This window comes from Nelumbo nucifera, chromosome 3 (assembly GCF_055504915.1).
Source record: "Nelumbo nucifera cultivar China Antique chromosome 3, China Antique-T2T, whole genome shotgun sequence".
Taxonomy (NCBI): Eukaryota; Viridiplantae; Streptophyta; class Magnoliopsida; order Proteales; family Nelumbonaceae; genus Nelumbo; species Nelumbo nucifera.
Genome location: NC_142651.1, coordinates 10,680,174 through 10,751,556, shown reverse-complemented (window position 1 = coordinate 10,751,556; position 71,383 = coordinate 10,680,174). Strand labels below are relative to the sequence as shown.

Sequence of the window (71,383 nt, the reverse complement as noted above, 5' to 3'; positions counted from 1 at the left end):
GCCTAGAGACGAGTTAAAACTTTACCTCTCAGCGAGTGACGAGGTAGTCAGCTCAATCTTAATACGCAAGGTGGACAGGGTGCAGCGACCTGTCTACTACACAAGTCAAGTCCTACATGTCGCCGAGACGAGGTACCCGAATATCGAAAAGGTGGTCTTCTCGCTGGTGCTAGCAGCTCGTAAATTGTGCCCTTACTTTTAGGCCCATACCATTGTGGTCCTGACTGATCGACTTCTGAGGCAAGTCCTTCAAAAGCTCGAGGTCGTGGCAAACTTCGTCACCAAGTGCATGTTCAGCACGTCGACCCCTGAAGTAGTCAAAATCGTTACCATCTCGGAGGCATCTACCAGTGCAACACCTAACTCGACTTGAGACGAGGAGCCCTGGATCCTTCATGTGGATGGCTCGTCCAACCAGGGCGGAAGCGGAGCTGGGCTATTCCTCTATGGACCTAGCGAAGTAAAGCTGGAGTATGCTCTCCGATTCGCGTTCCGAGCTTTGAATAATAAAGCTGAGTATGGGGCTTTGATGGTTGGGCTATCGTTGGCAAATGAGGTCAATGTGAAACATTTCACGGTGTGCAGCGACTCCCAATTAGTGGTGAACCAAGTGAATGGGCAATATGAGGCTCGGGAGCCCGCCATGTTGGCATACCTGGCCAAGGTTAGAGAGCTCCTGCCCGACTTTCACTCTTTGTACATCCAACAAGTTCCGAGGTCTGAGAACATTGAAGCCGATGCGCTCTCGAAGCTGGACGATGTAACGAACATCATGAGGAGAACAATCTACATTGATGACCTACCACAACCTAGCATAGAAAGGGTGGCAAAAGAGGTCGCTCTTGTTTTCGCTACTGAACTGATTTAGATCGACCTGCTCGTTGGCTATCTACACCACGGGACCATACCAGGAGAACGCAACATAGCTCTAAGGGTAGAGCGGTAGTCAGCTCGCTATGTTATCATTGGCGAGCAGTTGTATCGCAGGTCGTTCAAGCTCCCCCTACTTGCACTGCTTGTGACCAACAGAAGCGAACTAGGTGCAACGTACTATCCATGAAGGTCTCTACGGAGGACACTTGGGGGGTTGGGCATTGGCCAAGAAAGCTGTAAGACAAGGCTACTACTGGCCCACAATGAAGGCGAACGCAGTGGAGTTAGTTTAGAAGTGTGACAAGCGTTAGCGACACACTAACAAACCACATTAGCCTGCCGCCGACACGAGGCACCTCACGAACCTGTGGCCATTTGCATAGTGGGGGATAGATATCCTTGGTCCCTTCCCACCTGCGACCAGTTAGAATAGGTTCTTGGTGGTCATGGTGAACTATTTTACCAAGTGGGTGGAAGCTGAGTCGTTGGTATCTATCACAGCTCGCAATGTCCATCATTTCTTTTGGAGGAATACCGTCTACAGATTCAGACTTCCTAAGGTGTTGATATCAGACAATGGGAAGCAGTTTGAAGATATCAAGTTCCAGAACTGGTGTAGGAAGATTGGGAATCCAATAGAACTTCACTTCAGTGGCCCACCCCCAAGCGAACAGTCAGGCCAAAGTGGCGAACAGGGCAATCCTCGTGGGCTAAAAGCTCGGCTTTCCCAAGTTAAGAGTTTATGGGTGGACGAGTTGCCCAGTGTTCTCTAGGCGTACCAAACTACTATCAAGACGGCGACTAGCGAGACTCCTTTCAACTTGATGTATGGGACGGAGGTTGTCGTCCCAACCGAGATTGAAGTGCCGACCTTGTGGTCCGAGACGTACGACTAGGAGGCTAACGAGGACGAGTTATAGACTGACCTCGACCTAGTGAAGGAGGTCTATAACTTAGCCTGCATTCGAACTACGACATACCAGCAACGGGTAGCTTGGTACTACAATGCCTGAGTTAAGAGACACCAATTTCGAGTTGGCGACCTGGTACTCAGGAAGGTTATGGTACCTGAGCACGACGCATGAAAGCTAGGTCTGAACTGAGAAAGCTCCTACAGAGTACTTAAGGTGATCAACGAAGGCATGCATGAGCTCAAAATGTTGGAGGGGAGGCAAGTACCCCATGCATGGAATGTTCATAACTTAAGGAGATATTACTTATGAGGAGTTCGGAAGTTTCGAGTTGCGTCTGCGAGAACAAAAGTATAGACCACCCGCTACGACGACCTGATCAAACAAAAAAAAGGGAAGCCAAATTGCTTTTAGCTCTAAGGCGAGAAAGAGGGGCACAATATATGCAAAAAAGTCAGTTCCATTGAGTAATGCAAAAAGTACATCGTACATCATTACTAAAAAAAAAGATGAAAAAGAAGTAGATCTTTCTAAGATTGCCAGGTTTGGAGGCTCGGCGTATAACATATATACAGGGGGTTCAAGAAAAAGGCAAGAAGTTCAAATGTCTTTGGGCTCTTTAACGCCCACATCGTTGACTCCATTGTTGCTAGTACTAGCTCCGTCATTTGCGCCACCCTTAATGTCCCCGATGACCTCGTCTTCCTCCTCGGAGTCAAGCTCCTGATCAACCCGAGTCATCATCTCGTTGGTGCACACTAAACTCTTTAGCTTGGCCGGGTCAAAGTCAAGGCACACCGAGACCACCAGCATCTGGCATAGCTTGATACCCTTACGGAAGGTGCTTGTCCCGAACTGCTCCCTCTCCTTCAAAAAGTCAGGCAAAGTCTTGAAGTCCTCGATAACTCGGATCTTAGCAGCACGCAAGGAGTTTCCCTTGAAACTTAGCAAGCTCGGCTTCCTTCTCTCGTGACTCGCAGCCTTTGGCTTCTAGCTCGTCAGTCAACTTCGCAATGGTGCTCGCCAGGTCGGCATTGTGACTTTGCTCCTGGACAATCTTGGCTTTCAAGTCATGGACAAGATGGCTAACTCGTTATAGGCGAGGTCAGGGATCTATCACCTCTTCATCAAGAGCTTGGGTTTTAGCAGCTCCCCTTTTGGCTTGCCCCAGCAGTGCGTGGGCCATGGTGTTTGTATGAGGAAAAAGAAACGGTGTATAGCATGCTAAAATTTAGCTAAGTATGAAGAAAGAGGTTGGGTACATACCACTAGGAGGCAATGCATAAGCTTCCTGCCTAGTTCACTGGGACGCAATTCATGAAGCTCTGTGACCTCCTCTAGAAAAATGGGCTCCTTGCTCTTTACTAGGGCAGTCCGAAAGTCTATGATGGTGTGCTTCTCCTTGGAAGTGGCCTCGATGTCCGAAACTGGTCGCCCTGACCTTGAGCTGTGGAAGGGTCTCCTCGGAAGTCCAGGTGGCCTCAGGTTTGAGTGAGGTCCCCTCTGGCCATTCTTCCTCAACGAGGTCAACCATTGGCATGGCTTCAGCTACACTCCGTCTAGTGGGCTTAGAAGTAATGACTTGAGGAGCTTCCTGGGGAGTCACCTTCCTCTTCTTCCTCTTAGCTTAAAATAGCTCGGAAGTTGGCACACCCAACATGTTTCTTGTACGACCTACCTAGAGGACTCAGCCCGACCTAAATCAACTTCTCCTCGACCAAGAATTCACCCAGCTCCGATCTCCTGTCCATTAAGAGTTGCACCCTATTTTGCATCCGTTCACTCAACATATCCTCCCCAAAGTCCCTAGTCCTCACTCTCCAAGCCGTTGAGAATGACCATCCACCACTCCAGTCAAGAAAGAAATACCTCATCTTCTAGTATAGTACCTTGGAAGGGAAGTCGTGCAGCAATTTACACCCAAATCAGTAGAACAAGTAGTAGCTATACATCTCGGGAGTAGTAGAGGGGTTTCGCTTTATGTGGTATATGCTGACGAAGGTCTTGACATCTAAAGGGAAACTGACGTGGTGACAAAAGGAGATGGTGCCAACCAGAGTCCTAATAGAATTGGAGTGAAGCTGATCTAGGCTGACATTATAATAGTTCAACACCTTGGGAATAAGGGGTTGAAGGGGGAACTAAAGACCCGCTTTCAAGGCCTCCTCGAAGATAGTGACCTTGTCATCCTCATTCTCCCACGGGAATTGCCCAAGGGGAAGGGAATATCTGAACTGGTCTAGTATCCTATATCAGTTTACGAGCTCGTAAATGTCCTCAACATCCAGTTCGATGGGACCAAACTCGAATTTATTTTTAGGTTGACGACGGGAAGATGAGACTCCCTTACTGAAACATCGTCGTTCTTGGCAAGACAGACTCCTCTCTTCCCTGGACTCAACACCCAACATGATAAAAGCAAAGAACGGATTAAGGGGAGATGACTCACCTAGAATGAATAGACTGACCTCACCGACTACACCGATGACTTCAACAATGCCAACCTTCGCGACCACGCTGTGCACTAGAACTCCAAGGTTAGGGACGAGTGAAATGGGCCCTTGAGGGTCCTATTTATAGATAGTTGAACCGAACTATGGACGATTAATATCAATTGGATCCAACAGTTCACAAGGACGCAGCAATTTGTATTCCAAGGGAAAATTAGTTTAACGTGTCTTTTACATCTGCGCAACCTAATGGTTGCATGGCATTCGTGCATCCCCGGAATGCTACCTCATGCCTAGGCTGAACCGATCGAGCCAACCCGATCCCGAGCCATTGGTCAGATCACGATTGAGTACGAAAGTCGGACCAAATCACCTCGGGCTAATACTATTCCCTCACCGAATTGATCACGCCAGACTCGGGAGTGGGGGCAATTGATGAGGGATAATTCGGTCCTCCAATGATATCATGACATGTGACATTACAGAACAGTAAAATGACATCTCGACACCACATAAGCAGACCCCAAGAGCACTTCGAATACTTAACAACCACCTCGACGACCTTGACACCACGCCAGAAGGCCGAACTGCAAACAACCAAGCAAGACCTCAAGTCGGCGTAAGAGGCAACCTACTTCCATTGATCTGACTCGACTTTGGTTAACGATCTGCTTGACGTGTTGAGTGACCTCCCCCTTTAGCGGGTTATCACCTCTGAATTTCCCAGATCATGACGCCACGTAAGAAGAGTTGGTTATCACCTCACTCGCTTCAAACGGGATTGGATAAACATTACCTGTTTATCTGGAATCCACCTCCAGGCATAAAACCACCTCCAAACCAAATAGGCCAAAAATCCCAAACACGTTTCGTGAGGTTCACACAGCTTGTGTCAAAAACATTTGTGACACGGCAGCTTGTGAAACCCCCCTTAACAAAAAATGCATGAAAGAGATGGAATGGACGATAAGCATACTCTTAGTTGTATCAAAGCTGTACCAGCTTTTATACTGATCCAAAATTCTCTTTACCACTAGAATTTCCAGATTCTTCTACATTAAGTTCAAGATTAATGGAGTCATAACTTACAACATTAGCATCAAAATCTGTAGTTAAATGTACCAAAGAGAACTAAGGAATCTAATCAATTAAATTTCTATAACCAAGCTACTAGTTTCCTCCATTTACCTATATCCTTTCTCAACTGTTTCACCATCACCGGAATTTCATCAATTGAGGGAGATAAAGTTGAAAAAGATCATTCCCCACTCCAAGAGTCACTTCAAGCCATTCTTCCTGGTTGTAGCAATTATTTGGGCATACTGATTTTCAAGACTCAATCTTCTGCCTGCAATTTTAGGCATCAAATTTATAAGAAAGAACTTCTCAAATGAGATAATTAGGTTAGAAAATGGCATTTTAGAATGAAGGGAATATCTAATCCATATTAACCAAGTGTTCAAAAATGTCAATCTACTGGTTAAAGTCAGCCCCTAAACTGTAGCCATTATCTGGTAGAGTATAATAAAACTCAAAAAGCCTTATCCCAACTATATGTGTTGGCTTCTGGGGAACAATCTAGAATGGACCTAAAACAACCTTTCAAGATTCAGGATTCATGTTAAAAAGTGTTAGTAGAAGTTTTATTCCAGCCTTGTACAACTATACTCCTTTATCAGGTCTTGGGACTTAAACAGTGCAACACAACCTGAACTCTAACAAGTATCATACATAGTACCAGAAAAAGACTTCAGAAAAAGAAAAGGAAATTGAACCATTGAATAAGGTGAACAATTAATTCCATCTCCAAAAATCTAGGAGGAATCATACTAGCAGTTTACTCCCCGCCCCCAAGAAAAAAGTGCATGCATATGTGCATTGCACAGACGTTATTGAATCGGTATTCACCCAAAGCATAAATTTTAAAATCAAGAAAAACAGGATGTCTTCCCAACTGACATGATTCTATTTTAATAACATTTCATGTAACCCAAGGGTCTTCTATCTTATAAAGCTCATTACATTGTTTTATTAAGACTGGAACTGAACAATGTTAAAGTTATCTCTAACCGCAAACAACTAGGACCCAACTTCAAGCCCACTGTGCGTGTAACCCAGGGAAACACATTGATCTTGTAAGGAATGGCAATCAAATCATTCTTTCATAGGCCTATGCAGAAGGGTAAAGCACATGGTAGAATGCTATTTTTAAGTCAACATGGTAGAATAATTGGAAGCATTGACTAACACTCAAATAAGAAATATGCTGACATGTTCTAAGACTGGGTCAAAATTAATCAAATAAGAAATAAATTTTTGGCAGTTTGCATAGACTAACACTCAATGAGTTTTCTCCCCTGATTTCCAAATTGTTGTTGTATTCTGAATTTTTGAGTTCAGACTGATATGAATGGCATGTGGAAGACAGTGATTGTGGTAATTAAACCTGTCCATGGGCCGGGTAGCCCAATGGGCTGGCCCAGCCCGGCCCGTCCTAAGTCGGGCTTGGACAAAATTTTAAGCATGCAGGCTCGGGATTGGACTCAAATTCAGGCCTAACTATTTTGCAGGCCGAAAAGTATTATATATATTAAATGTATAAAATATTATATAATATATAATATATAATTAATATATTATAAAATACATGTCAAAGTTGGGCTTCGGGCTTTATATAGGGTCAGGCTCGAGCTCACGATCTAGGCCCAACGGTCAGGCCGGTCTCTGGCTCAGGCTTGGTGATTTTCTGTTTATAAAGAGGCAAAGCCCAACACGGCTCGACTCATGAACAGGTCTAGTGGTGATACAGTCATAATTAGAGCAGGAGATAGTGAAGCTCAAGGAATTTCTTGCCTCTCAATTTGTGGTAAAACCGTAAAAGATCTAAGTCACCTTCAATACTTCCTAGGAAATTGAGGTTGCCCACTCCACTAAGGATATCTTCATTTCCCAAAGGAAGTATATCCTAGATCTGTTACATGATTCAAACAAGATGGGAGCCAACCAACTGGCGCACCCATTGAGAAGAATCGTCGACTTGGAGATAGTGAGGGAGAACCCCTCTCGGATGTTGAATAGTATCGGAGGTTGGTTAGAAGACTACTGTACTTGTCTATGACATGCTAGACATTGCCTATGTTGTAAGTGTTTTGAGCCAGCATCTCATATGCACTCTCCAAAAAGGATTCAAATCTTGATTATAGAGAGAGTACTTCAATAGTTGAAGAACCATCTAAGAAAAACCGCCTTGTTCTCTAAACATGGCCATATGAAAATGCAAGTCTTTACTGATGCCAACTGGGTTGGATCCACAGATGACCATAGGTCTACTTCAGGTTATTGTACCTTTATTGGAGGTAACTTGGTGACATGGAGAAGCAAAAAACAGTTTGTAGTGGCCAGATTTAGTGCTAAGCCGAGTATTGTGCCATGGCACATAGGGTGGCTGAAGTGTTGTGGATTAAGAATTTGTTAAGAGAATTGGGTTTTGGTGTAGAAGGTCCTACGTGTTTTTATTGTAATAACAAGGCATCCATTAATATAGCTGTAAATCCCGTGTTGCATGATAGGACAAACCATATTGAGGTTGACAAGCATTTTATAAGGGAGAAGATTGACAAGGGGGAACTGTGTACTCCTTATGTTTATTATAAATATCAGTTGGCTGATTTACTTACTAAGGGTGTTAATACCTTGTGCCATAATGAGTTACGTAGCAAAAATGGGGGGAGGGGGGTTGATTGACATGTATGACCCAACTTGAGGGGGAGTGTTGTAATATTATTACTTTTAGGTGCGAGGGAAGTTTTATCCTTTTATCTCTTGTTTAGTAACCCTAATAAAATAATGAGTTGGAAGCTGCCATTCTCATTCTATTCTCTCCAAAACTTCTGTCTCATCTCTCTCTTCTCTCTTTTCTTCTTCTCACATGTCTGTTTTCATACTAAAACTACAAATTAAATAAAAAAACTGTACATTGGGGCATATACAAAAAAAAAAAAAAATACATTATATGACAATGCTTTTCAAAAAGAGAAAATCTGAATAAAAGAAAGTGCTATATGATCTCCTTTTAAATACATCAAGTCTGCCCACCCAAGAACATTCCTATGATTTTCTTGATGGGATAAATAGACGATTGGCTCCTTAGCAAACCCTGGACATTTTTTATTTAAAACATTTATACTTGCAATAATGATTGTTGGTTCGGCTGTCTTAATTTGTATGTTTATCTTTGTTGGGTCTTAAGTCATTAGTTATTGGGCCTTAGTTATTGGGCCTAATCTTATTTAGTGTTTATTTTGACTAGGTGTCCCATCACTAATCAGGGGCATTCTGGTCTATTTATGTAACATTATGTAATGTTCTTATATATAATAGATTAGGGCTGGCTGAGAACACTTCTGCCGCCCATCTCATATCTTCTTCTTCTTCTTCTCCTCTCATTCGACAGCTCTATTTCAGCAAACATGGTATCAGAGCGCTAATCTTTTGACTGGTTACAGCAGCCGCCTCTTCTTCTACTCGCAGTTAACTCTTTCACTTCTTTTTTTTGGTTGCTGCAAAGAAACCCTAGGGTTGGTCGTAGAACACAGCTGGACCTACATCTAGGGTTTCCCTTGGTTGTAGGGCCCTCTAACTCATGACAGCAACCAATTGGACTCGGATCAACTTGTCCCAGAAACTCAAGGTAATCCTATCAGTTCCTCTGACTTGGATCTTCCTATTGCCCTTCATAAGTCTACTCGTTCTTGTACTATCAGACACCCCATTGCTGATTTTGTGTCTTACTCACATTTGTCTCCTCGTTATTGTTCTTTTGTGTCTGCTCTCTCTTCTACGCATGTTCCTACCAGGTATTCTGAGGCAGTATCTGACCCAAAATGGAAAGAGGCTATGGACGAAGAAATGAAGGCCTTCATGAAAGCAGGGACTTGGGAATTAGTGGATCTACCAGAAAGGAAAGACACTGCTGGATGCAAGTGAGTGTTCACTGTGAAGCATAGGGAGGACGGGTCCATTGAAAGGTACAAGGCTAGACTGGTAGCAAAAGGGTTTACTCAAAAAGAAGGGATTGACTACAAAGAAACCTTTGCTCCGGTGGCAAAACTCAACACAATCCGAGTTCTATTATCATTAGCTGCAAATTTCTCATGGGAGCTACATCAGTTGGATGTGAAGAATGCTTTCTTGAATGGCGACCTGCATGAAGAGGTGTTCATGGATCCACCACCAGGTTATGGGTTTGGGAAGAAGGTATGTAGACTGAGAAAAGCCCTATACGGCCTTAAGCAGTCCCCTCGAGCTTGGTTTGAGAAGCTATGTGGGGCCATGAAGAAAGGGGGTTACAATCAAAGTGGGGCAGATCATACCCTATTCATAAGGAAGAGAAATGACAAACTTACAACACTTATTGTCTATGTGGATGATATGGTAATTACAAGGGATGATCAGGAAGAGATTAAAAGACTAAAGGAGGTCTTGGCTGCTGAATTTGAGATTAAAGACCTAGGCCAATTGAGATACTTTCTTGGGATTGAAGTTGCAAGATCCAAAGAGGGCATCTATATATGTCAGCGAAAATACATTCTTGATCTTCTTCAAGAAACAGGCATGATGGGGTGTAGGCCAACAGATACTCCAATAGAACAGAATCATGGTCTACAGGAGTCAGTAGGAGAGGGCTACCTTGATAAGGAAAGATACCAAAAGCTAGTGGGGAAGTTGATTTACCTGTCCCTCACTCGCCCTGACATTGCTTATGCTGTACATGTTGTCAGTCAGTTCATGCACACTCCTAAAATCCCTCACATGAAAGCTGTGGAAAGGATCCTCAGATATTTGAAGTCTTGCCCGGGGAAAGGGATTCTGTTCAAGAAAAACAGTAAAATTGAAGTTGAAGGATATACTGATGCAGATTGGGCTAGCTCTGTTGGGGACAGGAAGTTTACTTCTGGGTACTGCACCTTTGTTGGAGGAAATTTAATTACATGGAGGAGTAAAAAACAGAATGTGGTTGCTAGATCTAGTGCAGAGGCCGAATATCGAGCTATGGCTCATGGTGTTGCTGAACTTTTATGGCTTAAGATCCTACTTGGTGAACTTGGAATTAAGATTGAGTGTCCTCTCAGGTTGTATTGTGACAACAAGGCTGCCATCAACATTGCAAATAACCCAGTGCAACATGATAGAACGAAACATATTGAGATAGACCGTCACTTTGTCAGAGAAAGAATTGTCTCAGGAGAACTCTGCATCCCTTATACTCCCTCCGAGATGCAGATTGCAGATGTTCTGACTAAAGGGCTAGCTACAATGAAATTCGTGGACTTACTTGGCAAGCTAAACATGATTGACATCCATGCTTAGCTTGAGGGGGAGTGTTGGTTCGGCTGCCTTAATTTGTATGTTTATCTTTGTTGGGTCTTAAGTCATTAGTTATTGGGCCTAATCTTATTTAGTGTTTATTTTGACTAGGTGTCCCATCACTAATCAGGGGCATTTTGGTCTATTTATGTAACATTATGTAATGTTCTTATATATAATAGATTAGGGCTAGCTGAGAACACTTCTGCCGCCCATCTCATATCTTCTTCTTCTTCTTCTCCTCTCATTCGACAGCCCAAAAAGTGCTCATTTGCAATAATAGAGATATTGCTTTTATTCTTCTTTTCTTTTTGGTCTAAGTTGCAAACATCCCAGAGACAAAGAACTCTACTTTAACCGTTCCCTTTCCTTACATGACAATCTTTACACAAATCTATAACAGCATAGCACAAAGGCCTTCGACCTCTATTGGCATGTTTTTGTCCAAAAGAGGTGAAATGGTTCTTGTCATTGTAAACGACTTTTTAGCCATAATTGGCCTCAAATGCCCCCATTGGACATTGATCTATCTAAACTTATGTTCTAAACAAATAGAGTAGAAGACAAAACCATGGATGTCCATTGTGATGCATAAAGGGTTCAAAATTGCAACTGTCCTCTCTGGCTGACTATGGTTATGCCCTAGAAAATCAGAGAAGTAAAAGCCAATCAAAGAGGGTAGTATAGGACACCTTTACACTGCAGACAAAATTGAGGGATCTGAGCAATCTGATAACTTTTCTGGAAAGACCAGGGTTTTGAATATAACTAAAATTTAGAGCCAAATTTTACAAAATCAGAATTAAGGTGTACATCAAAGACTCGCCAAGGAGATAAAAGCTCAAGAAGCAACTAGTGATTTAAACATGAAATGCATATAAATTGTAAGGGAATCCTAATGCTTATTAGCTGACTTGGTTAGAGAATTGTTTTTTTTCTTTCTTTTTTTTTTTTGAACAAGGTAAAATATTGTTTTATATTAGAAAGCAAAAGAAGGAACAACAACCCATGTACATTGAGAGACTGTACAAAAAGAAACAAAATATCATCCAAAAGAAAGGACCAGCTTCCAAAAAAGTGTTAATTGGACTACTTGAAAATTCTTTCATACACCTAACCAAGAACATAATGTTCCTATGAGTTTATTCTTCATTTCCTCCATTTTAGTGTATTTGTTATAAAAAATACCATGGTTCCTTTCCTTCAAATCGTCCAAATGATAGAGTTCATTGATCTAAAAAAGGCATATGATAGAGAGATAATAATGGTGGGTGGAAAAGAAAGGAGTTTAAAATAGGTATATAGACCCAATTAAGGATATGTATGAGGGGGCAACAACGTTAGAACACCACTGGGAGAGACTTCAGATTTTAAGGTTACAATGGATCTTCACCAAGGTTCAGTACTTAGCCCTTATCTATTTGCATTGATCATAGATGAATTGACTAAACATATTTAGGAAGAAGTTCCATGGTGCATGTTGTTTGCGGATGAAATTGTTTTAATTGATGAAACTAATGAAGGATTAAATGCAGAATTAAGCTTATGAACAAATTCCCCAGAAGTAAGAGGTTTTAAAATAAGTATTACTAAAATAGAGTATATGACATGTAAATTTAATAATAGGAAAAATTCCACTTTAGTACCCTGAACTTTGGGGGGTAGTGTCAAGTTAGTACCCGGACTTTCAAACATGTCACTGCAGTGCCCACTCTTTCAAAAAATGTCAAGTTGGTCCAAAACCGCTAACGGACATTAAGTATCATATAAAAGGACAAAAACGCCCTTCACCTATCATCTAATTTTCTTCTGGTTCATATCGGATCTCTAATCACCCCCTCCATTTCAGTGACACTGTAGTTGTAATTATTGGGTCCTGCTTCTAGAGCTGGAGACGAAAAAAAGCGGATTATAAGAACTCTAAAAAACATCTTTTACAGTAAAGCTAACCTTGAGAAGCTGGTCGTTAGTTAAAGAACATCAGGATAGAGGTTAATCCTCAATTTCAATACGAAATCAATAAATACACAGCAAAATGCTTCTGGAAAGAGATTCAAACACTGACGAAGAAAAATATGCTCTATGTCAGACAGTTTATGAAGTGAAACGATAGGAGGCAAATCCATCACTACAAATACTAGGCAATTTCCGTGGTATCAAAGACTAATATTACTAAGAACATTTCTGGTTACCTCAGAGATAATTTCTTGCACAAGGAGAGACTAGAAGAAAACTAACGGTCCAATTCGAACGGAAGGATCTGGAGAGCAAATTCATGGTGGAGAGAGTTTCAAAGGTTCAGTGGGGAACGAAAAGGATTGGAGAAGGAGACTAGTTTTGTAATTATAAATAATCTTGACTCTTGAGAGTTGAGAGAGAGAGACCGAGCAGGAAAAGAGGATGAAGACAAGTAGCGATTTTATGGGCTTCTGGGTTTGGCAAATTTTAACTGTTCAGGCCCGGAACGGTATTAAAGAATTTTTGCATGCAAAGAGTGCAGCCACCTGTCGTAATTAAACCAGACTCAGATATAGATTTCTTTATGAAGGTAAAAATTGACAAAAACAGAACATGCAAAGATATGGCTACTCTGGTTCGTTTCAACAAAGACGTGTTCGTGAGTCAAGTGTTGATGGGTCCAACCGTATGCGTATTGGTGTTCATGGGTTCAAATTCATCAATTCACATCCTCTGTTCTCTCATCAAGTCAATCCAACTGTGGCTTAATGTTATTATGGTTCAGTCTTAAGGTAGAAGACAATGAACAATGTCATTTGGATTTGGACTTTTTGTGTATAGGAGAATACCACTTAGATTAAAGGGAAAATTCTATAAAACAGTTGTAAGGCCAGTATGGAACAGAGTGTTGGGTAGTCAAGAAACAACATGTTCAGAAAATGAGTGTGGAAGAAATGTGAATGCTAAGATGGATGAGTGGAAAACTAGGGAAAATAGGATCAGGAATGAAGCCATCTGCAGAAACCTAGGAATAGTTACAATAAGTGATAAAATGAGAGAGTAGACTAAGATGATTTGGTCATGTGAATAGAAGACCACCAACAGCTCCAGTTAGAAGAAGTGATTTGTTACAAGTAGAAGGGGCTAGAAGAGCTAGGGGTAGACCAAAAAAGACACAGGTAGTAGTAATAAATGATTTAAGCACTAAAAATTTAACAGTGGATATAGATTTATATAGAACAGACAGGTGAAACAGGATTAGCTGACCCCATATAGTTGGAATAAAGCATGGGTGCTGATTATGACGATGATGATGATGATGATGATGATAGCTGCAGGGAAGGTATTCCATAAAAATTTACCCTGCTGTTCAAACCCTTAAGCCACCCTTCTTGCAGTAACTGAAGCACCATTCCAGGAAGGCGGGTTTGTACCCCAAAAAGAGAAACAGCCATTGCCCACAATTGCTGTGAGAAACTGTCGTGCATAAAAAGATGGTTTGATGATTCAGGAACTTCATTACATAAAGAACAGAGAATGATATTCAAGGCATTCTTCTCCTTATCAGCAGGTCTTTTGTCAAGCATCTTCAAGTGATGCAGTCCAAACTAGGAAAGCAATTTCTGAGGGTATGTGGGAGCACCAAATTCTAGCCCAAGGGAAATCACTTGAAGATGACTAAACTGAAAACATGCCTCATCTCTCCCATGACCAAATTCTTTCATCCTCTCGCTCAGAATCAGGTTTTATACCTCGAATGGGGTTTAACAGCTCAACCATTAAGTTGATTTCCCAATCATTCAAATTTCAAATTCCTTCTAAATGTAGGACATATCACTTAATCGTTCACCTGCTCATAGAGATCCTCTATCACTGTATCTTTATTTTGGGGACCAAGTTACCTTTGCTCACCTTGTAACCGATTCCTTTGTAGAAGTTAGGAAGGGTATTTTGAATGCCACTCCAAATAGCACAACCCAATAGGGATAGGGCAATACCAGAATCCCACCCTAGCACAACCCATCTCCATAGGCTTTCACTTTCTTTGTTGAACCTCCAGAACCAATTACCCAGAAGGGACTTGTTTTCTTTCCTACTGTTTCTGATGACCAGAGGGGACTTGGTTAGAGAATTATGTTACTAACATGAGCATTATACCTTGTATGTTCAAGTCCTACATAGGCTAAACTGTTTAAACTCTAAACATCATATGTAAAATCTACAATATGATAAGTTGTCTATTCAACACCAAGTTCAATGTTTGTTCATCAAACACATAGCTAAGCCAGGTGAGGTAAGATGCAACTGACAAAATGAGCCTTGCCTGTGAGGTCCAAGACATTCAAAGGGAGTGGTTGCTAACTTTGGTGCCTCTGCTAAATTCAAAATCACTTTATGTTTTCAGAGAATTCTTAGTTTGTATTGGAGGGGCTCTTATGCAAAGGTAGTATGACTAATGTCCCTTGTGCTACTGATAAAAAAAACTAGTGTCCCTTGTGGTCATGTTGGCCACTCTGGACTTTTTGCAGTCTTGATTTTCCTTTTGTTTCAGTTTTCATTTAACAAATTCATATCTGAATCAATGAGATGAATTTAAGAAAAAGAAAAAAACAAAAGAAAACCCATCCTTGTACCTCATGCTTCCGCCGCATTCCCAAGGGGAAACGAGAAGAGCTCACGAACCGGTGAAAATTCAACCAATCCAATATCCATAGCGTACCCAGTAACAGGTAACTTCAGGTCCCTCAAAACACTGAATGCCTCTGCCATCCGATTCTTGGGGACTTGTTGTGCAACAGAGCAGTAAGGAACCCAAGAGTCTGGGCTGTAATCCTCACTGATTTCAACTCCTTCCTTCTTCAATGCATCGCAAAGTTGTGAGTGGAATTGGAGGAGTGAAAGAGTGGGTGTTGGAGCAAGGAAGAGAATATTAGCTTCGTTGGGGAAGCTTCCAATGGAAGAGAAAGACAAAGCCAATGGCTCTTGCTTAGAAGCAAAGGTCTTTACGACGTTCTCCAGTTTCGGAGGATCGAGGGCGGGGCTAGAGAAGAGAGTAATGTGCGGTCGAGATTCCATCTCAATAAGCTGGGTACTGATCTGGCGACGAGCAAGGACGTTCCAAGCCTTCAAGACTTGGTTTTCCAATGCAGGATCGAAGTAGAGCTCAACTCCATAGCCTTGAGCCATTGAATTCGGTCAGAATTCAGAAAATTTGCAACCCCAAGCAGAAAATCGCGGGTCTAGAAGAAAGAATGACAACAGCTATAACAAGTTATTTACCAAACAAGCACACACAATATAGAAGAGAAAATGAGGAGAGAGGCTAGAAAATAAATAAATAAGCGCAAGAGAACTCTTACCACACCAAGAACGAGACGATTCTCGATTCCTAAAAAGGAGGAAAACGAAATACGAACCAAAAAAAGAAGAAACAGGGAAGGATCCGGTACTACCTAAAAGGAATAGAAGAAAATAATGAAGAAATGAAAGGATTCCCGCTAAGGAAGAAAGCAGTCAGCTTTATAGTTAGGAAGAGACAGAATAGATTAAACTCCCAATGAAGAACCCGAATGAGTTACAAAAGAAAAAATGCAAGACAGCTCCAACCAGAACAATACACAAGCAAGAAGAGAGAACACGAGAAGAGATAAAAAAGTATGATGGAATAAATAAAGGAATCAAGGGGAAAAAAAAAGAAAAAAGAAAAACTAGAACAGAGATGTATCTTTCGATTCAGATATTAGAGTTGAAGAGCTGGGAGGAAGGGACTCTGATCTGGAGTAGGGGTTTGTAAAAGAGAACAAAAGAGAAAGTTAGCTGGCCTAAAAAAATTAAAAAAAAAAAAAAAAAAAATCACAGGTAGGAAGCTTCCAAGCAGGACCAATCATAGTTATGCCACGTCCAGGCATTATGTGGCAAATTTTAGCCATTCAGCACCTCTCAATTGATCACTTGTTCAATCGTCCACATCCACATTAGCCCTGTGCCCTAAAAACCAGAGATTTTTGGGAGAATGACGGTTCAGCTCAGGTAAGAATTTATAAGCTAAAAGTACTCGGAATTGATGTCAATTTACAGATTGTATAGAATGTAGATTGTTGCCATTTTAAATGCTTATAGCTGTACAATGAAAATTAGAATTTTACATTAAACCTATCCCTACTTTTCCGGAGAATTTTTTCTTATATTCATTTCAAACAACACCATCCAAAACAAATGTTTGTTTCAAATAAACAAGCAACAGACAATGCAAAAGACAGAAGAACCGACGCTCAAAAACACACATGCAACAAAAAAAAATTCCACTATTCGATTATTTGTCATTAAAACGGGTAGATTTTTATCGCCGTGTATCGTGTAATATTAGTCGATACAGTTCAATAGGCACCAATATGAAAGCGAACTAGACTTTTGACAACAAAGGTGATGCAACTTTATCATTAACCATCCTTTACTTTATATCAATAAATGACTAAACATGCAACATACATTTATATTCAACAATTTTAACTACGGGTTTTGTCAAGTGAACTTCAAAACGTGTGTTTGTATCACATGACATCAGGTGTTTATTAAATAATTTTAAAATAATAAAATTATCCTTTATTATCTTTTTTGACTATTTTACTCGTTTTATCTAAGTGTTAAAAAAAAAAAAGGAAAGAAGGGTTATTAAATTGGACATTGATCAATTATTGGTTGAAATCCCCATTCAACGATCAATTGTAACCAGAGGATCACTTGTTTGGTTCCATAACCCTTCTTCCATTTTCCTTCTTTTAACACTTAAATGAAATGGGTAAAATGGTTAGAAAAATATCATAAAGGATAATTTTTCCATTTTCAAATTATTTAATGCGCACCTGATGTCACGTAATGGTGTTGACTAACAGTCAACTAATGGTAGGGACTTATTAGACACAATTTGAAAGTTCGGGATACCGTAGAGACACATTTTGAAATTTGGGGATTGACTTGGCACAACCCCCTAAAGTTTAGGGTATTGTTTAGGAATTTTCCCTAAAAAAATAATATTTAAAATTAGTATTTTATAATTCAATGAAATAAATAATTTATCAAATCCATATATATATATATATATATATATCAAAAAATGATTTTTAATTTAAAATATTTATGCAAGTAAAAATATTAATAATAAAATAATTACTTTAATACTTAAAATTTATAAATTTGCACATGATATGTATCTTAAAATTTTTATAAATTATTAACTAATATTTTAAATTGCATTAAATAACATTGTATTTATTATTTAAAAAATAAAAATATTATTTTCAAAATATTTGAGAATATAATATAAATTGAATCTATCAAACCCACTCATCTACATTTATATTGAAAAACAATTTTTTATTTCATAAAATCTATAAAAATAAAAACATTAATAATGGAATAATTATTTTAGTAATTAATTTTTATTAATTCTTATATGATATGCATCTAAAAAATTTTAATAGGTTTGATATATTTTAAGTTAAGATTATTTGTTTTTATAAATTAGTAATTGATATTTTAATTTACATTTTTATAATAACATATTTTTTGTTTACAAAAATGAAAATATTGTTTACCAAACATTTGAGAATTAACTTTTAGTTGTTTTTTATGTTAAAAATTAAAAATAGTAAATAAAAAATGATATAATAATTCAAATGTAATAGTTGCATATGTTTTGTGCCTTGGACTTTAATAGAAAATAAAGTAATAATGGCTTTCTACATGTATTAATTTGTAAAACTCCGTATAATTTGTGTCTTGGACTCTTGATTGATGCATTATCAATAAAATTGCATAATAGTTATGTATCACACTATATTAATCATAATATATTTTTTCATGTATACCATTAAAATATACAATTCCTATGTATTTATACATTTTTTATAGTTATTTTGACATTAAACTTATTGTTAGTAATATTATTATGGAATTTGTGTACATTTTTCTACCATATCCAAGCGTTTCTATATTTTTCGTGTGTATCCATGTGTGTCCATATCCAAATTATTCAATATGATACCCAATACTGATACTATGATCATTGGGTAGGATTACACCACCCTGGTTGGTTCTAGGGTTTAGGGGTTTTCCTACTCGAATTAACCTAAAGGACAAACCTTGGTTGGACTCAATGGAACTGGCCTTGCAATCAAGCTTGTCTTAAAATAAATTAAAAAAATGAAGATGTAAATATTTGAACCCAAACACTCATGGTTACAAAGACTATGGTCTCACTTAATCATTAATGTCACTTAGGTTGTGTTTGGTTGCAATGTAAATTTTTATTTGCATTGATGCAAAACCATAATAGTGCTGATTTGAGTGTAAACTATGATCTATTTTTATTTTAAAGTTTAGCTTATTTTATTTGATTGTAGTACAAAACAAGTAAATTAAGACCTGAAGCAGAATAAAGTAAAACCCAAAACAAAATTAAACAAGAATTTGCATTCTTTTCATTTGCACTCCTATGCATTTATACTAGTGCAAACAAAATTGCATTGCAACCAAACACAGTCTCAGTGATTTGATCACTCAAGTTGATGACTTAAGTAACTTTGTATTACCATTTAATTAGTTAAGTGATTTAAATGTGTATAAAATGACAAGCTTTGATCTGCATATTGGTATTATCAAAATTACTTAATTTAATCAATAAAGGGTAATATTGTTTTGAATCACAATTCTAAAAGAACAGGTTATAATGTTACATAGGTAAACCCTAGAACCAATTCTAGAAGCACAAGCTAGAACCGACAAAGTAGGTTTTACTTTTAGAAACTTGGAACTAACCCCTACAAGGTAAGTCCCAAGTTCTGATCTAGAGAATAGGGGAAAATTACAAGAAGGTAAATTTACCAAAATGCTCATTCTTAGTTTGAGCTGTTGAGAGAATAAAATGGCAAAAATCAAAATACAGAAACGAACATGGTTAATGTACAAATGGCAAGGAAAGGGTTAAGAACTAATATTTTAAGCAGTGTTTTCAATTCATCGTTGACCCGGCCAGTTGAACCACTTGAACCATCACCCCATCAAGATCATGAGTCTGATTTGAGTAAAACCCAATAAGGTAAAATAATGTTGACTATGCGTCCTAAATAGATGCCTCATTATTTTTTTTTCCAAAACCCCTTTTTTGACCTCAAATTGAAAATTTTAATTTTTTACAAATAAAAAATTAAAAAACATAAATTGAATATTATATATATGTGCTCTAAAAAATTGATGGAATGGAAAGGACTGCTAGTTGAGGCCCAAAGTATAGGATACCCAGCTGAATGAATGACGTTTATAACTTCTTTTTCTAAGGACCTCACATGCATTCTACTCTGTCCTTACCCTTTAATTCCCTGAAATGCTTCGTGAAGGAGGGATTAGCGGAAGACAATTCTTGTGTATGATTCCTATCCTCTTCCATTTGTATGGGTTGAGTATGCTGGATTATTGTAATGTCAAACATTATCATGGAATGTAGTATGTCAACAATCATCATCTAAAAGAGAATGATTGTGCGGTGTTAGATGTTGTTGGTAGGGTGTCAGTTTGTAAATGTATCAATGTGCAATAAAAGATAGAAGGAGGGTGGTGCAAATTTTGTCACTGTTAGAAATGCAAATCATAATTACAAATAAACAGACGCAAAACTCAACACGGTGCAAAATTTGTATCTGGAAGTTTCTCCTGTGCGCATGCACCTGTCTCATCGACTACTCTTTGTTTCCCTTTTTCCATAGATGAACGCAAGTAAATTACACTGTCTAGCTATCAACATGTTTCAAGTTTTCAGATCATTCTGAATGTACGCATCGCTGAAACCAAACTTTTCGCATTTGCATAGAGAATTAGTTGGAGTTCCTTCACACATTCTGCCATCGAGGGTCTCTCGCTACTCTCAGTGCGAACACAGCGAGACGCAAGGTTGGCAAACATGGCGATTGATTCCATGGTATATGAACTCCGACCCATCTCTGGGTCTATGACTTTGCGCAACTTCTTCCGATCGTTCAATATATGCCTGACCTGAGTTGTTGTTCAGAATCAGCCAGTCAAGAGTCTGGTCCATTAATTTCTAACTGTTACTGAAACCTGTCAACCTTGAAGAACCAGCTGAACAGAAAATCTGTAAAAAGAAAAGGAAAAAACTCCCATTCATACCTGCACTACAAGGTTCTGGTCAGTGGGCCCTTGGTTCAAGTCTAGTGCTCTGCGCCCGGTCAAAAGCTCAAGAAGAACCACTCCAAATGCATAAACATCACTCTGTAAAGTGAGCTTCCCCGTCTGTGATGAAAAGATAAGCATCCAATGCTCAGTGTTTGGTTTGAAGGAAAGGGGAGGGAAAGGTGGGGAACCTATACACGATAGTGCAAAGGCTGTTTGCTTGCACCACGGGAGTGACTGCCATGGAGACCTTAATCACAAAAGGGACAAGACATTGATGGACTTGGATAAACAGAAAAAGAAAGAAAGGAGGATACAAAAACTGAAAAAGCAGACCCAAAATGCTTTAACCCCAAATTTATTGCTGAAATAACATCTTAGATATTCATATATATGGAGTAAATGTAAATTGATGAGTTTGAGGCATTGACAAATTTGAAATTTTGGACAAGATAAGAGATTGTAGAACCAAGTTTTCCTCACTTATCAAGGCAGTGTAACAAGCAATGTCTCTGGAAAATTGTCCGATCAGATACTCTGATGCCAGAGTTGTAAAATCTAAACAACGGATTAAGTGGTGAGACTGCAACTAGGTTTTAGAGCACTATTATAGAACTTATCGGGGGGCAGAGCTTCAATGAGGAAAACCCAATCCAGCATACACGAACAGAATATAGGTGAATAGATGATTAGACCAGATATGATGCAATTAATCCAATTCAACACAGAGTGAGAAGTAATCCCATGAATGTGCTTACCGATGTATATTCAGGATCAAAATAGCCGAAAGTACCAAGTACTCTTGTGGTTGTATACATTTCCTGGCCCTCAGGCATCAGTTTGGCAAGGCCAAAATCAGAGATCTGGGAAGCAGGAAAAGCTGGTGTTAGAGCTACAATGCATAATTTATATATATGCACAAATGCCTTGTAAGTTAATTACCTTTGCCTCAAAATCTGCACTTAAAAGTATGTTGGTTGATTTCAAATCTCTATGCACAATAGGAATCCCAACTGCAGAGCCAGAATGGAGATAAGCAAGGCCCCTTGCTGCTCCTAGTGCTACTTTCAGCCTTAAAGGCCAGTCCATCTTCTCCTCGCTGAGTCCTAGAATACAATTAAGTCAAGTGAAGTTTCTCTACCAAGAGAGAGAGAGAGAGAGAGAGAGAGAGAGAGAGAATTCTAAGATTTGCAGAAGTAAATGAACACATGAATGGGCATCAGTCAGTAGGTAGGGACTAGGGATCATGAATTAATTATGGATTTTTATGACAGAACCCACCATTTAAATGATCTTGTAGATTTCCTTTGTGCATAAATTCATATACTAGAAACCGATGTTTCCCATCAGCACAATAACCAGTCAGGGCAACCAGATTTGGGTGGTCCAATCTGCTCAAGATATCAACTTCCACTCGGAACTCTCGTTCACCTTCGGCCTCTTTTGATGGTGGAAGCTCCATTTTCTTGATAGCTACAACCTTCAGAAAGTAGGATTAATTAATGGAAAACAAAATGATATTATCAGAATAGGCATTTCCATTTTCCCATAGTAAAGACTGCACTTGATTTAATTTTGAAATTTGTTGCAAGACGAATGATATTATGAAAAGTACTTTTGATATATAGATAAAGACACAAGATTAGGTTTGTGATGATTTTCATGATAACTCCTGCGCGTACCTCTCCTGACCTTAGAATTCCTCTGTAAACCCGACCAAATCCTCCTTTCCCGTGCAGATTCTCATCGCTGAACGAACGGGTCGCTTCCTCCATTTCCTTGAGTGTGAATACTGATGACCCATGACGCCTTTTTGTGGATGAATTCTGATCAAGTTGCCAGCGTTCAACAGATTTATATATCCCTGTAGAAAGGTGCAATTCATTCAACTTGAGAATTTGAATTTGCCAAGGGCAGAAATCATTTTTTCTGAATATGGGTAACAAAGACAATAAGCAGCAGCAGCAACAACAACAACAGAAGAAGAAGAAGAAGATAGATAGATAGATCACATGGGTCAATTTGATCAAGTGACTTGCTTCTCCGCCTCTTGTTCCACGCTGCGACTAATCCGAAAGGCATAATGACTCACTAAAGAAGCCAATCTGTTGGAAAAACTGATCAAAATCCTTTTGCTTGAGAATTAAAATGACTGTTCTTCATTTTAAACTGACAATTTGATGAGAAAGATCAACCAAGCTCCCTAGTTTCGCTACACACTTGACAAGAACCTATCTGACGTAATGCCCAACGAGAGGGGAAAAAAAACACTTCATTTTAACCAGTTTAACTAAAAAGCAATTCTCTATCAAACCAAAAAATGGAGAATGTTATAAAATATATTGCAGAAAAAAGAAAGAAAATAGGCAGTGTAGGAATCCTACCAAGGTACGTACAAAGTAAGTGAAGTTAGATTTGAAGAATACTCAACAACCACATCTCACAACCACCGGAACCTTCCAAGGAGAAGAAATAAACAAATAAATAATTTTGGAATGAGATAGGAAATCAAAAGGCGGTGCTTGAAGACCAAGGAAACACAAGGAAAACATGAAAGAAAATGAATAAAAAAGGGGTAATGTTTGGTTAGTTGGTTACCTGGGAAAGACAAATGGTGGGGAGGGGTGCGTTTGATAGGGAAAGAGAAGATGCAACCTTTCCCTCCATTTCGTTTCTTCTCTTCTCTTCTCTTTTCTTTTCTTTTCTTTTCTTTTCTTTTCTTTTCTTTTCTTTTGTGAAGAGAGAGAAAGATAGCCGTTGAGAGGAAGCTTTTAGTCATTTGGTGATCAGTTATATCGTTCCGTACACTTCTCCCATCACTCCCTTGCTTCCATGTCTTCTTGTTATAATCCTACACTTCTGGCCAGCCTTCTGGGTTGAATCCAGATCCTTCTGGTCTGTGAGAATTTTGATGATGCCGGAAGAACTTAGACCAATCAGAACGCCTAGGGTGAATTTTGATGATTAGCACTTCTATGATGCACTCCGAATTAAATTGAAACACGTCTCGCAAGTCATATGTGCGAGCCATTTAACGGGATCATTTGCATTTTTTTAATATCTCAATTTTTTCAAACTAAAAATTTAAAAGAAAGAATAAAAATAGATACTTTGACCGCCCAGCTCGACAGACGGTAAAAAATATAGAGAAAACTGTTCAGACCTAGCCCTTCCATGGAGCAGAGCAGATGCCATTAACGAACGATTGCAGGGGAAAAAATTCTGGTGTTGAATCGTTTATACCCAAGTGCTAGCATACCTTCTCCATGGTAAACTTGCTTTATCTAAGTCAATGTTCAGTGTTTCTTATTCTGCAAATGAGAACTGAAGCAACAAACCGGCAAATCTTGTTGTTTTGATGACTTTATAGTCTATACTCTAACCAATTGATTAAGGTAAAGACTCAGAAATCTTCAAGTTGAGATAAGTTAGAAAGCAAAATTAGTAGACGTTAATTACTCTGTAACATGCTTCCTAATTTGTGAAGTCTCCATTGTCTTTCTGTTCATGATTTTTTTCTCAATACCATCATTAGAAAATAAAGTTGGCATTTTATAAATTTGACTTAAAAAGGGAGTCATTACCCAATCTAGTTCATAATGGGTTGCAAGTGTTTTGAAAAAGGCAGAGTACTCAAGTGAATAAGAAACAATGGGCACCTGAAACAATTTCTTGCAAACGACTTCCACCCTTATTTGGTCTGCAATCGTTTATTAATGCATCGGCACTAGGTTAGAGCTGGTTTGGTTTGCAACAGTTTTATTTGTTTTCGTTTTTCAATACTCATCAGTCAAGATTTCATATGCTTCACTAATCCCTTGATAGTTTTCTATAGCAATGTCTTCATCTGTGGAAGATCGGCATTCATGGAGTGATAGATTTGTGCCCATTGACAATAAACTTTTTCTATTTTCTTCATCCCATGTTTCATGAGACATGTAGAGTGTATATCTCTCTATTTGGAGTTCTGATTTTTCCTTCATTCTCTGCTAAACGAAGAAAAAGGGATTAGGGTTTTACAAACAATATTAAAGTTTGTCATGAAATAGTCTTGCGGTTGCGGAAAATTTTCACCCTTTCTTTTATTTTTTAAGTATTATTAAAAAAACTAATAGAGGCAAACAGACCGTTTAAATGACTCGCATATTTGAGTTGAAGTGCTATCCAAATTCTAACGTGTCCCAATTTGATTGGGAGTGCGCACCCTTGGAAATCCAAACTCCTTCTATGATATCAGTTGATGGGTATCAGTTTTTTTAGGTATCATGACTTTTTCTATACACTCATTAATATATAGAATAGATAGATAAATAGATACAATGATTTTGCTCCATTGAAGGGTGGTTCAGTTGTTATATTAACTGGTTCGTTGTAGTTAGAGAGGGGATTCAAATCCCTTTATCTCAAAATTTTTGGGGAAGGAGGGGTTATAAGTGTGGTGCTGCTCTACTCAAACGCCCCCCCTATGGAAGAATCCGGCGTACCACCAAAATACCAAAAAAGAAAAATCCGTATCAACTGAAATTAAAATAAAAAAAAACACAAAAGAAAAATAAAAGAGAAATGTTCTAATACCGAGAAAGATGGAATACGAGGCTGAAGAGGGAAAGCTTAGATGCTATGTATGGTGTATGGTGATTGGAAAATGAACCCTATCTATAGCTTCAAAGTCGATGTTACCTTTAGAACATGTGGGCTCACTGGAATTTAATGGTTCCCTTGCCCCAGAGGCCCACACACATGATATCTGCTCACAGTTACAGGTTCAAGTGCTCGATGGGCCACAGTGTCCTCGATGGGCCTTGAACCTTGATCTTAAATAGCAACTCCATATTCTGGACCATAGAGTTTCTTTTGCGGGGGCCAAACCTCAATCACATGGGTTAGGAACTTAGGATGATCTTACCGTCTTTTGCACCCTTCATGGGAAAGTTGATTTAAGGGGCCTACCTTAAACACCAAATTCAGCTGGAATGGGCCTGGAATGATTAGGAGCAGCCTGAATAGGCCTTTTAAGTGCAAAAATAGAAATTTTAATCATGTTATATAGGTTGGATAAAACAGTATGGGTTCTGGCTAACACGATGGATCTGGACCATCTGGAACACCATGTGGAGACCATTGTTTACGGTTTGACCCAGGACGTCTGGTTAATATTTCTCTCAGAAAAAACATGGGCCCCCTTTTGCTTTTGATCGCTTTCCAGTTCTTGTCTTGGACCAATCCTACATCTTTCCGGTTGTGGCCCATGTTTGAGGTCATGGTTTACGTGGCTTATTCAGAATTGTGTGAGAGGTGGGGGGAGGGGAGAAGAAATTAGGGATGCAACTATATTTTCAAAAGAAAAAAAATTGCAAGTTGAGTTGCCCGAATTGAAACGGGTTCGGGCTGTAAAAAATTTAATAAATGCTCGACCTAAGTTGCACTCCCTACGGGAGACATGGGAAGGAATTAAGAAGGGGGTGTCTTGGGGTTAATATAAAGATATAAATTGAACTCTTTTAAGCACGTGCTAAATCTCATAATTGATCTATAGAAGGCTGACCTCTACTTTCGAGTTGGAATTTCCTGCCAAAAAAACACGTTCCAACATGATCTGACACAACATTTCTCACAATGAAACTAGGACCCATCTTACTTGCAGATTTACAATAATGCTCGGGATGAAAGTCAATAAGACTTAAGATCACGAACCAAACGGGGCCTTAGTTTGGGTGGTGGCGAGATTTCAAATATATTGTCCATTTAGGACTCCAGATCTGAAATGAAATTTATGTATATTATTTTTAATAATTTTTATATAAATGGGTAAAATATAAAAACCTCTACTATTTCATCTTAACAAAAACCTTCTCTATAGTTTTGAAAAATCTGCGAAGTATTGCCTGTTTGCCTCAGATGAAAAATATTGGCCTAATGCATTAGTTTTTCAAAATATTCATTTTGCCTTTATATCTATCAATTAAGATGAAGGTTTAGTAAAATACCCTTAAAAAGAACTCTCTTAACTTTTAACTAAAACAGAATTCCCCAAATAAGATTGAAAAGGGTAAAGTAAGTCTATTTTGTAAACTTGTTAGATCAAGTTAAGTTTTGAAGGGTAAATCTAAAATTTTGAATTATGTCGAAAGATGTCCTAAGGGCAATTTTGTAACTTCCAAGTCTCTATTACTGGGACAATAACGTGAGGTAACTGTATGCTTTTCTTTTTTTTTCAAAACTATAGGGGAGGTTTCTATATTTTACCTAACAATAAAAATAGATTCATTGGAATTTCACAATATATTATTTATATAGTGAAGAAAGAAAGAATTTGGCTTTAGTCAGTGCAATGACCGTTTGAATGGCCTTTACAGCATTGCATTGAGAATATCTCCATACTTATATGATTTATTTCATGGAAAGATATTTCCAATCCAAGGTTGCAAGAGGTTGTTTGAATGGTGTGAGCATGGACTTGCAATGACCGAAGCCAGTCTCACAAAGAAAATGTATAATTTATGGACTTAGGGTTAAAATGAAATTCAAATCCATTTCAGATGAATTATTAGAACACAAGCTTTTTAGATTATCTGTATTTTTTATTATAGTATTAGAATATTTGTGTTTTACCCTATTTTTATTATTAGGGTTAATTACTTAAACATTTGAGAAACTACTTCTATATACCCTACACTTTCAACAATAACTTATACATACCTTATTGACCTTTCAAACATTAACTCCAACCAATAAAATTTAAAAGGACCAAATTGTCCTTAACTATTAATTAAATTTTCAAAATATGCCATTTTCTCTTTTATCTTGAACGAAAACATGCCTCTGGTCCCTATACTCAAGTACCTTTAAAGAAGGCACTAGACTCTTAAAGAGCCACCAAATTTCTATTCTTTAAAAGATTGATGATTGAAAGATAACCATCCATAATAATAATCCTTCTACCACCCCATAGAAACTCGAAGCACATTGGTGTTCTGTAGTGTGGATGAAAAATTGGTGGGTGTGGACTGGTCCACACCACACCCTGTGGTAGAGAGCAATTCACACCACACCACAGTCCACAGTTGTTCTGAACTGTGGACAAATTGTGTGAACTGGTTTTGATTCTATGTATCTTATGTACATTTTATGAATGATCTACACCAACATTTTAAAAAACGACCCGGAAACGGAACCGTTTTGGCCACCAATTTCCGGGTCGACGGTTCGATCATCCAATTCGAAAGGACGACCCATTATGACAAACAAATTTAAAAAATTAAAATAAATAAAAATTAAAAAATGGTAAAAAACCATTGAACGGGTTGATGGTTTGGCCGCCCGGGTTAACGGGTTGCTTTTTTCAATAGTTTTTAGCCAAAAACCGGGTTTGGGGTAAAATGGAACCACTTGCCTGGATGGTTCCCAGGCTGAACAGTATGACCGTCTGGGTCAACAGCGGTTCGAAAACCTTGATCTACATAGTTAATCATAAATATCTAATTTTTGTATTTTATATGATAAATATATTGAAAAATGCATCAATGAATTAATATTAACCAATAAATATTAATTTTTTTTTATAAAAACAATAGTAAAATAATTAACAATTTAACAACTATATTTTAAATATTTTAAATACAATTTTATTGATAAAACATTAAAATTAAATAAAATAATTAATATTTTATTGATAAAAATATTAAAATATAAAACCAACAATAGGGTAGCTTTTCAGGGAAAATATGAAGTAGGGGATCAAAAATCAAATATGACGGTCCCCAACCACGAGATTTTACCATGGATAAAAAATTGAGATGTAAACAGAGCCTGTCCACGTTATATTGGATTGACCGTGGACAATCCAACGGTCCATGGATAAAACCGAACGAAACCAAATCCCATGGACGGAACCAAAATTTAAGCAATTCCAAGCACCACCCTGATCGCCAAAAGCTTAAAGCAGAGCAAGAGCTTCAAAAGATTCAGTACCTGCAAATAAGATGACATGAAACGCTTGCCCGTAGATTTTCATCATACCCCATAACCACCATAGTCGCTGTACCACTCTCATGCTTGAATGAGCAAGCCATCAAATTTATGCGCGCGAATGTCAGTGTCAACCGAAAATCCCTATTAACAGTACTCTACCACATTTGAGGATCCAAATGGTTAATCGCCCAAAACTCAGCCATTTAGAAGAAAACTTCAAACTAGCATCAATTACAACTTCAAGAATTTGAGAATTATTTTGAGAAACAAAATCATTTCAAGAATACTAAATCTTTCACATAATTGACACTTGAGCTATGAAACTACACCTAACGTCATCATCAACTGTATTAGCAATCTTGAGAGACGCTTTAGGGAAATGGGGTTTCTTATCTTCTCACTATGTTTAAGTAATTTCATTGATCATTGGTTATAAAGGTGATGTTTGGTATCGATGCCGTTGTTCCAGAAAACAGCAACACATCAGCATCATGTTGGAAAAACTGATGCTCCAGAAAATGGTCTCACGTTTGAAGCCATTTTTCCAGAAAAAAAAAAAAAAAAACGTTGCCCCAAAACATGTATGAGAATCAGGGTGTGATATGGGGAAATGTCGAATTCCATGTTTTCTCATTTTGGAGCTCATTGCTGCCAACGATAACATGATGTGGCAATGACATGGCATCCAACGTGTATTATATTTGAATTGATATGGTGCATATCGTAAAATGCTTCTCTTCTTTTAACGAATCCTAACATTTTCTTCTTCTGCGTTTTTAGCTATTGGAGGTTGAATGGTGTGTCTTCCTTTCCTAGTCACTTGAGGTCTACCTTCTATTCAGACACCATTATGTCTTCTTTTTTCATTAACTAGAGGTATAACTTTTGTTCATGCTCATATTTCTCCTCCTCAAACTCCTTGTCTATGTCCATCGTAAAATGCTTCTCTTCTTTTAACGAACCCTAACATTTTCTTCTTCTGCGTTTTTAGCTATTGGAGGTTGAATGGTGTGTCTTCCTTTCCCAGTCACTTGAGGTCTACCTTCTATTCAGACACCATTGTGTCTTCTTTTTTCGTTAACTGGAGGTATAACTTTTGTTCATGCTCATATTTCTCCTCCTCAAACTCCTTGTCTATGTCCATTGTTGGTTTATGCTCTGCCCTGTCGTTTGGGTTTTGCATTTTTATAGTCTATTCAACAATTGGGATCGTAGGATGAAATTGGTGCTTTTTTTACCATTGGATGTAAGATAATATATACAAACTAGAAGCACTGGATAATAGGTACCAGTGTTGAAAATGGATATGGAACATCGGTATCAAACAGAAGGTGTTGTTGTTGCCCTAGGAAATGTCTTTCTTAGTAGCAACATTTTCATACAAAAAAATAGACATCGTTTTCTCAAAAAACGGTACTTCCAACTCACACATATACAACACCATTTTCTGAGAAACCGATGTTGTATATACAACGTCGATGTCAAACACATACAAAGTTTTTATTTCTGTTCGTGTTTGATAGAAAATGGAATCGGAAAGCAATGAGGGGCGCTTATGTTCTTCTTTGTTCTATTTATCATCTCTCTTCTTTGAGAAACATAAGGTCCAGGGAGAATTTATGGTGCCGGAAAGACACGGTATCCAATTAATTGGTCAAATGCTTTTTAGATATCATATCATTTTGATGTCATAATAGAACCCGTAAGTCTATTTCAGTTTTGTTCAAAATACTTAGGCCCCATTTGGTTCACTGGAATTGGAACCGGAATGGGTTATGCCATTAAAATATACATTTCTTATGTATTTATACCTTATTTGTGGTTATTTTGACCTTAAAGTTAGTGTAGCTGATGTATTTATGAAATTTGTATGTATTTTTCTAATGTATCTATGTATTTTCATATCTTTCATCATTCTCTATGCGTTTTCAAAGTGTATCTGTATCCATATCCTTATCCAAGTTGTCTGATACAATACTCGATACTGATACTTTAATCCTTAGGTATAGCGATCAACCCAACCTGCACTTCAACAGCTATTAAGTAGTTCACAACATATTTAATCATTTCATTGGTAAAGGCTAAAGCAATAATTCGTTAATGACATGTTTGGAATCAATGTCTGAGAGGTTTTTTTGAGAAAATGGTGATGCATTAACATGTTATTTTTCTTTTTTTAGAAAATGTTTTTTTTTTTCTATTTTGTACCATTACTACCGCTATCACATAGGTGTTTTTCAATGCCATATTAGCATTGAAGTAAAAAAAACACCAAAAAAGTCATTTTCTCCAACCACACATTTCCAGGTTTCCATGGTATGATATTAAAAAACATTTAAAAAAAACACACATTAGATGTATGAAAAAACATAGATTTTACAGAGAGCTGATGTGATGCCATTTTTCAAGAAAATGACATGGCTCCAAACACTGGAAAGTTTAGTAGGTGTTTGGCATCGGTGTTGGGAACATCACACCATTTTCTCATAAAAACGGTGTTGGGCATGTGGAGTTGTAAGCACAATTTTCTGGGAAAATGTGCTTATTTTTTGTTTCGAATCGGTGCTGCCACATAAGCGTTTTCTGAGAAAACAACATTGGTTTTATTTGGTATTAGTGTTGGTAGCAATGTTTTCAACATTGATATATATTATCCAACGTCCAAGATGATGCCACATCATTGCATCGCTGGCAGCAACATGTCGTTTTCTCATAAAACATTGAATTTGGTGTTTCTCCATCCCACACTTTCCTGATTTCTAAGTCGTGGTTTGAAGCAACGTTTTTTATAGAAAAACAATACCAAACAAGAAGGCGTTGTTTGAAGCACCGCCTATAGGCTACTTTCAGTCGTGACAACACTGACTTCGGATCTCCTACCCACAAGCACAACAACACTACCAGTCTACCATGCATGCACTAATTAAGTGAGTACGTTCTGAATATTACCATAAGAGCATCACAGACGACATTGTATTCCTTGATGAATAGGTGCAAAGTCGAGACGCCAACCCAACTATTCTTGATGTCTCCTACTCTTGAGACAACAATTCCATCTTCATCGTGAAGAAGACCTCCCGAGAACCTTGGTGAGCGACCCCATCCTGACAACCCTACGAACCTCATCCGAATACGACACGGATATTCGATGTATATAAAGACATCTCCCCCTCAAAGGTAAATTCTCTAGGATCTAGTACACATTACTCTCATTGGCTTGGACCAGCTATCTACCTGTTTAACCCAACCAATCTCTCTCTCTTCATTACTGACTTGAGCGTCGAAGTGCCTACCTAGGGATAAATTCCTCAGGCCTCTAATTCTCTCAATGCTTGTAGACTACGGTGCATGGTCTCGTCCTTCCACCTTGACCTCATCCAATTGGTAGGACCATTTGCTGCGTGTTCGACTTGACACACCTCAGATCGAACAACATCATCCATTTGATTCAATTATCTCTATTTAAATCTTACATTTCTTTGATAAACGAACAAAAAAATACACCAAAATATAACATTGCAAAAAGAAGAATCTAGCCAAGTAGGTAGGCCTATCAATGATACTTGAAGCTTCGCAAACTCGATTCGCTGATATTTGGATGAGGTTTTTATGTAATCAGATTTGGATTTTGCAATCAACATCCTATTAATAATAAAAATTAAAAACAAAAAACAAAAATAAAAATATATATTAATATCAAATTTCTTTGTTTGAGAAATGGTATAACAGTAATTTTATTACAACTTCAATGCCAACTCTAATGGCTACTAAAATGTTCATATCTAACTATTTAGTCCATCTCTAATTGTAAGGGTTGAAAATGTAATTCCAATTATTACTTTTCATGCCAATATTTTTCTCTTATTATTAACTCTCATTTTCTCTTATTAAATCTTATGTTTAAGTTATTTTTTACTAATATATGCTACTAATTATATCCATGTCAATATTTTTAACAATATAAATCTATATATTTTAAAACTGACTCAAAAGCAGAACTATTCTTTATCCAAGTGGTGGCTAAGCAATTCAACCATCCGAATCAAATTGGTCAACCTATGAAGTCATAGTTAGGTAATAATTTTTTTAAAATATAAATAAATATAAAAATTACAAAAAAATATAGAAAAAATTAAACACATTTATGATATTTTATTAACCAAATTAAAAAAATAATTGTAATAAACAACAATTATTTTTATTGTTAATGAAAATGAAATACATAATTTAGAATTAACCATAAATGAAATTATTTTACTATTTAGCTAAGATCAATAGTTCAACTTTTGGGTAAAAAATATAAACATTTAATGCCATAAATAAATAATAAAAATACAAAAATAAAAAAATACATGAATTTTGCAAAAAAAAAACATTCAAACACATGTATAATAGTGTATAATTATCATATTAAAGAAAAAGTAAGTGTGACATATCAGGATTATTTTTACACACAAAAATACAAAAAATATAAAAAAATTGAACACATCTATTATTCTATATTTACACTACAATTAAAAATATAAATGAGATTGTGGAACTTTATTTCGACTAAAATACTCATTTTTGAATTTAGTCCATATTCAATTGTAAGGTTTAAATTGTAAATTGAACTACTACTTTTTACCTCATTCAATTCCCTCTATTTAAATCTTATATTTCTTTAATAAATAAACAAAAATAAATACACAAAAAAACAAAACATTACAAAAAGAAGAATTTAGCCAAGCAAGTAGTCTTGACAATGATATTTGAAACTTCACAACTAAATCCAATTATCACATATTTGGATAAGATGTTTATATAATTAGATTTGGATATTGCAATATACAGTCAATTAATAATAAAAAACAAAAAATAAAAAATGTATATTTATAGAAATTTTTAGATACATTATTACTATCATTATCAATCTCCTAGAATTGCCACACACAAAGCATGTGCACACTTACTAATGCAGAAAAAGCTTAAACGTATTGTTACTGCTTCAACATTTTGCAAAAACTAAGTTATCTACTATTATCTCAACAATATCTACAATGGTAGTCTTCTCATAAATGTGTTAAGCCTTCATAATTCATAAAGTATGTGAAACCAAACACCATACAATAGTAGTTTAAGGTAGGGGTGCAAGTCAGGCGAGCATGGCAGGTTTATGGTCAATCCGGGCTCAACCCTAAATTTGGGCTTAAGGCCCAAGCCCGAATCGGACCTGAGATCAAGCCTGATTTTTTCAACTCGAGCCTAGCCCATAGAGTAATATTATGCACTTAGGTTGGGTTCGGGCCCAGTCTGGGCTTGGGTTGACCAATGAACCCACTCTAAAATTATGCATATATATATATATGTGTGTGTGTGTGTGTGTGCAAAATTTACATATAGACATATGTATGTATAAATGTGTATAGTTGGGCCGGGTTCAAGCTACTTAAGGGCTAGACCCGGGCCTAGCCCAAAAAATAAAAAAGTTTGACTTCTTAGGCCTGAACCCAGCCCGAGGACTGAAATCCAAGCCCAGTGCATGTAAGATTTTGGACTTAACCGGTTTGGGATGAGATGGACCCGCCCAAATTGCACCCCTAGTTTAAGCAAAGCAATTTTTTTCCTTTATTTGAAGTCCAATCAAATGGAGCCTACATTTATCCATGGAAGCATCAACATGGCTATATGGACCAAATTGGACCACTAGCGCAATACTCAAATGAGTCTCACTTTTCTTTGGGTAAATTATAAAGACCCCCCTTACTATGGGGTCTGTGACAAAGACCCCCCTTGTACTATGACTTTGAGACAAAGACTCCATTCCGTTAGTTTTCTGTTGAAATCCACCGTTATAATATTTTTTTAATGCCCATACTACCCTTATAATGACTATTCATACAATTGGAAGAAAAACACGGTTGATCTTCCCAACCTACCTCAAATTCCTTCGTGAACAGGAGCTCCTCTTAGCTTCTCAGAAAATGCTTCGGACCTTGGGGACGTGACTATTTTGCACTTCCTTTTACTCTCCTTTCAACAGGGTGTTTCACCGCCCATCTCACATTTCATCCTCTCTTTCATGGCTTCTTCATCTGGGAGCTTAGAGACATCTGAGAATTCTCATCCAACACCCTTCTCATTCTCTAACCAATTCATGACTTCTTTCTCCGACCTTTTCACCGATGACGCCGATAAAGGGCTTAACAATAAGCATACGACCATTCCGATATGGGGTTTGTCGCTGCTGCATGTGTATCGTGAGGTAGGGAAAATAAACAGTATTTTTTTCATCCAAATAGTAGTTATAAGGTATTATGGGGATTACCCTCTCCCCCCTATAAACCACATCCTGCCCGTGAATTTGACATCAATTCACGGTCAGGATGCATTCCCCTCTACTTTGGGGCTATAAAATTCTGATCTAGGCTGATTGGTCATTCTTTCCTACAAAGATATAGGCTACCTTGTCAGAGTTTTGCGGTTTGTAGAGGAGCGTTATCCTCTCACTAGTATTTTATTAGTGGGGCCTCTGTCATGCACAGCTTTTGTTGAAAAAAATTGAGATGAAGCTTTGTAACATTTTTAGTTGGGCTGAGCTAAACCAATTTCAATCCAAACATTATTTTTGAGTTATGTATTGTTAGATAAATTTGTATTAATTTTTAATTTATGTTAATTTAAAGTATTTTATTAATTCAACTTATTATTAGTTTTTATTTTATTGTTGTTATTCTTTATTGTTAACGGAATTAAAAATTTAAGTATTCACTATTAATTGTTATTATTAACAAAATTAACTAACTTACTGCTAATTAAATGAAATCTAACTAATTTCTTATATAATTTACTATTAACGAATTCACAGGAACCTGATTTTCAATTCTGCATTTTCAGATGATTAAAATAAGGGGGAGGTTTAAGTAATGTATTTAAAGGATTAAAATTAATTAAGTAACTTGAATGTTATTGCAAATTTCAGCATTTTTTATGCAAGTTGTTGCAGCTTTTTGCAATTCTTTGAATTTCCCTATATTTTCTATCAAAATGCTCCTTTTTCTTGGAAATTTCTGCATTTTTTTTGCATTTTCTCCAACTTATTAGTAATGTTTATTGATATAAATTTTTATTATTATTTGTTTTCTTAAATGGAATTTAAATGATTTTAAATTGTTAAAGTACAATTTTGTTAATTTATTAAATAATAACAAAATTATTGTTAGTTAAAATTATTAAAATAGATAGTTTTTTGAATTAATTAACAGAAATTGCTGTTAATTATTGTTTATAACTTTATATTTAACAAAATTACTATTAATTAATATATTTTCAATTAGTTATGAATATAAATTATTAGTAATGTTTAGACCCCGTTCACTTTTCATTAAGTTACTTACCCCATGTTCTTTTATTTCATGTAAATAAGGCAATGACCATTCTAGCCATAAAAATCCATAATTAAAAAGGGTATTTTTGTTCCATTCAAGGGTTGGCAACTTTCCCCTACGTGGAAAAGTTATTTACCCACCTAGGAGATGGGTATCACTTGTACTCAAAAAAATAAACTTTCATTAGTTCTCACATAAATTTGGAAAAAGAATATGGGATTCTTCGTCAGTGGGAACTAAAATCCCATTCAACTTTTCCCCCTTTCAAAATCCCAAAAAAGAATACCCCCTTAGTTGTTACCAAATTAACAAAACGATTGTTAGTTAAAATTATCAAAATATATAATTACTTTAATTAATTAATAGAAATTATCATTAATATTTAGCAAAATTACTATTTATAGTTTACTTTTATTTAATGTTAATGCTTAAGTTCATGAAGACCAACCGGTTGACGTATTTAAAATTTTAAAGGACAGACCGGTTATTTTGAAATTACTGGATTGACCTTGATGGATCTGGGCAAAGTCGGCCGAATCAATCCATTGTTAATTAATGGATAGGGGTCAAATTTGGACCATATGCACGCATAATCCGACCCATTGAAAGTTTCTTCCTAACCCGCCTAGCTGCTACAGTGTTTGCTCGATATATCAAACACAACAGTGGTTTTGGGCAACACGAAGTTAAGAACCTAACATTTGGCATCTAAAAGATCCCAACTCAGGTCCAAAACTCCATTCAGTCAATATGAACATTGATCTAAATCAACAAAGCTGCAGATTTGGGCTAGTAAGACCCAATGAAGTTTATGTCAACAACAACCGATCGATAATGGAACTTGGTTTATTAAATTAATGGCTAAAAAGCCTAAAATGAAGTTAAAAAAGAATAAGAAATAACGAAACGTACATTACATATACAATCTTAGAAATAATCTATGCAATTTTCATCCTAGGCTCAGTTCGGAAGGAGTATAAATACAAGTATTGAGAGTGCAAAACTTTGTATTTTGTTTTATTTTATATGTATTTGCATTGTATTACTCCTTCCAGATTGAGCCTTAGAATCTTTTTAACAAGTGTTCAAACTTTCTTTTTGACCCGAATCGAGCTACAGTGGTCGAGCTGGCCAACAAGACATTGGTTTTCTTGACCCGAATCAATTTTTCATTGAAGTTAAAAAAGAACAAGAGACTGTCGGTTAGTCTTTGCATCAAAACTGGCCAACAAAAGCTAGTTCAGCCAATAATTTTCTTTGTTTCTGATGGATTAATTTTTGGTAATGTATCAATTTTTCGTGCTAAGTACCTCTTCATTTGGTCTGCTTTTAAGTGGCCGATGACTTAGAGGCCGAAGTGGAAAACTTTTGCTAGATGAGGACCTGGATGCCAAGCTGACAAGGCCGAACTGGGGGTAGATTAGGTGTCGAGCTGGCTGAGCCGAGTTGGGTAGGTTAGGTGCCGAACTGGTCCGAGTTGGGCAGGTTAGGTGTCAAATTGACTGGGTCGAGCTGCATATTAGGTGACGAGCTGTCCAGAGGGTCGAGCTGCCTATTAGGTGCCGAGCTGACCAGAGTGCCGAGCTGCCTATTAGGTGCTGAGCTGACCAGAGTGTCGAGCTGCCTATTAGGTGCCGAGCTGACCAGAGTGGCGAGCTGGCTGGTGGCGAGCTGGATTGATTGTTGAACCTCGTAGTTCTTTAGAGACCTGCGAGGAACCAATGTCAGAGGACCCGGGGTAACTAACCCGGCGAGGTCGCTCCGATGCTTAAGTCAGTACTCTCATATAGTAGACTGCGAGCTAAAAATCACAAAGTATGAGAGCTAGAATATGCTTACTTGCCCCCCTCATGTCATTGGGGTTGGTGCCTTTATATAAGCATTGTTTGACGTGGGCTTCACGCACCACATCCAAGATTTTCGAGAAGTCATTTAAGTGGTCCGAGATTCCCTAAGACAACCGCCATGCACGTTGACCACCCTCCAGATTGTTCGGCACATGGGCCAACTTCCAAGGATCGTGGGAGTGTTAGGATATGCATGTCGAATTTGTCGGCGAGCACGTCTCGCAAGCCGCCAGTTCGTGACTGGGCCAGGCCGCTAGGTCGGTGCCTGTGCTAGGCCGCCAGTTTGCGCTTGGGCCAAGTTGCTAGTTCGCACCTGAGCCAGGCCGCCAGGTTGGCGCCCGTGTCAGGCCGCCAGGTCGCCAGGTCGGCGCCCGTTCCAGGCCGCCAGGTGGGACACCATCAACTTGGCTAAGGCAAGTTGTTGCCTAAGTGGTCCCGGGTGTCACCTAGTTGTTCCGAGGTGCCATGTGTTACAATGTCATTGGAGGGCCAAATCCGCCCTTATCATTTTCCCCCCACTTCCGAGCTAAAAGTAACTCAACGAAGGGAGTAGATTGCTCCTTTTGGCCTGGAATGAATAATTCGATGAGCTCGTAAGCATCGGTTCAATTCTTTAGGCTCCGGGAGCGACTCGTAGTCCATTCTCATTACCTTTGATTTTGCCCATGCCGAAGAGGCACCTGGGTCTTATGTGGTGCCGAGGTCTTTGCTAGTTCGACACTTTAGCCCTTAGGCTTTGTGAGCGACTCGTAGTCCACTGTCCTTGATTTTGCCCATGCCAAAGAGGCGACTAGGTCTTATGTGGTGCCAAGGTCTTTTATCAGATCGGCACCTTAGAGCTACGGTTGCGCTGCATCAGCCTCGTTAGTGACGTCGGTCACCCACTCCAACAAAAAGCTACTGGGAGCTTGACCTACAGGGGCATCACTACTGACTTTAGGTCACCAGCTCGCACGGGAGCCTTGGAAGGCTCGACCGGCAGGGGTGTCCATGCAGTCTATTGGCCGCCTACTCACGCGGAAGCCACGAAGAGCTCATCTTTGTAGAGGGTACCTCGCGAAGAGAACTGATAAGGCTTTATCCGAGTTGAAATAAAGTTAGTAGAGCTGCTTAGTCTGTTGGCCATCAACTTCCTGCATAGTCTTTGAGTTCATAAAAAATGGAAACTAGAAAGTGAGAGCTTTAGTTTCTAAAAGGTGAGAACTTAGCTTTCTGGAAGAAGAGGACTTAGCTTTTCAGAGGAAGAGAACTTAGCTTTTTGTACCATTTCCACAGACGGTGCCAATTGATGGATCAATTTTTGGTAATGTATCAACTTTTTTGTGCTAAGTACCTCGTCATTTGGTCTGCTTCCAAGTGGTTGATGACTCAGAGGCCGAAGTGGAGAACTTTTGCTGGATGAGGACCTGGATGCCGAGCTAACCAGGCCGAACTGGGGGTAGATTGAGTGTCGAGCTGGGTAGGTTAAGTGCCGAACTGGTCCGAGCTGGGCAGGTTAGGTGCTGAACTAATTGGGCCGAGCTGCATATTAGGTGATGAGCTGTCCAGAGGGCCGAGCGGACTAGAGTTCCGAACTGCCTATTATGTGCCGAGCTGACCAGAGTGTCGAGCTGCCTATTAGGTGCTAAGCTGACCAGAGTGCCGAGCTGCCTATTAGGTGCTGAGCTGATTGGTGGCGAGCTGGATTGATTGTTGAACCTCGTAGTTCTTTAGAGACCTGCGAGGAACCAATGTCAAAGGACCCGGGGTGGCTAACCCGACAAGGTCGCTCCGATGCTTAAGTCAGTACTCTCATGGTAGACTACAAGCTAAAAGTCACAAAGTATGAGAGCTAGAATATGCTTACTTGCCCCCCTCATGTCATCGGGGTTGGTGCCTTTATATAGGCATTGTTTGGCGTGGGCTTCACGCACCACATCTGAGATTTTCGAGAAGTCATCTAAGTGGTATGAGATTCCCTGAAACAACCGCCATGCACGTTGTCCACCCTCCGGATCGTTCGGCACGTGGGCCAACTTCCAAGGATCGTGGGAGTGTTAGGATATGCAAGCCGAATTTGTCGGCGAGCACGTCTCGCAGGTCGCCAAGTTGGCGCCTATGCCAGGCTGCCAGGTCGACGCCTGGGCCAGCCGCCAGGTCGGCACCCGGGCCAAGCCGCTAGTTCGCGCCTGGGCCAGGCTGCCAGGTTGGCGCCTGTGCTAGGCCACCAGGTCGCGCTTGGGCCAGGCCTCCAGGTTGGCGCCTGTGCCAGGCCGCTAGGTCGCGCCTGGGCCAGGCCACCAGGTCGACGCCCAGGCCAGGTCGCCAGGTCAGCGCTCGTGCCAGGCCGCCAAGTTGCGCCTAGGATAGGCCACCAGGTCGGTGCTTGTGCCAGGCCGCCAGGTGGAACACCATCAACTTGGCTAAGGCAAGTTGTTGCCTAAGTGGTCCCGTTTGTCACTTACTTGTTCCGAGGTGCCATGTGTTACAATGCCATTGGAGGGCCAAATCCGCCCTCGTTAGTTTCATTCCAAATGGTTGTTTTAATAAAAATCCCCTGATGGACTCAAAAAAAGTTAGGTACCTAAGTCATCTAAAAAATGATTATAGGAAGGGTTGGACGACATACTTGGCAGAGTGGAAGGACAGTACAAACAGTGTTCTGGACCTCCGGTTGTAGACATTGAGAAAACATCTGTTCTCCACTCTTGATTTTGCAGATCAATGAAGCTCTTTGTCATTGCTTTTGCAGATGAATGAAGCCTTCTATAAGGAGATTTAAGATCACTGTGCCTCTGTTATCAATGAAGCCTTTCTTTAGTGAGGATTTTAGGAGAGAGAGAGAGAGAGGTTTGGGAAGAAAGCAAGTAAATAGGAGAATTTCCTCGTATATCATGATTCGAAATCGTGATTTATGATAAGATTATTATTCATTTATATTTTTGGATAGTTTCCTCAGTATTTTCAAATTGTGATTAGATTGAAGAAAATTAGGTGGAATGAAAAAAATAAAAAAATGAAAAAAGAGAATAAAAAAAATTGAAAAAATGAGAAAAATTTTAGACTCCTTTGTTTTAATATATACTAGCAGGGACCCGTGCGAAGCATCGGACAATCTGAAAGATTGAATAATTTTATTTACTATTAATTTATTGATAAGTTAATAATCAAAATTTTCTTTTAATTAACTAAAAGTATTCAAAGTTATTGTTAATATTTAACATTTTAATAATTATATTTTTCATTTAATGTTGATTTATAGAAAATAATTATTGTTAATTTAATATGAACAAATGTTTTTTAATAAAATTAATTTTATTAATTATTTATAGAAATTTTAATAATTGTTATTATTTTTAATATTTTTAAATATAATTTTGATTGACTTTAAATAGATAAAAATAATTACGAAAGGTACTTTTTTTATTAATTTCACTAATAATTAACAATTATATAGGAATGGTAACGGGATGGGTTCGGGGTGGGGCACCCCATCCCTATACCCACCAAGACACTTTACCCCATCCCCACCCCATCCCCAATGGTAAGCAGATTCAGGGCAAGGCACCCACTCCCCGTTATTCCTTTACAAAGGGGGGAATCCTTGAATTTCCCCGCCTCGTCCTTAGTGTTGGGCAAGTTCAGGGCAAGGTACCCACTCCTCATCAAGGATGGGGAATCCTCAACTTTTCCCCACCCCATCCCTAGTGTTGGACGGGTTCAGAGCAAGGCACCCACTCCCCGTCAACCCAATATTCAATTTGATAACAAAAATGATCAAAAGGATATACTGAGTATCAGTCACATGGTAAATTTCTAAAAGTACACTAAATTGTCTTTAATTTTCAAAAATATAATTTTATGAAAATCTTGAAAATTTATTTTTAAATTGTTATTAAACAAATTATTTTCTTTTTAAATGCTTTACTTACAGAATTACACTAATTTATCTTATATTTTCTAATATAAACTAATCAATAATTTCCTTTTTCCAATACTATACTAATTTATCTTAATAATTTGTGTAATTATTGGTTCAAATTATTGTTTTCCCTTTCCCATATTCATTTATCTTTAATAATTTTCAATAATTTACAATAAAAATTACATAATTTTTCAATAGTTTCCAAAATCTATCAAATGTAATAAATTTTCCTAAAATTTTGAAAACATTCCAATATTTTTTTAATAATTATTTAATACATTTTAAATAAAGTTTCAAAAATTTTATATCTTTTAATTTCCAAAATGTTATTTTATGAAAATATTTGAAAATTTTATTAAATTTGTGTAATTATGGAGATTTATTGTATACTATTTTAAATTATTATTAAATATCTATTTTTATTAGATAGTTTAATAAAAAAAATACACTAATTTATCTTTTATTTTCCAATATAAATTAATTAATAATTTTATTTTTCAATGTTATAATATTCTATTCCCCCGTTTGCAATCGATTATTAAGTATAAATAATAGCAATAACTAAAATTTTGTACTTTTAGATAATTGTTAAATATAATTCTCACTTTTATAGAAATTAGTTAAAGAGTTTTCAATTTCTGTTAAAGGTTGTTAATTAACATGAATATAACAATATTTACTCAAAATACTTTAAAAATTCATGATGAGTTAGTTAATTACAATATTTATTAATTTTTTGTAATTTACTAACCGTATTTATTAACTTTTGGTAATAACACAGTTTAATACTCATTAAATATAGGTTGAATAAAATATTAACCGTATTTAACTTTTCATTAATTAATATGGATATTTTAAATGAAAGAGAGAGAGAGAGAGAGAGAGAGAGAGAGAGAGAGAGAGAGAGTTGATATAGATTGGGGGGGGGGAGGATTTTAGGAATTGAATGGGGAGCGGAGTAACATGATAAGTTCCTAATGGCTTAGAGGAAATACCTTAGGAGAGAGATTTTAGTAATATTTTTAGGTAATTGGGTTAGGAATGGTGACATGGCTTAATGGGAGTGGTGGGAAGGAGAAAAGAGAGAGAGAGAGTCAAGGAGAATGCAAGGTGAGGGGTTAACTTTGGCTGTTGGGGCCCAACAACATAGGCTGTTGAGACAGTTCTGGGCTGGGCACGTTCTGGGCAGTTCATCTATACACTCCTTGATGGGTAGGAGTATAGGGAGGTATTAAGTAATCCTTCTCTTAGGTGGTGTTTTGGGACGTCTTTTTGGTGCATCTTTTGGGTTGAAATAAAAAACTCAAAAGATAAAAAAAATGGTTGTTTTTCATTTGGTATCTTGTAGGCCAGACCCAAAGATGAATGTATGGAAAGACTAAAAAATCCGAAAATCAGAAAGCTTCTAGTGATGAAGCAAAAAAAAAAAAAAGAAAAGGAAGCTTCTAGTGAAACTTTTGGTCTTTCTACAATAAAATAGTCTTCCCAACTGTTTTTAACAGCTTGGTAGACCATGACGTGAATTAAATAGTGTTGGTCATATTTATTAGGCTGTTGAAAGATCTACCTAGAAAGACTTGCCAAACAGCCCCTTAGAGTAGAGTTTCTATAATTCCACCACTCCACTAAAGAAAAGAAAAAAGAGGAAAAAACCAATAAAAAAAAAAAGAAAAACTATACTGAATTCAAGCTTCAGGCCGAATCCCATTCAAATTTTGACAAAAACCAAACCCGAACCCGACTATGAAGAGATCTAGGTAGGATTAATAATATAATTGAAGTAGGAATAACATGATAACCCCTTTGGGTTATTTGAATGCCTTGAGTTTTAAACCACTGTAGTACAAGAGGTGGGAATTAAATTAACCCAACTAAGCCTTATCCCATCCTTATGCATCTTGTTTCTACCCATTTAGGTACAGCTCCTAAATAATCAATTATTATTGTGAACGGCAAGACATCCTCCTTCAACGGTTCACTAAGAAAGTAGCATCTTATATTTATTAAAAGTGGCAAAAATTCATCATCATTCAAGCCTTATCCCAAATATATGGGTTGTCAATGTGAATCTTGTTTTGCTATTCCATTATATTTAATACCATATATGTTGTTAAGTCATGATAGAAAAGATTATCCGAATTTGATCCGTTTATCTTAACAGAGACCAGAGTATAGTTGTTAACTTACAGAGTTACATAGACCAGAACCAGCCCTAAGCGTCGGATCGATGGTGGCGCCTGATGGTGGCTCGTAGCTGGTTACAGTGGCCCTCCAAACAGGTTTGGCATTTGGTTTCAGTGGTTTGGCCTTGGCGGTCGGAGACGGAGACGTCTGGTTTCAGTGGTTTGGTAGGTGGCGTTTGGTCCGAGTAGGGCCCGAAAATTAATTATTTAATTGCACATCACAGATTTACACAAGACGCACACCGAAATTGGCGAACATGTCACATTTACATACGCTGGATTTGGATAAGCAAGCCCATTAAGAACTTACCGACTTTATTCGGCGGGCGACCCACCCAATAATTTGGACACAATAATAAAAACATCATCTACCCCTTCCAATTTGAATCCATTCAGCCAATGGATCAGTGTTTTTAAAACCGGTCGGACCAGATTGTCGGACCACAAAATCAGGAATTGATCATTTGATCGGTTCTGTTTTACCTCAAAAGTACTTTTTGACGAAAAACTGTTAATTGACTGATTCAAGCAGTTAAACTGTTGACTTAGACAATGATTTTGTAGTATTCTTTGTTTTTTAGTTTTTTATTAGAATGAATTATTTATTTGGTTCAAATGGTCAAACCATTTAACTCAAAAACCAGTTTTAAAATGGTTCTCTATCCGGTCCGGTTTTAAAATCATTGCAATGGATTTTACTGTAAGTCCTTGATACTCTTGCCACTTGTGTATTGTAAATTATAATAAAAAGAAGTGCAGTGGTCCATTATTTAAGGAGGGGTGATTTTCTTTGGAAGCTCCGTTCTCCCTCTCCCTGAAATATCTTATTGAGCGGGCCAGGGCAATAATAATAATCTCAAGTTCTCAACCATCCAGTTGTAATCAGGAGGTGACCTACTTACTCTAAATACCACCCACGCAACAGTGGCACCTTTGAATTAAGTGGACCATCATATGTACCGCCCTCATCTCCCACCATTAATTTGTTTCTGAAATCATCCGTGCAGTAAAATAGAAGCAATGACTTTAATTTCATGGCCCAAGCGACCTGTGTGATACCGTCAACCACAAGCATTAGGGCTATTAAGGCGGTGTTTTGCACGGATGACGTTGCTCTAGAAAATGGTAACATATTAGTGTTATATTAATGTAATGTTGGAAATCGAGAAGATGTGATTTGATTAAATGTAGAATTTAATATTTTTTCAATTTGGAGCTCATTGCTGTCAACGAGGATATGATGTAGTAGTGACGTAGAATTACTATAAATGGTACCAGTGTTGAAAATAAATATGGAGCACTGGTGCCAAAAAGAAGTTGTTGTTATCCCAGAAAACGTCTTACATAACAGTAATGTTTCCAAACAAAAAGAGACACCATTGCTTTAGAAAACAGTGCTTCCAACCCACAGATATACAAAATGGTACTATATATGCATCATCGATGCCAAACATTTAATTAGGCTCAGCTTGGAGGAATACAAATATAAATATGTAGAGTACAAAACCTTGTATTTTGTATGTATTGACATATTTGTACTCCTTCCAAGTTCCAAACTAAGCCTTACGGTTTTGTTTTTGTTTTGAAGAAGCCAAGAAAATCATACATAAAAACCATGGTTTTCAAAACCGGATCAAATCGGACGGACAAACCGGGAACCCGTCAAGTGACCAGTTCCGTTTAACGCAAAAACCAGATTTTTCCCCAGAACCGTTGATTTTGTTCAACAAACTGCTTAACCGTTCGAACGGTTTTGACCATTTTTTTTATTTTTTAATTTTTTGTTAGAATAAGCTGAACGTTCAGTTCGAACGGTTGGACCGTTCAACCCGGTAACCGGACCCCTGAACAGTTCGGTCACCGGGTTGGTTTTAAAAACCATGATAAAAACTACTTTGAAGTCTGAATCTACCACAGTGGGCTTACTTCTTAACCAATAAAATATGCAATTGAAGCAATTAGGTGCCTCACCTGATCAGCTCCAACCATATCAATAATGCTCTCACCCCCAATTATATATAGGCTTGCTATGTTGGTTTGATTCCATCATTGGCTCTCATATTTTTCTTGTCCTCCCCATCGCTAGCTAGCTTTGCAATATTGTTTGTCGGTCTCGTTAGGCATGGCATCTCCAGGTAAGCTGGAAGTAGAAATGGAGATCAAGTCTCCCACCGATAAGTTCTGGGAAAGCATCAGAAGCTCCACCACCCTCTTCCCCAAGGTCTTATCTGATTACTACGAGAGAATTGAAGTTGTTGAGGGTGATGGAAAGAGCGAGGGCTCCGTCAGGCTGGTCAAATACACTAGTACTGGAGGTAATATAATTCAAATCAAATTATCAAAACGCACACCCACCCACCCCACCTTAATTAACATTTAAAATTACTTTTCGTGAAGGCACCATTAGATATGATGGATAGTGAATATTGCATTAAGGAGAAGTTTTAATTAATTTGAGATATATATACCGTGTAGGAATTCCTGTGATAACGATGTCCAAGGAGAGAATCGACCTGGTGGATGAAGCAAACAAGGTGGAAGCTTACAGCGCCATTGAAGGAGACATATTAAAATTCTACAAGCATTTCAGGGCGAGGGTACATGTCACTACAGCGGGTGGTGATGATAAGAAGAAGGTGGTGAAATGGTCGTGCGAATTTGACAAGGCTAGCGACGAGGTGCCTGATCCCCACCTCGTTCAAGACTTTGCAACCAAGACTTTGAAGGCATTGGACGACTACCTTGTCAATAATGCCTAGAGATCCCTATATATGTTCGCTGTTGTAGCTAGGGGAGCTAGATTATTGCAATAACAAGTATGAGATGCTGTGGATTAGGATTTAATTAGGAGCCCCACAGCACATCACTGTTGGATTAATTCCGATTAGGTGGTAGCTAGCTTATTGGTTACCGTACGTACGTGGAAGATTATTAGTAGATATCATATATATTATATATATATATATATATATATATATATTGGTCAGATTAATCTTCTCTATCTTTAATGAACTAGTAGCTGAGATTTGTCATCGATGCTCGGTTGTCGGTGGGCCTTGTCACATACAAGTGGGTATCTGATCGATCGAGTATCTGAATTTCACTGCTATGTTATTACAGTATTACTATCTTCAGCTTCAGGTGGGCCTACCGAGTGCGTCGGTTGGCCTTGTCACATTCAATTTATGAACAACCACCACCACCACCTCTTAGCAGCTTAATAGTGAAGGAGGCTGACCATAAATCAAAGCAAATCAATGGAGTTTTCTTAATAAATTCAAAAGATCGAAACTCGTATACGTATAAAGTGCCCCTTCTTTCACCTTCACAAATAAGTGAATAACACACAGACACAGACACAGACACAGACACAGGTGGGTCACAAACAAAAGACGCTTAGTTTATTTATTACCCTACTAAGTAGCTAGTAAGTACTAACTATTATCATAATGCTAGCAGCATTCCTCTTGTTTTCATGGATGCATGGATAGACTCCACGATCGGATGGTATAAGAGTGCAATAAATTAAATTAAATAAAGCTGGTTCACTAATGGGGAACACGAAGATAGAGGGGGATGACATTGTGAGGTTGGGGAGGTGAGTCCCAGACGGAGAAGGCACTGGCGGAGTTCATCCACTTCTTTGTCATCTCTGGGTAATGGCGGTTGATAACATCTCTCAAGCTTTCAGTTTTGTTTACCCATTCCAGCCCCTTCCTTGTGTACGTCTCCTCATTATAATTGCTTGTGAAGAACCGATCCGCTTCCAACCTCCTACACTCCATTCACATACAACCAAATTCTTCATTAATTAATTACTTTCTATACATGCATCATGCATTAACTTCTTTTTAGGGATTAATGAACTCTCAAATGAATTATCAAGAAAATCAAACAATAGAAAATGCCAAGATTATTTGACAAGTTGAGGTTGCATTAATTGATGTTTTCTGGGGTTTACCCATACAAATATTTGATAAAATAGGCCATTGTTTTAGTATTAAATATAGGTACGACCATGAAGTGACAATTGTATCTAGCATAAATGCCCATACCAATTCAATGCATACATTTTTTAGGCTACCAAACACTTTCTCAAGCAATTGAATTGATAAGCCCCAAATGTTTTGAATAGAACCTTAGTTCAATTCATAATCCTGATATTAGGCAGGCAGCCCATTTTAATTTACAACAACATGCCCCATTTAACTCGGATCTCACAACAGTCTTTTTGACCTAGGGGTGGCATTTCTACCTGATCCATTTCATGTAACTGGTTGGTTGGAAATGGGTTGAATCAGCCAATGGCTTTTTTTTTTTTTTTCTAAAAAAAAAAGCCAATTAATGACGGATGGAAATGGGCTGGGCTAGATTGTTGGGTAGCAGTCTGTAGATAATCAGATATGCATTAGGTCAAACATTTTTTTTGGGTAAACGTATAAACTAACACAAAGCCCCACTCGGACTTATCTGATCCAACCCATTTAAATATGGGTTTGCGTGGGCGTGGCATTTGGATCAAGGTCTAAGTACCACGTATGAGTACTGGGCAAACCTACCCCGGTTAACACGACTGGGCCATCAGCATCAGGCCATCCTTCCAAAAAGTCACCGTCATCCTGGATTGAGATTTGAGACTTGAGACCTCACGTAGTAGAGTATCCAGTGGTACATTGGATTGCATTCAGACCCAGTTGGGTTAATCCAACCCATTTAATTCAAAGGATGGGCCGTACGTTGTCTTTAAACAAGTTGATTATTGGAGGAGAGTTTAATTACCTGGATGCCATCATAAAGAATATGGTGAAGGCTGTCTCACTAATGGCAAATCCCTTAATCTTCTTTTCAGCCATGAGACCCACAATGAGATCAAGCTCCTCAACGTCATCTCCATACACTTGTCGCAGTGTTTGAATTGCTTCCATATCGTCCGTCAGATCCTCCCATTTGGAGATGGGTATCAATAGCAAGCTCCGACGGAATTCGTTGTATCTGGCAACTTTCCTCTCCCTATCCCTGTAAACTGTGGGATTAATCAATATTAATTTCAGCATTATATAGGGCAATGAACGGTTGAGATCAGCTTGTGGTTTACCTTCAAGTGCAGGCATGTCAACATGATCCGGCCTTTCTTTCCCATCCTTGTCCTGTGGAATTAGATCCCTCAACCACAGAGGGTAGTTCCAGAGCTCAAGGGCACCACATGCCTGGTGTCCCATTGAAACCATTTGTCTTATGAATCCAATCCGGGATAATGCTTCTTCTCCCTTGTGGCCTATCAGATTGGTCATAGGTATCCTGTTTGGTGTCCCATCGATCATTTAATATTAACTCAAAGCCAAAGCGGTGATCATTCATAATCAGAGAGAGAGAGAGAGAGACCTTAAAAGCACTGGAGGCGCCTTGTTGGGTCCCGGAGCAACAGAGATATCCCTAAGGTGAAGGTCATCAGGTAGAAGCGCATGCATCCTGCAAACACTAGTGAACTCCTCAGTCAAACAATAAGGGACACCATGATTCTCCGGCTTCTTCATACCCACCAGACCTCCCAAGATGTCTCCTCCTACATGCCCAAATGTATCCTTGAATTTCTTTCCTAGCAACCCATACCTAAGAAAAAGTGAAAAACCATTGTAATTAATTAAATATGTTTACATATATAATTATAATTTGAATGGAAAGAGTAGCGTCTTTTGCTGTTGTCAGTTGCACCGGGTGCTCATGATGTGAATTAGACTTTAATTTTACCAGTTATTCATAGTGGAAAATGGGAAGCTTTGCAATGCTAATTGTTGTTTTTTTTTTCTCACCAATTGGCACGCATTTTTGCCAACAATGTATCAGTTTTCAGGAGCTCAACTGTCCAATCAATGGTGTGGACCTTGGCAATCACGGCTGAAGTAACTAGCCTTGCATGGCGATACAGATCCTCGTCATCTAACTCTGGATATTCCTTCTGAAACATCACGTGTTTTACAAATTAATGCTTTCTCTCATTGAATATATACAAATTAGAATTAAATAAGATGAAGAAGAAAGCATAATCAGATTAATTAAGGGGCTATTTGGTTTCATTGCCTTTATTTTATAAGATTTTTTATAGCTAGACATCAAAAAAATGCCTTCGCATTTGCGCAAACATCAAAAAGATATTTCCCTCCAACAGATGGCTCGCTCTTATACAATTCGAGAAAAACATTTTTTTAATAAACGGTTTAATCAAACAATATTTCAAATTCCATTAAAAAAAAAAGCCTATATAACACAGAATTGGCACCAGTTGTTCGGATAAATGGCAATAAAACAAAACACCATCTAAATTAGGGTTATTTATTTTCTACTGTTGTCCCAACCGGCATTGGGTTATAGCAATCAATCCAACCTGCACAAGCAGCTAATAAGTAGTTCACAACATACTTAATCATTTCATCAGTAAAAGTTAAAGCAATAATTCATTAATGACATGTTAGGAATCAATGCCTGAGAGGTGTTTTTTTTTTTTTGAGAAAATGATGATGCATTAACATGTTATTTTTCTTTATTTCAGAAAACTTTTTTTTTCTATTTTGAACCATTATTACTGCTGCCACATAGGTGTTGCCATATCAGCATAGCAGTAAAAAAACACCAAAAAAGAGCTATTTTCTCCAACCACACATTTCCAGGTTTTCAAGGTATGATCTTAAAAAACGTTTTTCAAAAAAAGAAAAAATACACACACATCAGATGTATGAAAAAACACAGATTTTACAGAGTGCTGATGTGATGCCATTTTTCAAGCAAATGGCATAATTCCAAACACCAGGTAAGTTTAGTGTTTGGCATCGGTGCTGGGAACATTGTACGACTTTCTCATAAAAACGATGCTGGGGATGTGGAGTTGGTTTTAATTGGTACGAGTGATGGTAATAATGTTTTCAACACTGATGTATATTATCCAACCTCCAAAATGATGTCACATCATTGTACCATTGACAGTAGCATGTTGTTTTCTTATAAAATATTGAATTTAGCATTGCTCTAAACCACATTTTCTCAATTTTTAAGACGTGATCTGAAACTAAGAAAGCATTATCTAAAACACTGTTTCAGTCGTAACAACACTGAGTCTGGATCTCCTATCCACAACCACAATAACACTACCGGTCTACCATGTATGTACCAATTAAGCAAGTGAGTACGTTCTGAATATTACCATAAGAGCATCACAGACGGCATTGTGTTCCTTGACGAATAGGGCTTGCAGAGCGGAGACGCCAGCCCAACTGTTCCTGATATCTCCTGAGACGGCAATTCCATCTTCATCGTGAAGGAGAAGACCATCATCCGATATCTTGAGCTTCCCATCTTTGAAGGTCCTCGTTTTTCCCAACTTCTCGGGATTGCTCCCATATACAGCACTCCCATCCCTTGACGATAGATGTTCCATCCATGATCCATGTATCGATCACAAACCATGATGAGCTTAATTATTTAAGCTAGCTTGAGAAAGAAGAGACAACTAGCTAGAAGCAGGGTTTTAAGTCATCGTACGTGCGTGAAAGCAAAACTTACCACCAAGGTGTTCGAGTGTTCAGAGACCCACTCTTTATCTCATAAAAACCAGTCGGGACCTCCTTGGTCTTGTAGAACTTGAACGATTTGAGTGGGCACTGACTCGCTACTTCACTAGGTGCAGTCAGTTCTATCTGCAAAAGTGCAAACGCACAACATATATATTCAATTCATCATCATCAGCGACATACATCATCTCAAGTTAATTAGTTGGTGGTGGAGCTAGCATTAATTAATTAATTTGAAATTAACCTGCTTGGTATCCTCCAAGTGATCGATCCAATCATGTATCATGAACTGTATCCAAGATGCAGCGATCATGTTCAATTGCTTTCCTGTATCTTTGAAATTTCTCCGGGCCAGAAGTTTGGTGGCCACCGCCGCCGGCTCCGGTTGCTCTAGCTACGACAACACAATGCCATATCACACAACAAGACATGTTAATTATGAACAGAGTCAGAAAGTGGGAAAAAAAATGTTCTTTTTGGATAAAATTGCCTTTGTAAAGGAAAAAGAAAAAAAAAAAAAAGTGCGAAGAGAGAGTGGTAATTAGGAGTGTCTATGGTTTGGTTAGCATTTTTTTGTAAACCGAACCGATGGTATCGGTTTTTCCAATTCTCCAAATCGAAATCGAATCGATACCACCGGTTAACCAGTTCATCGGTTTTGGTTTTTGACCGATTTAGTTCTTCGGTTTTTCGGTTTTTTATATTTATAATATATATTGTACAAATATATGTATAATATTATATAATAAATAATAAATGATATATAATATATTATAAATATTTGAAAAATATAATGTATATAATATATTTATAAATAAATCATTATAAATATAATATAAGTATACATTTATATATAATGAATATATAATACATAGAAAATATGTGACATATATTAAAAATATATATACCTGTCAGTTCAGTTAACCATCGATTTTTTTGTAGGTTAACCAAAAACCGAACCAGTCCTTCGATTTTTCAAAAATCCCAAACCGATCGATTCGATTAACCACATTTTGCGGTTTGATTTTCTCAGTTCAGTTCAATTTTTTAGTTTTTCAGTTTTTTATAAAAAATTGAAAAAACTAGTACCACCGGTTTGGTTTAGGCCCGCCCTTCCTTGCATTTGGGGCATGGATCCGGGCCGGGCCCAGGCTATAGTCCTTAATTAATAAGTGAGCCCGGCCCATGGTTGCACGACTAAAAAAGAAATGTGTTAAATGTTGCAATCATTTCTTTGGTATATATAAATGCTTCATCTCATTCATTTCTCTTCTACTTTTTGGTCAAATTCTACAAATTGGTAATATTTCTTTCTTCTTTTTTACTTTTTAGGAGAAAAAAAAAATCAAGTCATCAAGTGAAGATCTCATTGAGAAGACCGAGCACATACGTTTTTCAGGAAGATAGCAAGGTGTTAAATTACTCAAAAAATGAGGTAAAAGGGGAAGCAAAGAGGGTAAAAGCAACAAAAGGCCAAACAAAAATTCAGGGGTCAGGGCAGCAGTTGTGTTAAACTGTTGGCAGCATCTCTTTTCAGAAAAATAGTTAGCTTAATTAAATGTCATAATCATATGTTATATATAACAGATAAGATGGCTCCGCTGGGCATAAAAAAAAAAAAACATATAATAAACACAAAAATGAATCTCTGCCGGCGGTTTGTTAGAGCTGTCCCGGCGGTCAAGAGCTTTCCTGGAAAAAGACTGCAAAAGTCGAGTAATCTATGAACGCCAACAAAAACCTGATCTTTTTGTGTATGTAATGTTTGATTGATTTTCGGAACCACATTATCACAAAAAATTTCCATGTATACAAAAGGAATGAAGTGTACCAGTACCTTGAGTCTCTGGTTGACAGGGGGAATGTTTCTTCCGAAGAAGGTGCCCTCACTGCCTGCAACTTCATTAAAGGGATCGTTGTACCTGCCATCGGCTGTTCTGTAAGGATAATCAGCAGGGTTAAAACGAACACCAACGGAAGTGACACCGACATTGAAGAGGTTGTACTGTTGGTGAAGGTGCCGACGAATTCCAAGATATATCAAACCCAAGAACACTGGTAACTGATGCCACATGCCCAATTTGTCAATGGAATGTATTATCTGCAGTCATGGATAAAGAGAGAAATAATTAAGAAACAGAAAAAGCAAGAAGATGAAACCCTAGCTAGTTATTCTTGATTGTTGACAATATATAAAAGAAAGCATATGCAGGAATTGATGTTTCTAGCTAGCTACCAAGAAAAGAAGCTTGTCTATGAGAGTCATCCTAGCTACAACTTGTTGGAAGTCTTTATGGATGAGACCATTAAAGGGCGCACCCAGGATAACCTTCAGAGATGCCATGACAATCGACATTGTTCTTCACTTCTCCAAAGTCCAGACTAAGGATAAGCGATCTCTACAAAGCTCACAGAACCCAATGAATGATATCTACTTATATAAAAAAATTTGTGCAAGTTAATTTGATGGTCACTTGGCATCCCTCAAAAATTAAAAAAATATATATATAGTGTTGATATGGGATCTAATCAGGAATTTAAGACAAAATTGTATTTAAAAAGTATATAAAAAAAAATACTATGGAACAGTAATTAACCAACAATATATTAAATGCATGAATTTTTCTCTCTAATTGACGCTCAAAATTAAGTATTCGTTAATTCAAAACATTAAGAGAGACCGGATCCAGTCATTATGAACACATTCAATAGGCACTCATTAATATTTAAAATTTTGTTTAAATCATTTCAAGGGTAATCTGAGGGTACTTTATGGGACATGAATCATAAAATTTTCTGAGTGCTTACTCAGTATTCTTGTGTGTCAGCTTCATCTGAATTCTCCATTAAAGACAGAAGCCAAAGATAAACTCAACTTGTACTAATAGTATAAATAAATTAAGTTCTACCCATATTTTATATAACAAGACGCTGCTGTACGTATCATATTGAATTGCTCTCTCGTATATATCTATGACTCCGAGCCAGAATTCCTGTGGCCAATACTGCCATTCCACCCAGATTCTTTAGCTGATGAACAACCCCGAACCCGGAAAAAGGAAGCAAACATCAAGAAAAAGGGACTCTCTTCAGTCAGCAATGTGATAATTATATATTAAATTAAATGCTTTGAAATTGCCACTACTGCCATTCCATCCAAATTTTTTTTCTTTCTATTTGCAAATTTTGTATTCCAAAAATGGATGCAAAGTTTGCACCACCTTCCTCCTACAGTCTTATCTCAATTTTTTCTTATACAAAAGTGAGGTCCACACTATCTTGGTTTCTTACCTCACTCCCAAACAATTAAGCCTTTCTCTTAGGTACATTTCTCTTTCATATAAGGTGGGGATAACATTAGTGGGGCAAATCGAGTTGGCCCTAGTTAGCATTTTACATTGTTCTGGACTTAAGCCTTTAGGGCCAGGTCCACTCAAATTTTGATACGAGCCCAATCCGAGCCTGTCCAAGTTATATCCCTGTACAACATCATTTTACTTCTTACAAATAAATAAAAAAGTCAAATCTCATTATTGTTTTGTGGGAGGTTGTCTTCCTATAATATTCGTTTTGCAATCAACATGTTTGCAAAGAATTATTGTCTCCTATCTGATCGGAGGAATTGTATCCGATCAAATGCATTTCTCAGTGGAAATTTAAGATATAAGATTAGGGCTTAAAATTTAGGAGTTTTATATAAAAATCAAGAGTCAGTCGGATTCTTTTGTTCAACCATGGTATGTGATCTATTTTTGCCCTTTTACAATCAACATGTTTGCTTTCGATAAGACTGCTATTTGGGAGGTGGCATAATACAAGGTTTTAAATTTGAAGTAGGTTAAATTTCTACCCCTGAAGTTTTTGGTTGTTGTTGAAGTCTCCCCTAAAGTGTGCTAATTGCAATCACTTTTCCAAATTTTTTTGACATAGTTGCAAGCTGACCCCCTTTGTTAGAATCCTATGAAAAGAGGCATGGAAATGTCTAAAACACCCACAGTTTTTTTTTTATCAAAATGTTTATTTTTTAAATTTTCTCTTCATATCAATCGCTCAAATCTCAAAGGTAAAGTTGCAACTTTAGATTCTCTCTTTTTTTGTTGTTTATAAAGTTTGTATTGTTTTTTATATAGAAAGCAACACCGGTAGTAATTATATAGGTATTTTGGACATTTCGTGCCTCTTGTTAAAGCTTAGAGGATTCTAATAGAGGGGGTCTACTTGCAATTGCGTCAAAAAGCTTAGGGGAGATGATTGCAATTACCTAACTTTGGGGGAGGTTTCAGTAATTTACCCTTTGAAATATATTGTCCATTTAGGACTCCAGATCTGAAATGAATTTTATGTATATTATTTTTTTTTTATTTTTACATAAAAACTGATTCATTGGTATTTCACAATTAATATATATTGTGAAGGAAGAAAATGAATAATTCATGGGCTTGGAGTTAAAAGTTAAAACAAAATTCAAGAGTACTATATATCCGCTATTATTTCACCTAGATCTATAATGATGGTCTTCTTCTCATAATGTACTAAGCCCTTTTCATAATTCATATCAAGGTTTCTGATAAAGGGAAATTTGGCCCGACCTCGCAATCACTCGACACGTGGCAAAAGCAAACAATTCGGGACAGCGGAGCGCCCAAAACGAGCACCAGAGGTAACGAAGTCCAAGCTCACTACCGAGCCCGAACTCCAGACCGCTCTACTAAGAGCCCGAGCTCCCTACCGAGAGTCCGAGCTCCCTATTAAGAGAGAGCTCCCTATTAAGAGTCCGAGCTCCCTATTAAGAACCCGAGCTCCCTGCAAGGAGCACGAACTACCTCGGGTCCCGAGCCTCGCAAAGCTGTGACCCGAGCTGACCCATGGCAGTTCGGAACACTCCCCAAACCGAGCTCAAGACATCTCGCTCGCCACTCCAGCACTTCGCTTCCGAAACACCAGGCTGACCAAACGTACCTGACACCAAGGACGTTCGTATCCGAGGGCGGCACACCTGACTGATTTGGGATCCGACGCCTGACAGCCGCACTTCAAACGGCCTCCTACTACCGCCACCTGCCACCGTCGTTACTAGCCGCAGAGACGGCTCCAACAAAAGGAGCAGTGGCGGTTCTGTCCGGCCAGAGGAAGTGACATCCGAACTGGCGGGAGCTCAGAAATAATCATGCCCGATCTGACAGAAGCCTGGAAGTGAGTGTGCGAGGTGGTTATAAAAGGCTCCAACCCCACAAGAACGAGGTATGCTAACTTTTGCGCTATCTGGTCTATCTTGCCTTTGAAAGACTCTAACTTGAGCTTCGGAGCCCTTACGCCGAATTCTCCCCGGAGCTTCTCTTCTCCCTCCGTTTCAGGTCCCTGCTACTCAATTCAGAGGCAAGATCGTTGACAGCTAAGATCGGCCGGATTGTGCATCATCAATTGGCACCGTCTGTGGGAACGCTTCAAAAGGCCTCCCTCCAAAACTCTCATACCCCTTTCTTCTTCTTTGAAAAACTCAACACTCATGGCCTCTTCCAGCAACACCGGACGCGACACAGAGACAAACACCACCGGGGAACAGCCTCAAGTTCCCGTGGTGTGTGTTGGGCAGTTCACCATCCCCCTCTCGGTGGACGGAATTCCCAATCTGAATACGCCGCAAGCAGTGGCGCCTGTAAACCTTCCTGCCACGAACATCCCCCTTCCTCTCCCCATCGAGACTACCTTCACTGAACCAACAACCGTCCCCCTGGCAGCTAGCCAAAATCGGTTGGACGACCTGATGCAATGCATGCGGGCAATGCAAGCCCAGATGCAACAATTCCAGCAACACCAGCTTCACCAGCACCAAGTGTTGCACAACCTCTCCCAGTATCACTATCAACAGCAGTTCCCCCAACTGCCACCGAACCAACCACTACTTCCACCTCGCCACCCTGCTCCGAAGCCGGTCAAGGCCTCTCCGCAGGATGGGCGCCCCCACCAAGGAAAGGCCTCCAGGCCCCAGAACCCCCCAAACAGTCAGGCCTCGTCCCCAGGCCGAAGGGAAAGAAAAGACATCCCCGCCTCGCAGCTCGCAGGCGGGTCGGGAACCTCGCCCGCGAGATTGGCACCCCGGGGCTCCAAACCGGAGTTCCCACTCGTGGAAAACCGATTCGGCGCACTGGCAGCAGCGGACTACCAGCACTTCGGGCCCATCGAGCTCGGCAACACGGAGGCCAACAGCGCCAGTACAAGGCCCACTCAGCAGCGAAGGCGCCGTCGAGGTCGACGAACCGCCACCCGCGTCCTGTCAGAGCTCAGAGGCAAAGGCGAGATGAACTCGGACGAGGTAGGAGTTGCCCCGATTCTCTCAGTTTCTTCCCCCCTCGCGTCAGAACTCCTGGCAGTCCCTTTGCCCAGAGATTTCAAGCTCCCACCTCTAGACAAGTATGACGGGTCCTTCGACCCCAACGACCACGTTGACGCTTTCCAGTCCCAAATGCACCTCGCCAGAGCCAGCGAATCATGCATGTGCGTGGCTTTCACCACCACCCTCAAGGGGGTAGCCCGCACTTGGTACAGGAACCTGGATCCCGGGTCGATAAAGTGTTGGGCTCAGTTCGTGCAGGTCTTCACTGCACACTTTGTCACTAGCAAACGGTGCCCCAGAGCAGAGGAAAGCATCTTCGGGGTAGTCCAAAGGGAAGGAGAACCCATACGGGGCTACATCAAACGATTCAATGAAGCATGCTTACAGATATCGTGGTTAGACCCCGCGGTGCAGCTCGCCGCAGCAAAAAGAGGGGTGACGCACAAAGAGTTCAAATGGCACATGGTAGCTAACCAGCTCGCGACCGTGGCCGAGTTCCTCAAGCTCGCGGACAAGTTCATGAGGATGGAGGAGGAAATCAACCAACGAACCGAGGGCGAAAACGAGAAAAGAAAGAGGGATGGCGAGCCCTCTAACTCAGCCGATCGAAAAAACCCAGCCCGGGACCCAAAACCGAACCAGTCGTTCCGAGCTCCCCTACCAGTTCGGACGGATTACACGCCACTGAACACAAGGCGGACCGAGATCTTAATGACGATCAAGGATGCCCCGTACGTGAAATGGCCACCTCGCCTAAAGGGAAATCCGAACGAAAGAAACAAGAATTCGTATTGTAGTTTCCATAGGGACCATGGTCACAGTACCGAGCAGTGCAATAACCTCCGGGACGAAATAGAGGGGCTCATCCGTCGCGGATACTTAAGAAACTTTGTACAGCACAACAATAATAGCAATAAAGCGGATTGGCCAGGCGAGCATGAAAAGGAAGCCCCCGAAACAGGCAGCAGGCCTGCCGAACCGATGCAGCGACAGCCTCCGGCAGAGAGGCCAATTCGGGGAACCATCCATGTAATTGTGGGAGGTTCGGTGGTAGCGGGGTGTACATCGGCGGCAGCCCGGACTTCAGTTCGCGAAGCGGTCCTCGAGGAGCGGAACCCTCCGAAAAGGCCAAAGACCGAAGAGCCAATCCTCTTCACAGAAGACGACGCGCGAGGAGTTCGCTACCCTCACGATGACGCGCTTGTCATTAAACTAAGGATCGGCGACTTCGAGGTTAGGCGCGTACTCGTAGATTCGGGCAGCTCGGCGGACATCCTCTTCAAATCGGCGTTTGATCGACTACAGCTGCCGAGGAGCGAACTAAAGCCCGCAAATACTCCCCTGGTGGGCTTCAGCGGAGAGGAAGTCAGGCCCCTCGGAAAAATAACAGTACCTGTGGAAGTCGGCACGTGGCCTTGCGCGGTCAGACTCAACCACGACTTCCTGGTGGTCGCGACTCCCTCCCCATACAATGCCATAATAGGGCGGCCAATCACGCATATCCTGCGGGCGGTGGTCTCCACCTACTATTTGGCCATGAAGTTCCCTACGGACTTCGGTGTGGGGGTAGCGCGGGGCGACCAGCTCGAGTCCCGCAAGTGCTACGTTGCCGCCCTAAAGGGAAAGACCAAGGCATCCGGCGACCTCGATCTGGAGCGGCCCACGGAACAAGGCGAAGAACGAGCCTCGCCCACAGAGGAAACAGTCGTGATCCCAACCTCGCCTAGGGACCCAGCTAGCACACTCCAGATCGGTGCTTCTGTTGAAGAACCCCTGCGAACCGAACTGGTAAGTTAGTTACTTCAAAATTTAGATATTTTTGCATGGTCCGCGACCGATATGCCCGGTATTGACCCTGGCCTTATAACTCACAAACTTAACACTGACCCTTTAGTCAGACCCGTTAGACAGAAGAAACGGAACTTAGCCCCAGAGCGCTGGAAGGCGGTCGACGAGGAAGTCGAGAAGCTCATCGAGGCAGACTTCATAAGGGAAGTCCATTACCCGAGCTGGGTGGCCAACCCTGTGCTGGTGAAAAAGACGAACGGCAAGTGGCGCATGTGCGTCGACTACACCGACCTGAACCGAGCTTGCCCGAAAGACTGCTTCCCCCTTCCTAGGATCGACCGCCTAGTGGACGCGACCTCGGGACATGAGTTGCTAAGCTTCTTGGATGCCTACTCAGGCTACAACCAAATCCGGATGGACCAGTCCGACGAGGAAAAAACCAGCTTCATAACCGAGTTCGGTCTGTACTGTTACAAGGTCATGCCCTTCGGGTTAAAAAATGCCGGGGCGACCTTCCAAAGACTTGTAAATAGGTTGTTTCGGCCCCTGATTGGCACAAAGATAGAGTGTTATGTAGACGACATGGTCGTCAAGACATGGTTTTCACAAGAACTAATAAAAGACTTGGACTCTGTCTTCCAAATCCTGCGTCCGTTTAGCATAAAATTGAACCCCAACAAATGCGTCTTTGGCGTCACCTCGGGCAAATTCCTAGGCTACGTTGTCAATTGGCGCGGTATCGAGGCCAACCCGGACAAGATAAAAGCCGTTCTAGATATGAGACCGCCTCGGAAAGTAAAAGAAGTTCAGAGGCTAAACGGCCGCATAGCCGCTCTAATCCGCTTCATGTCCAAGTCGGCAGATCGCTGCCACCCTTCTTCAAAGCAATCAAAGGCAAAGGGTTCGAGTGGACCCAAGACTGCCAGCTCGCGTTTGACGAGCTAAAAGGTTACCTCGCCAGTGTGCCAACCTTAGCTCGGCCCGAGGAAGGCGAAGTCTTAGAACTGTACCTCTCGGCTAGCGACGAGGTGGTCAGTTCGGTACTAGTAAAGGAAGCAGACCGGGTCCAACGACCCATATATTATGTTAGTAAAATCCTGCAGGGAGCAGAGACAAGGTACCCGCAGATAGAAAAGCTAGCGTACGCACTGGTGATAGCAGCACGGAAACTCCGCCCGTACTTTCAGGCTCACACCGTCATCGTCCTGACCGACAAACCTCTGAGACAAGTTTTACTCAAACCCGAGGTTTCCGGCCGACTGACGAAGTGGGTCATCGAACTCAGTGAGTACGATCTCCAGTACAAGCCAAGAACTGCCATTAAGGCCCAAGCCTTGGCAGATTTTATCGCAGAATGCACGTTTAGCCTCGAAGCCCCTGAGCCGGTCGAGCCCGAGATCCCCAGTTCGGGCGAGCTCGGAGCTCCCAAGCCAAACGAGTCCGAACCCCGTGAAGTAGCAGCCAGTGTAGCATCCCTCCTGGTTCGACCAAGCGTGAATTGGGATGAGGAGCCCTGGATCCTTCATGTAGATGACTCCTCGAACCAACAAGGCAGCGGGGCTGGAATAGTGCTACGCGGCCCGAGCGGAACAAAGCTGGAATACGCACTACGCTTTGAGTTCGCGGCATCCAACAACGAGGCGGAGTACGAGGCACTGATAGTCGGGCTAAACCTACCGCACAAGGTTGGAGCAAAGCACATGGTTATCTGCAGTGATTCCTAGCTCGTGGTCAACCAAGTTACAAGCGAATACGAAGCGCGCGAGCTCACAATGATTGCGTATTTGGCAAAAGTAAAGGAGGCCCTGCTCAACTTCCAGTCACACTTCATCAAGCAAATCCCGAGGTCAGAGAACACTGAGGCCGACGCCCTATCCCGACTAGCCAGCACGAGCCACAACGCCATGAGAACCGTGTACGTAGAGGACTTACCTCGGCCCAGCATTCTCGGTGGGGCAGAAGAGGTCGCTCCCGTCACTGAAGCAGAGCCGAGCTGGATCGACCCACTCGTGAGCTTCCTGCTAGACGGAACCCTCCCCGCGGACCGCAACGCAGCCAAGAGGGTGCAGCGCCAGGCAGCCAAATACGTCATGATAGACGAACGGTTGTACCGACGATCCTACACGCTCCCCTACCTGCGATGCTTGCGCCCGGCCGAAGCCGGATTGGTACTCCGCAACACTCATGAAGGCTTGTGCGGCGGACACCTGGGGGGCAGAGCCCTCGCCAAAAAGCACTTTGACAAGGATACTACTGGCCAACGATGAAGAAAGAGACAATCGAGCTCGTCAGAAAATGCGACAAGTGTCAGAAGCATGCCAACATCCATCATCAGCCCGCTGCCGACCTCAAATACCTCACCAGCCCATGGCCCTTCGCCCAATGGGGCATCGACCTCCTGGGGCCATTCCCACCAGCGACAGGCAGGAGAAAATTCCTAGTGGTGGCAGTAGATTACTTCACAAAGTGGATAGAAGCTGAACCCCTGGCAATAGTTACAGCCCGAAACATACAGAACTTTTGGAAGAACATTGTATGTCGCTTCGGGCTACCTCGGGTACTGATCTCCGACAACGGCAAACAGTTCGAAGATATAAAGTTCCAAGAATGGTGCCAAAGTATGGGGATTAGTCAGAACTTCACGTCGGTCGCACACCCGCAGGCAAATGGCCAAACAGAAGTAATGAATAGAGCCATCCTCCGCGGACTGAAAGCACGATTAGACCGAGCCAAAGGTTTGTGGGCAGACGAACTACCAAGTGTTCTATGGGCTCACCGAACCACGGAAAAAGCCGCCACCGGAGAGACCCCCTTTAACCTCACCTACGGCACCGAGGCGGTGATCCCGGCGGAAATCGAAGTACCTACGCTGCGACTAGAAGCATACGACGAATAGACAAACGAGGGCGAGTTACGCACCAACCTCGACCTACTGGACGAAGTGAGGGACTTCGCGCACATCCGAACTGCGGCCTACCAACAAAAGGTAGCTCGGTATTATAACGCGCGAGTAAAGAAGAGGAACTTCCGCGTCGGCGACCTGGTTCTCCGCAAGGTCATGGTGCCCGACCTCGCAATCACCCGACACGTGGCAAAAGCAAACAACTCGGGACAGCGGAGCGCCCAAAACGAGCACCAGAGGTAACGAAGTCCAAGCTCACTACCGAGCCCGAACTCCAGACCGCTCTACTAAGAGCCCGAGCTCCCTACCAAGAGTCCGAGCTCCCTACTGGGAGTCCGAGAAGAGCGGGCTCCCTATTAAGAGTCCGAGCTCCCTATTAAGAACCCGAGCTCCCTACTGAGAACCCGAGCTCCCTGCAAGGAGCACGAACTACCTCGGGTCCCGAGCCTCGCAAAGCTGTGACCCGAGCTGACACATGGCAGTTCGGAACACTCCCCAAACCAAGCTCAAGACATCTCGCTCGCCACTCCAGCACTTCGCTTCCGAAACCCCAGGCTGACCAAACGTACCTGACACCAAGGACGTCCATATCCGAGGGCGGCACACCTGACTGATTTGGGATCTGACGCCTGACAGCCGCACTTCAAACGGCCTCTTGCTACCGCCACCTGCCATCGTCGTTACTAGCCGCAGAGACGGCTCCAACAAAAGGAGCAGTGGCGGTTCTGTCCGGCCAGAGGAAGTGACATCCGAACTGGCGGGAGCTCAGAAATAATCATGCCCGATCTGACAGAAACCTGGAAGTGAGTGCGCGAGGTGGTTATAAAAGGCTCCGACCCCACAAGAACGAGGTATGCTAACTTTTGCGCTATCTGGTCTATCTTGCCTTTGAAAGACTCTAACTTGAGCTTCGGAGCCCTTACGCCGGGTTCTCCTCGGAGCTTCTCTTCTCCCTCCGTTTCAGGTCCCTGCTACTCAGTTCAGAGGCAAGATCGTTGACAGCTAAGATCGGCCGGATTGTGCAACATCAGTTTCCCAGGTCAAATGATCCAATTGTCCGGTCTGAATAGACAACCCACTCTAACAAAAAAACAGACAAAACTCGTTGTCCAAGTCGACGGATCAACGATTCACTGACCAAATCAACAAATTTTGATGAAAAAACGATTTTAACATGAAACAAAACCGGTCTGATGATCAATTCCGGATTTTTCCGATCCAACCATCCGGTCCAGTCTGATTTTATAAAACACTGATTCATATAGCGAGTGGAACCAAACACCATAAAATATCAGCATTTCGTTTCAGGTGCAATGAAATGGGGCTACATATATGTAACCATGGGGGCATCAACATGGCTCTGAAATTATAGCACTCCACCGGCAGCTAGACCAACTTTGGATAATTAGATAACTGGCACAATACTCAAATGACTACAACGTACCCAATAAAATGCTGACACCTCTGTAGTAAAAGAAAAAGGAAAATCACTGCTTTTAATATACTTTTATCCATCCTCCACATTCAAAGTGAGGCTGTATGATTGTGACACCTCTGTAATCATACAAGATAAAGCTAAGTTACCTACCACAAATTATATATATATATATATATTAATTAATGCTACCAGCAAAAATTATTAAAGGATACAGGTGGACTATCAATAACTACTCCAGCCCGATTTTGTAGCGTGTATCAGTGTATGTAAGTAACCTGAATTGAGGATCATCACCAGTTCACCACCCACCTTTGAATTAAGTGGGCCATCATATGTAACGCCAAACAACGTCTTTAATTAATTTCATGGCACATGCGACATATGATAACCACCACCCACAAGCCGTACCCAACTAAAAAGGTACTGACTCAGTAATATGTGTCCTGATTATAATAATCAGGTTTTGGTCGTTGTGGACCAATCAAGACCCAAACCAAGCATATATATTATAAAAATACCCCAATCTAATACTTAATTAGCTATTTTACTTTGTAGGACTGGTTTCGTTATTGGTATAATAGTTGCTGTTCTTGTTCAAAATCATACCTTGGTTGGCCTGGTTCCTTTGCAACCGGTTTTAAAGTGACAATTAAATTAAGGTTGTGTTTGATATCATTATCACTTGATATCATTCGCACAATGATATCATTATCATTGTGCGAATTTGATTGAGATGGCCAGCGAGGTGGTCTCTGATCCCCACCTCCATCGTTCAGGACTTTTGAAAGAGCTGGATGACTACCAACACCGGTGGGCCTTAAGCCTTATCACATTCAATTTATGAATCATCCATCGGCCACTACCTCATCTATATCTTAGATATATGCCAACCAAATAGCTAGATGGCGGTGGTCCTTGGCGCCAATAGCCATCTTAATTTAATTAATCAATGGAGTTGTCTTAATTAATAAAAAGAAACGACGTACACATACTCCCTTCTTTGCCCTTAATTCACACACACACACAAACAAAGTATTCATACAAAAGGCGTAGCTTATTACCCTACTATTATAATGCTACATCTTTCCTCTTGTTTCATGGATGGATATAGAAGAGTGCATTAAACTGTACTACTTAAAGCTGGTTCACTAATGGGGAACACGAAGATAGAGGGGGATGACATTGTGAGGTTGGGGAGGTGAGTCCCAGACGGAGAAGGCACTGGTGGAGTTCATCCATTTCTTTGTCATCTCTGGGTAATGGCGGTTGATAACATCCCTCAAGCTCTCAGTTCTGTTTACCCATTCCAGCCCCTTCCTTGTGTATGTCTCCTCATTATAATTGCTTGTGAAGAACCGATCCGCTTCCAACCTCCTACACTCCATTCACATACAACCAAATTCTTCATTAATTAATTACTTTCTATACATGCATCATGCATTAACTTCTTTTTAGGGATTAATGAACTCTCAAATGAAATGAATTAGCAAGACCCGGTTGGGTTAAGCCGACCCATTTAATTCAATGGGCCGTTGTCTTTAAACGTAACCGTTTATTTATACCTGGATGCCATCAAAAGGAATATGATGAATGCTGTTTCACTAATGGCAAATCCCTTGATCTTCTTTTCAGCCATGAGACCCACAATTAGATCAAGCTCCTCAACGTCATCCCCATACACTTGTCGCAGTGTTTGAATTGCTTCCACATCGTCCGTCAGATCCTCCCATTTGGAGATGGGTATCAATAGCAAGCTTCGACGGAATTCGTTGTATCTGGCAACATTCCTTTCCCTATCCCTATAAACTGTGCCATCAATCAATCAAAAAATTCAATTAGATTCGTTCAAATTGTTGCATTAGTTCCCAAATCATAAAGATGGGTCCACATTATATAAGCCAATTAATTAAGGGTTCAGATGATGAGCGCTTGTGGTTTACCTTCAAGTGCAGGCATATCGACATGGTCTGGCCTTTCCTTCCCATCCTTGTCCTGTGGAATTAGATCCCTCAACCACAGAGGGTAGTTCCAGAGCTCAAGGGCACCACATGCTTGGTGTCCCATTGAAACCATTTGTCTTATGAATCCAATCTCTGATAATGTTTCTTCTCCCTTGAGGCCTACCAGCTTGGCCATAGGAATCCTGTTTAATTAATTTGTGTCCCATCATTTAATAATGTTCAGACAAAGTTAAAGCCAATAGCAGAGAGAGAGAGAGAGAGACCTTTTAAGCAGTGGTGGTGATTTGCTGGGTCCTGGAGCAACAGAGATATCCCTAAGGAGAAGGTCATCGGGTAGAAGGGCATGCATCCTGTAAACACTAGTGAACTCCTCTGTCAAAGAATAAGGGACACCATGATTCTCTGGCTTCTTCATACCCACCAGACCTCCCAAGGTGCCTCCTCCTACGTGCCCAAATGTATCCTTGAATTTCTTTCCTAGCAACCCATACCTAAGGAGGAGACAAGTAAAACCATGCAATATAATGAAATTAGTTAAATGTTTATACAATCTTAATGGAAGAAGCAGCATCTTTTTCTCACCAATTGGCACGCATTCCTGCCAACAACGTATCAGTTTTTAGGAGCTCAACTGTCCAGTCAATGGTGTGGACCTTGGCAATCACGGCTGAAGTAACTAGCCTTGCATAGCGATACAGATCTTCGTCGTCTAACTCTGGATATTCCTTCTGAAACGTCATAATTAAGTTTTCCAAATTAATGCTCTCTCATAGCTAGAATAGATGAAGAAGAAGAAAGCAGTCAGATTAACTTAAAGTTATTAATTTTCAACTGCAGCCCCAACCATTTTGAGAGTTCAGTCAATGTCAGTAAGCAACAACTACTTATACCTTAAGAACATCACAGACGGCATTGTGTTCCTTGACGAATAGGGCCTGCAGAGCGGAGACGCCAGCCCAACTGTTCCTGACGTCTCCTGAGACGGCAATTCCATCTTCATCATGAAGGAGAAGACCATCATCCGATATCTTGAGCTTACCGTCTTTGAAGGTCCTCACTTTTCTCAACCTCTCGGCATTGCTCCCATATATAGCACTTCCATCCCTGCACCATGCATGTTCATCACATTAATTAATTCATGATCCATCACAAGCGTGAGACTGAGATTAATTAGTATTTAAGCATGAGAAGAGAAAAATTGAAGAAGCTGCAGCTAGGGTTTTAAGCAGTACTGAACGTGCATGAAAGCAAAACTTACCACCAAGGTGTTCGAATGTTGAGATGCCCGCTCTTTATCTCATAAAAACCAGTTGGGACCTCCTTGGTCTTGTACAACTTGAACGATTTGAGTGGGCACTGACTCGCTACTTCGCTAGGTGCAGTAAGTTCTATCTGCAATTGAATATATGTTCATCCTCATCAGCGACGTACATGATCCGATCAAGTTAATTACTTGGTACTTGGTGGTGGAGCTAGCATTAATTAATTAATTTGAGACCTGGTTGGTATCCTCCAAGTGGTCGATCCAATCATGTATCATGAACTGTATCCAAGATGCAGCGATCATGTTGAATTGCTTTCCTGTATCTTTGAAATTTCTCCGGGCCAGAAGTTTGGTGGCCACCACCGCCGGCTCCGGTCGCTTTAGCTACGACAATACAATGCCATATCACACAACATGACATGTTGAATTAGGACTCTCTCACTCTCTCTCATATAAATATATATAAATGTGACAATCTGCAGAGATAAGTAAAGACGTAAACCAGGAATAGAATTAAATATCAATATCATAGCGTGTAATTAGTAAATACACGTATTTAGGACATAAGTATGCATGGCTTCGTTGGTTTGTATTGCAAATGAAATTTGGAGTGCGGATTGTCACCTGTCCCTTGTCTGTCCAACCTCCTAACGAATGTCGAACAAAGTTAACCCTCCGTTAACTTTTATTTTTAGAAGAGAAACTGAAAAAAAGAGTGTAATTGGACAAAACCTAACCTTTACTGAATTAATTCTTGTCTAAATTAACAAGCTTGGTATCTCTAAATAAAGTAAATTCTTTCATCACTACCTCTACTCCATTCTACTTCTGTTTAAACTTAGATCATAAGCTGTGCATTAAAATGAAAAATGCAAGCTACTGTGAAATGTGAACAAATAAGATGATTGTTAGGCGAATGAATCATGTGAGCACAAAAAGAAGACTGAATGAACCCGAAAGTCTTCAAACTATTAAATATGGCATAAAAAGGATCAAATGGGTTGAGAGAAAGAAAGGAAAGAAATACCAATCAGAGAGAAATTAAACGTCCCGCTCTCTCTACCTTGAGAGAAAAAAATATAGTATATTTTGCATGTATGATCTATTAATATACGCAAATGTATAACTTTTTTTAAAACCCCTAATTTTAAAAATAAGACATCCCATATTTTTAAAATCCATATGATGTATATATCATATTTTTTTATGAAAAAAATGAATCACATATCTATACTTGTAAAATATAGAGCTGTGCAAAATACAAAAGAAAAAATATGCATATATACCTAACTACAAAAATGAGGTCAGATCCTACTAAATGGAGCAAGAGCAGAAGTTGGAACCTAATCCAGATGTATTCCTCACAAAGTGCACTTCACACCAACCTCACATTCGTTTTTATATCCATGTATTGTAAACTTCTTCCATACTTGGTTTTATCATTCGTAGGAAAATGTTTCAAATGCTGGCATCTGCTTCGCCTCGCAGCCACATCTCACTGTATATTGGAAACATCTCCCATAAATAATAGCATACAAGTATAGAAGCAGATGCTCCTAATGTACGATCAAAATATGCTATGAGATTGATGTGAGAAGCATTCTATGAGGAACAGATCTGGAGTCAGACTGGGAGGTGCTGTGAAAAGTTGGTGAGAGGTGCGCTCTCAGAGGAGCAAATCCCAATTCATTGAAACCACACTACAATGGAGAACTTAGTACCTTGTGTTTCTGGTCGACAGGAGGAATGTTTCTTCCAAAAAAGGTGCCCTGACTGCCTGCACCTTCATTAAAGGGATCGTTATACCTGCCATCAGCTGTTCTGTAAGGGTAATCAGCAGGGTTAAAACGAACACCAATGGGAGTGACACCAACATTGAGGAGGTTGTACTGTTGGTGAAGGTGACGACGAATTCCAAGATATATCAAACCCAACAACACCGGTAGCTGATGCCATATGCCCAACTTATCAACGAAATGTATTACCTGCAGGCACGAAGAAATTAGAAAACCTAAAAAGAAGTAATAAATACTAAGCCCCAACCTAGTGACTCTTAATTCTTGACACAAAACAAAGCAGAGCAGAGGCAGAGGTATTCATTAATGTTGTCATCACCAAGAAGAGAAGCTTGTCTAAGAGAGTCATCCGAGCTACAACTTGATGGAAGTCTTTATGGATGAAACCATGAAAGGGTGCACCCAGGAGAGACTTCAGAGATGCCATTACAATAGTCATTCTTCTTATTTCACTTCTCCGATCTCCAAAGCCCAAACTAATTAATAATAAATGATCTCTACAATTACAGAGCTCGCACAACCCAAATACCCATTGTACCTATTTATAAAATTTGAACAAGCTTGTTGCCTTTTATCAACTTGTACCACGCAGGCAATTTAATTTCTTTGTGCTACGCATTTTCCTAAATTTCCTTTTTTTTTTTTGGGTAAAATCATGCATCCTTGACCATGACTGTTATGGGTGGCTTTTTTTTCTTTTTGTGGTGTGTGTGGGTAGGCGCCAGCCGATGACTCAGTCTCAGCACCACCCTCAATGCCTATCCACCCAAAAGAAAGACCATGAAAGTAAAAAACTAAGGCTTTGTTTAGCATATTTTTTTATATGGGTTATTGGCTGTTTAATAGTACGGTAGCTCGAGTTTTTATCTTTTCCCGTTTCATTACGAAAAGATCTAGCCACCAAATGATCTCTAAATACAGTTTTTCAACTTTAATTATATCTTTGCATAAGAAGACGTGCCTTAATCAAACTATTTTGCTAAAATCTTAATACAAAAGTTGATTTCCTCTTGTCTTTGCTCATACATGTATTTGAAGAATCTGTTATTCTAGAACCAATTTCACAGCCTAAACCTTCATCTGCACCTGATCTTATTCCTGATTTGGTTTTAGAACTTATTGACCATTCAACATCAGACCAAATATTAGATGTTGAACCTGCAATTGAAATGCTACCACTTCAACCTGATCTAGACCTCCAACAAACCAAACACAGTACTATGATAGGATTAGGAATAAGTCAACCTGGATGAAAGACTTTGTTACTAATCTATCTTTTACTGATCCAACTGCTGCCAATACTTACTTACTCAGAACCACACCCACCAGTTCCAAACACACCCCTCAGACTTTTCCTTTCATTCGCTCACCACTGTTTACATGTGATTACTTGTCATTTCTAGCAAATGTTACAACTATTCAGGAACCAAAATCTTACAAAGAAGCCAGTGTTAAAGCAGAAAGAGTGCAGGCAATGAACAAGGAGTTAGAGGCTTTAGAATCAAACCAAACCTGGGATTTGATGCCATTACCTGCAGGGAAGAAACCTATTGGCTAGGGGTGTTCACGGGTCGGGTTGGGTTGGTTTCTTGGGATTTTCCCAACCGACCCGACTTGGTCGGGTTAGCTAAGGTGGGAACCGAAACCGACCCACTGACAGGCCAAACCGACCTGGTCGGTTTGGGTTGGTTTCGGTTTTGCTCCTGTACAAAGCCAAATAAAATCTGAATTAGTTGATAATTTGATATTCAAGAGTCCAAGATAAATCTAAATTTAATTCAGGTAAAGAATAAAATCAATAAATTCTTCATGTAAAGACAAGTGTCAATAATGAGCCTTCTAGAGTAAAAAACTAGGTAAATCTAGGTAGGTAAATCAATAAAATAAAAATTTAGAAACCTTCTAAATTCTAATCTAGGTAAAAAACTAAAAAAGGACACCTAATTGAATTCTAATTGTAATTGCCTACTGAGCCTTCTAGAGTTCTAGTTCTAGTAGAAGTCTAAAAGTAGAAGACTAGTAGGAATTAGGAAACTACTCAAACTAGGAAGTAGGAACTACCAAACTAGTAGAATACTAGTTCGGTTCGGGTCGGGATGGTTTCGATTTTCATGCAAGAAAATCGAAACCGACCCGAGATTCCGGTTTATGTATGTGCCCAACCCAAAATCGACCGGTACGGATGAAAGCCCAGCCAACTCGGGTTGGGTCGGTCCGGGTTGGTCGGTTTGGTCGGGTTGGGCATTCTTATGAACAGCCCTATTATTGGCTCTAAATGGGTCTATAAGATGAAACTGAAACCAGATGGGAGAGTTGACAGATG

General features: G+C 39.7%; 5 protein-coding genes across 17 annotated transcripts; 1 reads left to right on the top strand and 4 right to left on the bottom strand.

Moving 5' to 3' along the window:
- Positions 1–5,273: 5,273 nt before the first annotated feature.
- On the bottom strand, positions 5,274–16,293 carry LOC104595482 (uncharacterized). Its single transcript, XM_010256218.3, has 3 exons — positions 15,919–16,293; positions 15,193–15,798; positions 5,274–5,582 (listed from the first exon to the last, which is right to left on the bottom strand). The coding sequence occupies exon 2, from the start codon at positions 15,743–15,745 to the stop codon at positions 15,194–15,196; it is 552 nt and encodes a 183-aa protein (XP_010254520.1). The 5' UTR covers positions 15,746–15,798; positions 15,919–16,293; the 3' UTR covers positions 5,274–5,582; position 15,193.
- Positions 16,294–20,169: 3,876 nt separating this feature from the next.
- Positions 20,170–23,968, bottom strand: LOC104595450 (putative serine/threonine-protein kinase PBL28). Of its 11 annotated transcripts, none has more exons than XM_010256176.3 (9): positions 23,342–23,465; positions 23,128–23,199; positions 22,756–22,848; positions 22,426–22,607; positions 22,025–22,223; positions 21,686–21,849; positions 21,502–21,606; positions 20,741–20,863; positions 20,170–20,605 (listed from the first exon to the last, which is right to left on the bottom strand). In XM_010256176.3, exons 3-9 carry the CDS (start codon positions 22,823–22,825, stop codon positions 20,369–20,371), a joined length of 1,080 nt encoding a protein of 359 aa, XP_010254478.1. In that variant the 5' UTR covers positions 22,826–22,848; positions 23,128–23,199; positions 23,342–23,465; the 3' UTR covers positions 20,170–20,368. The 11 variants fall into 11 exon arrangements, with proteins under 11 accessions (XP_010254478.1, XP_010254487.1, XP_088756015.1 ...); XM_010256185.3 differs by having other exon boundaries at positions 23,140–23,199; XM_088899889.1 differs by lacking the exon at positions 22,756–22,848.
- Positions 23,969–46,054: 22,086 nt separating this feature from the next.
- LOC104595440 (MLP-like protein 423) lies at positions 46,055–47,047 on the top strand. Its single transcript, XM_010256171.3, has 2 exons — positions 46,055–46,330; positions 46,491–47,047. Exons 1-2 carry the CDS (start codon positions 46,138–46,140, stop codon positions 46,772–46,774), a joined length of 477 nt encoding a protein of 158 aa, XP_010254473.1. The 5' UTR covers positions 46,055–46,137; the 3' UTR covers positions 46,775–47,047.
- Positions 47,048–47,312: 265 nt separating this feature from the next.
- Positions 47,313–54,463, bottom strand: LOC104595431 (alpha-dioxygenase PIOX-like). Of its 3 annotated transcripts, none has more exons than XM_088899609.1 (10): positions 54,386–54,463; positions 53,415–53,678; positions 51,822–51,971; positions 51,570–51,703; positions 51,211–51,424; positions 49,826–49,971; positions 49,398–49,625; positions 49,111–49,313; positions 48,795–49,038; positions 47,313–47,789 (listed from the first exon to the last, which is right to left on the bottom strand). In XM_088899609.1, the coding sequence occupies exons 2-10, from the start codon at positions 53,649–53,651 to the stop codon at positions 47,564–47,566; spliced, it is 1,782 nt and encodes a 593-aa protein (XP_088755735.1). In that variant the 5' UTR covers positions 53,652–53,678; positions 54,386–54,463; the 3' UTR covers positions 47,313–47,563. The 3 variants fall into 3 exon arrangements, with proteins under 3 accessions (XP_088755735.1, XP_010254466.1, XP_088755736.1); XM_010256164.3 differs by lacking the exon at positions 54,386–54,463 and adding an exon at positions 53,814–54,045; XM_088899610.1 differs by lacking the exon at positions 54,386–54,463 and adding an exon at positions 53,897–54,013.
- A 10,513-nt stretch (positions 54,464–64,976) lies between these two features.
- LOC104595421 (alpha-dioxygenase PIOX-like) lies at positions 64,977–69,611 on the bottom strand. Its single transcript, XM_010256155.3, has 10 exons — positions 69,380–69,611; positions 68,986–69,249; positions 67,499–67,648; positions 67,259–67,392; positions 66,891–67,104; positions 66,583–66,728; positions 66,264–66,491; positions 65,980–66,182; positions 65,602–65,845; positions 64,977–65,413 (listed from the first exon to the last, which is right to left on the bottom strand). The coding sequence occupies exons 1-10, from the start codon at positions 69,497–69,499 to the stop codon at positions 65,188–65,190; spliced, it is 1,929 nt and encodes a 642-aa protein (XP_010254457.1). The 5' UTR covers positions 69,500–69,611; the 3' UTR covers positions 64,977–65,187.
- Positions 69,612–71,383: the final 1,772 nt, after the last annotated feature.

Coding starts and splice junctions, on each gene's coding strand:
- LOC104595421 (XM_010256155.3), bottom strand. CDS start 69,499: ATGACTATTGTAATGGCATCTCTGAAGTCTCTCCTGGGTGCACCCTTT. Junction 66,729..66,890: donor CCGTCTGTGATGTTCTTAAG/GTATAAGTAGTT, acceptor ATGACGTTTCAG/AAGGAATATCCAGAGTTAGA. Junction 65,846..65,979: donor CGATATGCCTGCACTTGAAG/GTAAACCACAAG, acceptor TTGATGGCACAG/TTTATAGGGATAGGGAAAGG.
- LOC104595450 (XM_088899886.1), bottom strand. CDS start 23,522: ATGACTAAAAGCTTCCTCTCAACGGCTATCTTTCTCTCTCTTCACAAA. Junction 21,850..22,024: donor TCTACAAGATCATTTAAATG/GTGGGTTCTGTC, acceptor ATTGTATTCTAG/GACTCAGCGAGGAGAAGATG. Junction 20,864..21,501: donor TTGATCCTGAATATACATCG/GTAAGCACATTC, acceptor TTTTCATCACAG/ACGGGGAAGCTCACTTTACA.
- LOC104595482 (XM_010256218.3), bottom strand. CDS start 15,745: ATGGCTCAAGGCTATGGAGTTGAGCTCTACTTCGATCCTGCATTGGAA.
- LOC104595440 (XM_010256171.3), top strand. CDS start 46,138: ATGGCATCTCCAGGTAAGCTGGAAGTAGAAATGGAGATCAAGTCTCCC. Junction 46,331..46,490: donor CAAATACACTAGTACTGGAG/GTAATATAATTC, acceptor TATACCGTGTAG/GAATTCCTGTGATAACGATG.
- LOC104595431 (XM_010256164.3), bottom strand. CDS start 53,933: ATGTCGATTGTCATGGCATCTCTGAAGGTTATCCTGGGTGCGCCCTTT. Junction 51,704..51,821: donor ACTTGGAGGATACCAAGCAG/GTTAATTTCAAA, acceptor GCACTTTTGCAG/ATAGAACTGACTGCACCTAG. Junction 47,790..48,794: donor TTCTTTATGATGGCATCCAG/GTAATTAAACTC, acceptor AATGGAGTGTAG/GAGGTTGGAAGCGGATCGGT.